This window comes from Physella acuta, unplaced genomic scaffold (genome assembly GCF_028476545.2).
Source record: "Physella acuta isolate Inbredline_101_S28 unplaced genomic scaffold, ASM2847654v3 ptg000051l, whole genome shotgun sequence".
NCBI lineage: Eukaryota > Metazoa > Mollusca > Gastropoda > Physidae > Physella > Physella acuta.
Window position 1 is genome coordinate 408251 of NW_026731571.1, and position 72089 is coordinate 480339.

The window sequence follows — 72089 nt, forward strand, 5'->3', positions numbered from 1 at the left end:
CCGTGTATAGAGGAGAAAAATCGCTCCCACCCCCCACCCCGGGGACGCCGCCCTTGCAATATTAAACAATATTTTTTTGCAGAACCCTACCATTGAGTGATCTAATCATCTCCCCAAAGTTTCATGGTACACGGATGAACGGTGTGAAACCGAAATTTTATAAACCGTATATAGAGAAAAATCGCAGCCTCCCGTGGCGCCGCCCTTGCGAAATTAAAAATGATTTTTACAGAACCTTTCACTAGAGTTTTATAATGAACTCCCCAAAGTTTTATGCCTATCGGATAAACGGTGTCACTGCAATTCACTTTTATTATTTTTATATACCGTAAATAGAGAAAAATCGGACCCTCCCGTGGCGCCGCCCTTGCGAAATTAAAAATGATTTTTTTACAGAACCCTTTCCTAGAGTGGTATAATGAACTCCCTAAAGTCTCATGACTATCGGATGAACGATGCCAAACCAAAATCGACTTTTGTTTTTATATACCCTATATATAGAAAAAAGCAAATCGCGCCCTGTCGGGGTGCCACCCCTGCGAATTTGAAATATTTTGTTTCGCATAAACCTCCCCAGGAATATTCTCAACAACTTCCTAAGGTTTCATGCCTATCGGATCAACGGTGTCACTGCAATTCACTTTTATTATTTTTATATACCGTATATAGAGAAAAATCGGACCCTCCCGTGGCGCCGCCCTTGCGAAATTAAAAATGATTTTTTACAGAACCCTTCCCTAGAATGGTATGATGAACTCCCCAAAGTCTCATGGCTATCGGATGAACGATGCCAAACCAAAATCGACTTTTATTTTTATATACCGTATATAGAGAAAAACAAATCGCGCCCAGCCGGGGCGCCACCCCTGCGAATTTGAAATATTTTTTATCGCAGAAACCTCCCCAGGAATATTCTCAACAACTTCCCAAAGTTTCACGGCGATGTGATGAGAGGTGTAGTAATGCATAAAGGACAGACACACACACACACAGACATACATTGCTTTTTATATATATAGATAGAAGATAGATAGATTAGTTGACTTACATTCTGGGTGAATTTCACGAGACCTGTCAATCATTATTGTCAGACGAACAAATTAGTTGATTAGTCGAAGGACGAAATGTGTGCAGAAAATCGTAGGCCTAGGAGTTTGTTACAGGAACAGAGAAATGGTCAATTAGTTTGAAAAAAAATGGAAAAATGTCCTGATATTGTGTACAAGAAAAGCTGATGTAGGAGAAGGTATTTCAATGATGGTGTAAATGATGCTGTGGAGAACCTTAGGCAAAGAGACAAGTTTAGAATCAAAGCATGTATAGCCCTCATGGGTTGATGGTATACACGTGACACGTGACACAATGGGTGCATTAGGGTCAGGCCTGGCAATGGGTGGCAGAGGCTCTCAGTATGCAATGATGGTTTTAAAAAGTTTTTTTTTTAGGTAAATTAGATGCTAGAGAAGATGAGGGTCTGTAAATGTAATGATGGTACCCAATCATTATGTCTTATGTAGAATTGTAGAAGCAATATTTCTAACACTAACTGATCGTACCCAATCATTATGCTTTATGTAAAAGCAATATTTGTAACATTTACTGATCCTACCCAATCATTTAGCCTTATTATATAGAAGCAATATTTGTAAATGTAGCACTAAACGTTAAGTTACAATATGACTCAACGACGGTGATGCACATTACTTGACACTACGCACTAAATGAACTTGACCTAATTGCGTCAATCCACATGTACAGATTGCTTTAATCTGGAGTCAATTTTTTTGTGTAAAGAATCAATTTTTATTATTTATGTTTATTAACACATTAAGAAACTAGACTAAGCTTCCCTATTTCTTACAGTACTTTGCATGTTTGTTTGTTTTTTGTTGTGGTGGTTTTGTTTTGTTTTGTTTATTTATTTTTTAAATTTATATATATATATATATATATATATATATATATATATATATATATATATATATATATATATATATATATATATATATATATATATATATATATAAGGCCTTTAGTGGTCTGCTTAAATGGAAAAAAATCTATCTTCGTTAGTAAAAAAATAAACACTGGTTTGAGATATGCAGGTGGCTTGTTAAATCCATCAGTATTTTAAATTACGGGTTTGATTTTATTATCCCACGATTAGAAAGAACTGTGAGGAGCGACATTCTACACACCAAAGATAGGTCCGTAGGATAAGGGTCTTTTATGGTGCAATATTTAAAAAGTTTTTTTTTTTTTTTATAATCCTAATCCTTACTGCTACAAATGAAGACTATCCTTTATCAAAAATCCTATTACTAGAGTTAGGCCTACATAGAGACACAATATATACTTTTTTTTACCAGTGTCAGCCCCCCCCCCCCCCAAATGTCTGAAAGAAACACTGCTCATCACTTAGATAATAGATTTCATAACATAACAAGGCCCTTATCTTATTTGATATTGATCTAAATATTGTACCACAAAGTGAAAGACTACCTATAACGGAAATCTAGAATATTATTTACAATGAGCATGCGTGAACTGGTGACCTTTCGGAAAACAAGAAGGCCGCCATGCTAGCTTCCTCAAACATTCGATATTTTGGCCAATTTCGCTGGCTTGCTTCTTGTAGACAAAATGTCTTAAAGCCAAAGGTACGTATTTAAGTATCTATCCTAAATAGATATAAAAAGTAAAATAAAAGGCACTTGTACTGTTTTCTAATTATAAAGTTTTCATTATGTTTTCGACCTTTGTCTTTGCAATGTTACGTCCAGTTACCTGAAGTTGACTTTCAACAAAAGCTATCCCCAACCTTTGATTAGTAGATTTCTAGATCTAGACTCTAGATCCAATGTCTTCACTTTGTTTTGTGATCATAAAACATTACGATACACATTTCAAAAGTAGATCTATCTGCTCTACTCTAGGTCTAACTAAATTGAATTCTAACTCCTACAAAATAATATTAAAAATAAAACAGCTGATTCAGTTATTGATCAACAAATGAATTTTTGGGTTAAAGAACTAAAAACATTTTAGAATCTAGATCTAGAGTCTAGATCCAAGTCTGGTATCTCTTAAATTTAAGGGTGATTGAAGATACTGATGTCCGATTGTATTGTAATCTCAACTAAATTTTAGGCCTAGGCATATAGATCTACTCCCATATAGTCCAGGCCTATAAAATATATTTAGAACTAAGAAATAAGGGTTTGACTTAACTTAATGATGGTAGGGCAGGCTAAACCCTTTATCTTTTTCAGTCGTAGTACGATGTCTTATGGCACTAGAATATGGTGCAAGTATGATAAATAAAAACAATGGGAGCTACCGGTTTTAGTTTCACTTTTGCCCATACAGGGAAATCCTCAATGGGGAAATTACATCTACAAATACTTTTCCAGAAAAATGTGTGACTTAGTTTTTTCATGGAGCATTCTTGATCAACACTGCTCGTCGTAATTAAAACTTAATAGTCTTCACTAATCAACAATCTAACAGTTATAAATGTAACAGTTACAAATATAATTATCGAAGTGACTACTCAGAAGATTTTTCTCCCCAACATCTCCACTTAGTCGGCAAAAGATAGCTCTGCGCATGCGCAGTGACCTATGATTAGGGTTGGTGTTAGGGTTCTGCGGCTGTAAACACACGCATGCGAATTACCATTGAAAACATCGCCGCGAATGCAAGTCGTAGTTTCTCTCCATTGTGCATGCATATCTTTTTCCGGCTAGCATCGGCCTATAATTATATCCAATAAAAAATTAATTTACTGAGAAGTTAGATTGATGCAATTTTATTCAATATGTTCTCAGATGATTTTGAGGAAAATGGCTAGAAATCTATTTTTAGCTTCTTTACAGTACATGTTTTCCCTTTGTCACATAAATCTTCATAAAGAAGAAAGTAAAACAAGTTAATTAAAAAGTCTAGTGACAATTTTAGCGCAATTTCCTTATGTTATCTAAAAATAGCTCTGTCGTAGCGTAAATCAAGAGCAGGGTTAGTAAAACCATTGGTTAGTTATTAAAACGTTTTTTATTTAAAAAAAATTTCAGTATTTTACATGTTTTATTTACAATAGAGTTACATGACTAAAAACCATTGCGCGCCTAGCTACTGAACGTGATGACGAAGCCATAGAACGTGATGGTGCAGCTATTGAACGTGATGACACGTGTGGTGTGGTTGGAAAAAATGCCTACTAATTCGGTCCAAATTTTAATTCATTCAAAAAAAATTTTGTGACAGAACGAAAGGATATTTTTGAAAACTTTCTTCGGCAATATTGTTCTAAATTATGGCAGGAATCGATTGGTACATGTTTCAAGTCGCTAAGTGGTCTGGTTGCCGAGATATGGGCCAAAAACTGCTTTTTTTTTTAGGTTTTTTGGCTTTTCCGGGAAAACCATGAAAGAAACCCGGACTTTTTATAGCCTATGTTCATCCTCGTAACTTGCTTAACATAATTGCTTTTGGAACTAGTCATCGATATTGCTTCGTTGAGGAGGAGATACGACTTAAAGCTGCGGACACACATCCATCCATTCATTCATACATTCATACATCCAGAAATGACGGGTTAATAAACGCAATTCTCCAGAATGGAAATTGCGCTAAAAACAATTGGTTCTTAACATTATTTAATGATAAAGCTTAAAAACTAATAAATTTAAATTAAATTTTTGAAACGCAAAAAAAAAAATGAAAAAAAAAAACAACCCACAAATTTGCTAATTATTTCTTAATAAAATATATTAAATAATTTTTTAAGTCTAATTGAGTTTAAGTTTAGGCCTAATAATTTATGATTTTTAGTTATTGTGAGTTTTTATATCCATTTTTAGATAAATGATCTATTTCATCAATTCTACCTACACATGAGATATAGAGTATTGAAAATACTGTGGTCATTTTTTACGAGTTAATAATATAGTTTGTTATGTACAGTTGCAGCTTTAGCATAATGGTTTGATAAGAATGTATTTCATGTCCAAGAATCTATTTATTTATTTAACCTAACTCAAACTAAATGACAGTGGTGTCAGGTGAATGTTTATCAGGACTTTTTTTCTTAATAGAAATTTACCAGATCTATCTTTTTATACCAACATCTTTGTAAAATACTTATCATTTTGGCATTTCTAAACTAATTCTTCACATGACCAAAGTACAGAGTTGATATGCTTTCATTTGCCTAAATTTCTATGATAATGTGATGAAATTTGTGTAATGAAAATATATAAGGCATCTAGTGTAGGTTGTCTCACTAAAATTGAAATAAGGCCTACGTAATTTCTATATACTAGGCCCTATTCACTAAATTTAAGGCCCAATCGAGTCTTAGAAATAATCTATGTATTTGTATAAATGTAAGTATGGGATGGTTATTGTGTGGGCAAAATTGAAATTTCGGAGGACAGCACCCCTGCAGGATGCGATTTTTTTTTTTTTTTTTTTTTTTTTTTTTTTAAAATATAAAAATCAGCTGCATTTTGGCACCTAGAGTTCCAGAGCGGTTATATTAACACTTGGTATTTGTTGATAGGGTGTCCTGCATAGAAGGTACTACTTTATTCAACTGTAAAACATCACCATACACATCTGTCAGCACCACTGTGGTTGAGTGACTTGGAGCACCCCAGGCTCCCCTGTGAGCATTATGGCGCCTTTGTTCATTTTTATAGCCTATGCTCTAAGAACATGGTTGGCTACAATAATTGTTGATTAAATCTAACCAGGCACATCCTGGTGCCCCCATAGGCTGTGATTTGGTGCCCCAGCTTCTTGTTAACACCATAGCCCTTGGTTTGTTTTATAAAGCGTGATACAATGCGAACACTATGGGCTACTATAATCATTCACTACAGCAAATCAGACGCATCCTCTGGTGCCCTGACGGTATGATTTGTTGCACCAGGCTCCAACATGAACTATGGTTCCTATGCTTGTTGTAAAGAGTGCCATATGCTATGGATACGGTGAGCTACTATAATCGTTGGCTATATCAAACCACTGCGTTTCCACCAGCACCTGGTGGTTGGATGCCCCGAGCACCTGGGCTCTTATGTGAGCGCCTATATTAGTTTTAAAGAGCACCCTATGATAGGGACATGGTGGGCCACTTCATTTGATGACTTACCCAACCAGGGCAGGCACCCAGCGCCCCTGCTGTATTGTAACGTGGCCCCCAAGAGCGTGAGCCCCTGATACATGGGTGGTAGCCAAGTTGTGTTCTACTTCACTAGTACTAGTTGAATTAATATAATTTTAAGGCGTCCATATAGAACACCCAGGGCTTCCTGCAGGATTGTGAACAAACCCACGCCCCAACATTTCAAATCCAATATGAACGGTGCTATTTAGAAAACAAGGACAAGTGACTAAAAATATACATTGATGAAATACTCGTAAAATATTGAGTCCGCCTTCAAGAACACGCTGCACGGGTTTGCTAGTTCAGTATAAAAAATTCATTTTTTATCAGACAAATTAGCGAAAAATTACTAGGTTGTTTTAGCAAATTTTTAACTCATGTGCCTAATCATAGTAAGCTAAACATTTTAAGTAATGTCATAAACGATGTTCCCTCTCTTACTGTTGTCAATCTAAATACATTTTAGGAAACATGACTTAACAGTTTAATCTTATATTTGTACTAATCAAAAAGACTTTTGGAAGCTGATGTAAACACCTTTATAATAAATATGTAGGGGGGTGGAAGCAGGCGTTAATAAATAACAAGTTTTTAATGAATTTGACAAAATTATATTGTTGATCGCAAAATGTGCTTGAGATTTCTTGAGTGTAAATCGACTGCTTATGAAAAAATGTTTATTTCACTATTTCATGTGCAATCAAAAGCTTTATATTATGAAGATGTTTACATTTGTTTTGTTAAGAGGAGGTTAATTAAAGTTGTGACTTGAAATTTGTGATTCAGCCTCTTCAGTAGTAAAGTGATACAGTTAACAAACTACTAGTGAGTAGGTTTTTAGTTTTAGATCTAGTTGAGTTCATCTAACAACGTAGTTGTCCTGTTGATAAAAGCCAATTTCTAATCTAAGTAAATATGTGCTACTCATCTATCCAAGCTACAGTGACTTGATCAGATCCTGGGCCTCTCAAGTTTGTTACATGATATTGCACGTGATATTGATTCTATACAGAGTACAGAGACCCTGCTGGGCATTGTCTCAGTAGGGCACTGTAGCAATTAATCTGTCCTCATCACCTAGACTTCTGTCTGGTCAAGCATTGATTCCTCTAATATATGGGGATATTTGTTCTTCACTGAACTACTTCATGCTTCATTAGAGACGTATATTGGCTTTAGCATCATTGTTTTTACCTTAGACCAGTTGATGCTCGCTGTGCTTGCAAAGAAGGTTCTAACAGTAGTTAGGAAACATGGGTCAGCTGACTCTAGTGTATACAACATAACCAGGACCTTAATGCTGCTGTAAAATGATATCCTGTGTTGTATAACAGGTGGGGCATAACAGACAATGCATGCACTAAAAGTCTAACATCAGCCCAAAACATTGAAATAGGGTTAAAAAAAATAGAACATTAGCTTTTGTGTTTTTCACTTCCAGATTTAAAAAGTTTAGTTCTATTTCTCTTTTTATTTTTTTAAGAAATACAGATGGTTGGTTGAAATCCTTACATTATTTTAGTGTGTGAAGCTAATTTTCAAAAACACATTTTTTCTTTCTAGTATTTTGTCCTTGACCAAAGTTTTATATTTATATTTAGTTCTTTAAATTTAAATGTTATAAATTATAATGATTGTATCAGGATTGTTTATATTTTTAAAGAAACATTTAGCTTAAAAATGTAATCAAACATCAGGTCTCTTGAATAAGTTTCATTGACTATAGTTTATAGAGTAGGTTTGTTAGGTACACTGGTAGGTTTGTTAGTAATGTTAGGTACATTGGTAGGTTTGTTAGATACCCATAGGTTTGTTAGTAATGTTAGGTACACTGGTAGGTTTGTTAGTAATGTTAGGTACACTGGTAGGTTTGTTAGATAACCTACCGGTTTGTTAGTAATCTTAGTTACACTGGTAGTTTCTTAGGTACACTGGTAGGTTTGTTAGATACACTGGTAGTTTCGACCCCCAAAGGAACACATGGGTCGCTGATGGCCCTGTTATACAATTTTTTTAATAATCAGAAAAATTTACCAAGGGTTGTTTCCTTTTGTCTGTAAAAATAAAAATACAAACAGTTTCGTCACTTTGCGAATGATGCATCTATTTTTAGACGATCCCATCAGAAATTGAGATCGAGCTTCTGATAATACACCATTAGTAACACTAACAAATTGCATCAGTCACACTGATGTTTATAACACGTACAAATATTTTTTTTCTACGTATTAAAGAAAAATCCTGTTGATTTGTGTAACTTTAGTGATGCAATCTGCATCATTGTTTCAGGATGCTATGTGGTGCTCTGGGTAATCCTGTTAGCACTATGGTGCCTATGTTATTTTTAAGGTGCCAGGGGTAGTATGTGTCGCCTCTGTGGTAGTGTAATTGGGGAGCTCCCCTCGGAGCCCCCCTCTACGTCCCTGGCACATGGGCGGTCACTGAAGGGTGTTCTACCTCATTATTTAGGTGAGTGATTAACGTACACTCAAGGTGTTCATGCAGTAATGTAGGTAAACCCATGTCCCAATATTTATGATGCAAGCGCAGGCATTGTTTACATTCAAATAACTCAGCTTTAGAAAACAAGGTCATACGTCTAAGCATATATGATTGGTAACGCATTGATGAAACCCTTCTTATATATTTCGACAGACTTTCTTCTATTCCCGCGGCAAAGCGCAGGGACGGGTACGCTAATAGTTAATAATTTTAACGAGTTTGGTAGAAGATATTCATTATAGAAATACTGCTCTCTATAAATAGCTCATACTTCATATGAGACTAACTTGGTAAATAATCTGGTCATGTGATTAAAGATTTGTATGATGTCTGCCAACTTCTCCATTCAAACACTACTACACTAATTAAAGTCCAACACTTGAACATTCCACATCAAGATTACAAATAAACTTGTACTGCAAGTTATTACAAGATATTTTAGTTGTAGTGAGAATCAAATTACCCTTTTCTAATAGTGTAAGTAGATCCTCAATTTGGCCTTTAAATTTATAGTGGTCCAAGTAGTAGTAGAACAAAGTAAAAGTTGGTTGGGAAATCTTTAAAACTAGCACAATGAGATTGTAATGCTATTTAAGATGACTTGAATCACAAGTAACAGAGGCTGATGACATTTGATATAAAAACTTGGCCTATTATAGCGGACTAGTATAGAATGTATTAGCATTGTTCTCATTGTCTTAATTGAAAAGATGTGCTTCCCTCTAGTGGTGTAATGTCCTCACCGATCTTTGCTTTTGTTTCTTGCTTAACCCTGATCAAGTCGCTAGTTAGCTAGACTTTAGACTTGGTATTATTAACTGGATTTGTGCAGCCTGTTTTAAGGTCAATGATTTGAAACTATTTATCCTTTTTTACTTGTCACTATGTGCTGTTTCATCTGGCTGTCTTGTTTGGCTGTCAGGTTGTGCTGCCTTGTGTAGCTAATATGCGCGCTTGTTTTTATGTATCTGATGGGCTGGTTTATGTACCTGATGGGCTGGTTTATGTACCTGATGGGCTGGTTTATGTACCTGTTGGGCTGGTTTATGTACCTGATGGGCTGGTTTATGTACCTGATGGGCTGGTTTATGTACCTGATGGGCTGTTTTATGTGTCTGTTGGGCTGGTTTATGTACCTGATGGGCTGGTTTATGTACCTGGGCTGTTTTATGTACCTGGGCTGTTTTATGTACCTGATGGGCTGGTTTATGTACCTGGGCTGTTTTATGTACCTGGGCTGTTTTATGTACCTGATGGGCTGGTTTATGTACCTGATGGGCTGGTTTATGTACCTGGGCTGTTTTATGTACCTGATGGGCTGGTTTATGTACCTGATGGGCTGGTTTATGTACCTGTTGGGCTGTTTTATGTACCTGGGCTGTTTTATGTGCCTGATGGGCTGGTTTATGTACCTGTTGGGCTGGTTTATGTACCTGTTGGGCTGGTTTATGTACCTGATGGGCTGTTTTATGTACCTGATGGGCTGGTTTATGTACCTGATGGGCTGTTTTATGTACCTGATGGGCTGTTTTATGTACCTGTTGGGCTGGTTTATGTACCTGATGGGCTGGTTTATGTAACTGATGGGCTGTTTTATGTACCTGATGGGCTGTTTTATGTACCTGGGCTGTTTTATGTACCTGTTGGGCTGGTTTATGTACCTGATGGGCTGGTTTATGTACCTGATGGGCTGGTTTATGTACCTGGTTTATGTGCCCCTGTGTGGCTGGTTTATGTGCCCCTGTGTGGCTTGTGATGTATCAGGTGTGAAGACACGTTGAGTGATAAAGACGAGTACTAATCCCGCAACACGTGTCCGCCCCAAGTGTGTGTGCTATGTCTGGTAACAGGTGTGTCCCCATCCAGCCATTGTCGTCCTTGTGTTAAGAAGAAGCGTCTTATCCGACCTGCCCCACTGGTTGATACACGGCGTGCCAGATCAATATTTGATGAGCTTGTCTTGACAGAATGGCGGATCCATTTCATGGGGGCCGGCGCGCCTCTAGTTGAGGTGTGTCCACGACCCCAGCACCAGCATTGGTGTCACCCTTTTAGTTGTGGGGGGATAACAAGAATGTTTCTGCTTGAGCTGGGTCTCCCCTCCACGATCGTGGGGCTGCGTGAATAATTGACGAGTTACAAGATGATGGTTACAGCACTCAGCCTGCAGTGCTGACAAGCGCTAGTGTAGCGAGTGCTTTTCATTATTCTTTTACTGACTTTTCTTCACTTGGATGCAAAGATTTGATAGCTGGCCCCAGTCTGGTGTAGATGGCCCAGGCCATAATGGAAGAGTTACCGGGCCAGCCCGTCAGTCAGCCCGTGCACGGGTCGGTTACTTCTCATTACAATCTATCTAGCCCGATTGTCTTTGCTTAATTACCAGGCCTGGAGCGCACGGCTGGTGATGAAGCTAAGATCAATAAGCAGGTGTCTTGCAGGAGCGGGTCGGACTGGGATTAATCCTATGATGGATCACCTAGTGTCTTGTTCAGCGCTACTGGCCCCTACGGAGTTGTTCCCCTTTGTTGCCCAGAGCAGTGATTGAAAAAAGTGGAGGGAAAAAGGTGGTGGCGGTGATGCGTGGAAGAAGCGATCAATGACAGACACTTGCAGACATAACTAGATATTCCTGGCTTTCCATTACGCGCAAATGAAACAAGAAGGAGCCGATCTTATTGATGAGGCTTACCTGTCGCCGCCTTGCCCGTGGCGGGTTCTGGATTGTGATTGATGCTTTGTCCCGGACTATTTGCTCTGGTCGCCCAGTCTCCTCTACACAGTTCCTTTGTTGTTGTTTTATTATTTTTTTATGCATGAGATTGACGTTTTAAGACACATTAGCTGTCGGCCATCTTGCTTGATTGGTACAGCGCTGACTGGGCAGATAGGCTGGCGCCGGGCCAAAAGCTTTTGTCGACCGTTGTTAGGTTCAAACACGCGCGGCCCGCCATAATGGGATGCCATCATGTGCATCCAGTGGACATATCAAATGCATTTGACTATCGCCGTACACCCAGCCTTGTCCATTTAGCGTGCCATTGTTATCTGTATTGTCTGTTGCATGCCACTGATGCCTCTATTGTTGTCTGTTGCAGGCTCTAGCTGCTGCTGCCAGATGCCAGGAGAGAGGTAAGACATTTTTATTTGACCTGCAATAGGAAGCCTTAACGGCGGCTGTGGTCAGGTGACCAGGTACACAAGGTCCACAGGTGGCCGCATGTCAGGGGTGTGGAGGCCCCTCAGTGGCGCGCGGGCAGCTTCTATAATGTAGCTCAATTAGCACGTATTGCAGGCTTTGCTTACCGTTAATAAATGGGCCCCTAGAGATGGCCCGGCCGGCCACGATAAAGACGAAACCTAATGGAATTTCTCGTGCGGAGCCGCACAATAATCCACCGGTGCTCCGCCTGGCAAGTTTGATTCCTGTCTGTTTTGTACATAAATCGTAATCAGCGAAATGGTTGCCGGCTGTTTGTAGCCATTACCTTAATGAAGAAATGTATTTGCTAGGTATCGCAGTCACCGGAATAATGGCCGGGCCGCTTTGTTCTTTAATTATTGTTTTCTTTTCCCGGCCTTATTTCCGTGCTGTAAATGATTGAGGCCAGCACTAGAACACTGTTGTCAACTCTTAGTGAGCGGGATGCAAGAAGCAATTAACTGGGGTTTTTCTCTCTTTGAAACCTCCGTGATTGTTGGCGGGACTTATTGTTTGTGTGCATATTCCCCTGATCCCTGTAAGATAAGTGCTTACATGCGCACTGTTTGGTTGACCGTGGACACCTTGTGTAGCGAGGACAAGTATTTAAGTTCCACTCCAAACTTGAGCGTCATTAGGAGGTTTAGCCCGATATGGTCGTCATCAATTATCTCCTGGCCACCCGACCAAATGGTTTCAAACAAAACACTTACTAATGTGTTTTACTAACGGCATCAATACATCTCATGCACCTAAAGACATCGCTTTAAAACACTTTGTAAATGGTAGACCTGTTAGTTCAGTTGTGGGTGCAGTAAGTAATGCTTGTAACAGTATAGTCCGTGCCAAAGAGAAGTGGGGGGGGGGGGGACCGCGAGTGCACTCTCCTATTTTACTACACTCTCAATATCCTCATTGTGTTTTAGTGCACTTCGTTATCCTACTACTCTCTGAATATCCTCATTGTGTTTTAGTGCACTTTATCTTACTACTCTCTCAGTATCCTCATTGTGTTTTAGTGCACTCCCTTATCCTACTACTCTCTCAGTATCCTCATTGTGTTTTAGTGCACTCCCTTATCCTACTACTCTCAGAATATCATTGTGTTTTAGTGCACTCCCTTATCCTACTACTCTCTCAGTATCCTCCTTTTTTTAGTGCACTCCCTTATCCTACTACTCTCTCTGTATCCTCATTGTGTTTTAGTACACTCCCTTATCCTACTACTCGCTCAGTATCCTCATTGTGTTTTAGTGCACTCCCTTATCCTACTACTCTCTCAGTATCCTCATTGTGTTTTAGTGCACTCCCTTATCCTACTGCTCTCAGTATCCTCATTGTGTTTTAGTGCACTCCCTTATCCTACTACTCTCTCAGTATCCTCATTTTTTAGTGCACTCCCTTATCCTACTACTCTCTCAGTATCCTCATTGTGTTTTAGTGCACTCCCTTATCCTACTACTCTCTCAGTATCCTCATTTTTTTAGTGCACTCCCTTATCCTACTACTCTCTCAGTATCCTCATTGTGTTTTAGTGCACTCCCTTATCCTACTGCTCTCTCTGTATCCTCATTGTGTTTTAGTGCACTCCCTTATCCTACTACTCTCAGTATCCTCATTGTGTTTTAGTGCACTCCCTTATCCTACTACTCTCTCAGTATCCTCATTGTGTTTTAGTGCACTCCCTTATCCTACTGCTCTCTCTGTATCCTCATTGTGTTTTAGTGCACTCCCTTATCCTACTGCTCTCTCTGTATCCTCATTGTGTTTTTTGTTTGTCAGGTGCCGCTGTGTTGACGTCATCACACTGCAGGTTCACATCTCTGACCTCAAGGTAAGCAGGTCAAGGTCACATTTATTTAGTGGGTGGGGGTGCAATATCTGACCTATCATAAGCAGGTCAACTTCCAATTTATTTACTGGGTGGGTGGGGGGGTGCCATATCTGACCTCAAGGTAAACAGGTCAAGGTCACATTGGTATATGACTTACATAAGTCATACTTGAAGTATTTTCTTGACTTTGAAATGGCTGGTGATCCACCAGTCAACTTGACTTGGTACAAGTGATGGTCTAGGTGACTGCAGGTGTTGACCTGTTACCAGCAGCTGTTGGTGGTGTAGCTGTGAGATGGTGGAGACAGCAGTGGTTTAAGGTGGAATGGAGGCCATACAACTCACTGTCATGCGCAAATGAGATGCTGTGTTTGTCTAAAGATTGTATCATCTCCCTATGTATCAGCCTGTGTTTGTTTTTTTCTACAGCCAACAGTTAGGATCTTTAAAAAACTCTAGATGTCTCCACACTAGCAGATACCTGTGTAAGTCAGTTTACATTTCATACATCTGGTACTGCTGTCTGATCCTTTTGTCTAACCCCCTGTTGTCTCTTTAACCACTGTACCCCCACCTCCCCCCACCTCCCCTGCCCTAGAGTTTCTTGTAGTGTCAGCTAGCCTATTGAACCTGTGCCCACACACTGAAGCAGAAACAGCTTTGATATCATCAGTGTTGTGTTGTCTCCTTCCTTGTGCTGGCTCTAATGTGTGCTGCAGCTGTTGCAGTTTCTTTCATTATGAAAGTAGACTGACTAGAGGGAAGTGTGGGGGGTGTTACTTTGGTTGAGGGGGTGTGTGGATTGGTTGATCGGAGGTGTGGGATGTTATTTGGTTGTGGGAAGTGTTACTTGGCTGTTGTGAGCTGTGGGGGGGGGGTGGTGATGTTACTTGGCTGTTGTGAGCTGTGGGGGGGGGGGTGAAACTTGGCTGTTGTGGGGTGGTGGTTGTTACTTGGCTGTTATAAGGGGTGCTGATTTGATTGTTAGGAAGTGGTATTATTTATTGTAAGGAGGTATAGGTTAAAAGTTAACATTAGGGATATATTCTCTCTCTCTCTCTCTCTTGTACTTAGGAATCTGATGTTCTCTCTTGTTGTACGTAGGAATCTGATGTTCTCTCTTGTTGTACGTAGGAATCTGATGTTCTCTCTTGTTGTACGTAGGAATCTGATGTTCTCTCTTGTTGTACGTAGGAATCTGATGTTCTCTCTTGTTGTACTTAGGAATCTGATGTTCTCTCTTGTTGTACTTAGGAATCTGATGTTCTCTCTTGTTGTACTTAGGAATCTGATGTTCTCTCTTGTACTTAGGAATCTGATGTTCTCTCTTGTACTTAGGAATCTGATGTTCTCTCTTGTTGTACTTAGGAATCTGATGTTCTCTCTTGTTGTACTTAGGAATCTGATGTTCTCTCTTGTTGTACTTTAGTTTCTGATGAAATCAGAGCAGTCAACTCCCCACCATTTGCTGACTCCATCTCAGAGGGAGACATGCGATGGATCAAAGGTGAGCCTTTCTGTTGTGTAGTACCTCCTGTCCTTGGTCAACCAATGACTGGACTTACATGTTAAACCAATGACCTAATGACTGGATCCAGATGTTGCTTGTGTTAAACCAATGACCTAATTACTTAAATATGTTAAACCAATGACCTAATGACTGGACTTACATGTTGCCTATGTTAAACCAATGACCTAATGACTTGTAATGTCTTCGCAGCTGTTGGGGAATCTGTCAGCAAAGATGAAGTTGTGGGTGAGATTGAAACAGATAAAGTAAGTTTCTTATTAACCGTAGTTTGTCAGCTTTTTGTGATGTTTTTACAGATGTAGTTGTCAGCATATTCAATGATTCATCATTTGTTCTCATTGGCAAGTAATTTATCATTCAGTTTTCAAGTTGTCAGTTGTTTAGATGAGTTATGAGTTAGCTAGTGATGTATAGCTGGCTGGCTTGTTAAAATGAGTTAGCCAGTGATGTATAGCTGGCTTGTTAAGATGAGTTAGCCAGTGATGTATAGCTGGCTTGTTAAGATGTGTTAGCCAGTGATGTATAGCTGGCTTGTTAAGATGAGTTAGCCAGTGATGTATAGCTGGCTTGTTAAGATGAGTTAGCCAGTGATGTATAGCTGGCTGGCTTATTAAGATGTGTTAGCCAGTGATGTATAGCTGGCTTGTTAAGATGTGTTAGCCAGTGATGTATAGCTGGCTTGTTAAGATGAGTTAGCCAGTGATGTATGGCTGGCTGGCTTGTTAAGATGTGTTAGCCAGTGATGTATAGCTGGCTTGTTAAGATGAGTTAGCCAGTGATGTATGGCTGGCTGGCTTGTTAAGATGAGTTAGCCAGTGATGTATAGCTGGCTTGTTAAGATGAGTTAGCCAGTGATGTATAGCTGGCTGGCTTGTTAAGATGAGTTAGCCAGTGATGTATAGCTGGCTTGTTAAGATGAGTTAGCCAGTGATGTATAGCTGGCTTGTTAAGATGAGTTAGCCAGTGATGTATAGCTGGCTTGTTAAGATGAGTTAGCCAGTGATGTATGGCTGGCTGGCTTGTTAAGATGAGTTAGCCAGTGATGTATAGCTGGCTTGTTAAGATGAGTTAGCCAGTGATGTATGGCTGGCTGGCTTGTTAAGATGAGTTAGCCAGTGATGTATAGCTGGCTTGTTAAGTTGAGTTAGCCAGTGATGTATAGCTGGCTTGTTAAGATGTGTTAGCCAGTGATGTATGGCTGGCTTGTTAAGATGAGTTAGCCAGTGATGTATAGCTGCCTTGTTAAGTTGAGTTAGCCAGTGATGTATAGCTGGCTTGTTAAGATGAGTTAGCCAGTGATGTATAGCTGGCTTGTTAAGATGAGTTAGCCAGTGATGTATAGCTGGCTTGTTAAGATGTGTTAGCCAGTGATGTATGGCTGGCTTGTTAAGATGAGTTAGCCAGTGATGTATAGCTGGCTTGTTAAGTTGAGTTAGCCAGTGATGTATAGCTGGCTTGTTAAGATGAGTTAGCTGGTGATGTATAGCTGGCTTGTTAAGATGAGTTAGCCAGTGATGTATAGCTGGCTGGCTTGTTAAGATGAGTTAGCCAGTGATGTATAGCTGGCTTGTTAAGATGAGTTAGCCAGTGATGTATAGCTGGCTTGTTAAGATGAGTTAGCCAGTGATGTATAGCTGACTGGCTTGTTAAGATGAGTTAGCCAGTGATGTATAGCTGGCTGGCTTGTTAAGATGAGTTAGCCAGTGATGTATAGCTGGCTTGTTAAGATGAGTTAGCCAGTGATGTATAGCTGGCTTGTTAAGATGAGTTAGCCAGTGATGTATAGCTGGCTTGTTAAGATGAGTTAGCCAGTGATGTATAGCTGGCTTGTTAAGATAAGTTTAGCCAGTGATGTATAGCTGGCTTGTTAAGATGAGTTAGCCAGTGATGTATAGCTGTCTTGTTAAGATGAGTTAGCCAGTGATGTATAGCTGGCTTGTTAAGATGAGTTAGCCAGTGATGTATAGCTGTCTTGTTAAGATGAGTTAGCCAGTGATGTATAGCTGGCTTGTTAAGATGAGTTAGCCAGTGATGTATAGCTGACTGGCTTGTTAAGATGAGTTAGCCAGTGATGTATAGCTGACTGGCATGTTAAGATGAGTTAGCCAGTGATGTATAGCTGGCTGGCTTGTTAAGATGAGTTAGCCAGTGATGTATAGCTGACTGGCATGTTAAGATGAGTTAGCCAGTGATGTATAGCTGACTGGCTTGTTAAGATGAGTTAGCCAGTGATGTATAGCTGACTGGCATGTGAAGATGAGTTAGCCGGTGATGTATAGCTGGCTGACTTGTTAAGATGAGTTAGCCAGTGATGTATAGCTAGCTTGTTAAGATGAGTTAGCCAGTGATGTATAGCTGGCTGGCTTGTTAAGATGAGTTAGCCAGTGATGTATAGCTGGCTTGTTAAGATGAGTTAGCCAGTGATGTATAGCTGACTGGCTTGTTAAGATGAGTTAGCCAGTGATGTATAGCTGACTGGCTTGTTAAGATGAGTTAGCCAGTGATGTATAGCTGGCTGGCTTGTTAAGATGAGTTAGCCAGTGATGTATAGCTGGCTGGCTTGTTAAGATGAGTTAGCCAGTGATGTATAGCTGGCTTGTTAAGATGAGTTAGCCAGTGATGTATAGCTGACTGGCTTGTTAAGATGAGTTAGCCAGTGATGTATAGCTGACTGGCTTGTTAAGATGAGTTAGCCAGTGATGTATAGCTGACTGGCTTGTTAAGATGAGTTAGCCAGTGATGTATAGCTGGCTGGCTTGTTAAGATGAGTTAGCCAGTGATGTATAGCTGGCTTGTTAAGATGAGTTAGCCAGTGATGTATAGCTGGCTTGTTAAGATGAGTTAGCCAGTGATGTATAGCTGGCTTGTTAAGATGAGTTAGCCAGTGATGTATAGCTGGCTTGTTAAGATAAGTTTAGCCAGTGATGTATAGCTGGCTTGTTAAGATGAGTTAGCCAGTGATGTATAGCTGTCTTGTTAAGATGAGTTAGCCAGTGATGTATAGCTGGCTTGTTAAGATGAGTTAGCCAGTGATGTATAGCTGTCTTGTTAAGATGAGTTAGCCAGTGATGTATAGCTGGCTTGTTAAGATGAGTTAGCCAGTGATGTATAGCTGACTGGCTTGTTAAGATGAGTTAGCCAGTGATGTATAGCTGACTGGCATGTTAAGATGAGTTAGCCAGTGATGTATAGCTGGCTGGCTTGTTAAGATGAGTTAGCCAGTGATGTATAGCTGACTGGCATGTTAAGATGAGTTAGCCAGTGATGTATAGCTGACTGGCTTGTTAAGATGAGTTAGCCAGTGATGTATAGCTGACTGGCATGTGAAGATGAGTTAGCCGGTGATGTATAGCTGGCTGACTTGTTAAGATGAGTTAGCCAGTGATGTATAGCTAGCTTGTTAAGATGAGTTAGCCAGTGATGTATAGCTGGCTGGCTTGTTAAGATGAGTTAGCCAGTGATGTATAGCTGGCTTGTTAAGATGAGTTAGCCAGTGATGTATAGCTGACTGGCTTGTTAAGATGAGTTAGCCAGTGATGTATAGCTGACTGGCTTGTTAAGATGAGTTAGCCAGTGATGTATAGCTGACTGGCATGTTAAGATGAGTTAGCCAGTGATGTATAGCTGGCTGGCTTGTTAAGATAAGTTAGCCAGTGATGTATAGCTGGCTTGTTAAGATGAGTTAGCCAGTGATGTATAGCTGGCTGGCTTGTTAAGATGAGTTAGCCAGTGATGTATAGCTGGCTTGTTAAGATGAGTTAGCCAGTGATGTATAGCTGACTGGCTTGTTAAGATGAGTTAGCCAGTGATGTATAGCTGACTGGCTTGTTAAGATGAGTTAGCCAGTGATGTATAGCTGACTGGCATGTTAAGATGAGTTAGCCAGTGATGTATAGCTGGCTGGCTTGTTAAGATGAGTTAGCCAGTGATGTATAGCTGGCTTGTTAAGATGAGTTAGCCAGTGATGTATAGCTGGCTGGCTTGTTAAGATGAGTTAGCCAGTGATGTATAGCTGGCTTGTTAAGATGAGTTAGCCAGTGATGTATAGCTGGCTGGCTTGTTAAGATGAGTTAGCCAGTGATGTATAGCTGGCTTGTTAAGATGAGTTAGCCAGTGATGTATAGCTGGCTGGCTTGTTAAGATGAGTTAGCCAGTGATGTATAGCTGGCTTGTTAAGATGAGTTAGCCAGTGATGTATAGCTGGCTTGTTAAGATGAGTTAGCCAGTGATGTATAGCTGACTGGCTTGTTAAGATGAGTTAGCCAGTGATGTATAGCTGACTGGCTTGTTAAGATGAGTTAGCCAGTGATGTATAGCTGGCTGGCTTGTTAAGATGAGTTAGCCAGTGATGTATAGCTGGCTTGTTAAGATGAGTTAGCCAGTGATGTATAGCTGGCTGGCTTGTTAAGATGAGTTAGCCAGTGATGTATAGCTGGCTTGTTAAGATGAGTTAGCCAGTGATGTATAGCTGGCTGGCTTGTTAAGATGAGTTAGCCAGTGATGTATAGCTGGCTTGTTAAGATGAGTTAGCCAGTGATGTATAGCTGGCTGGCTTGTTAAGATGAGTTAGCCAGTGATGTATAGCTGGCTGGCATGTTAAGATGAGTTAGCCAGTGATGTATAGCTGGCTGGCTTGTTAAGATGAGTTAGCCAGTGATGTATAGCTGACTGGCATGTTAAGATGAGTTAGCCAGTGATGTATAGCTGACTGGCTTGTTAAGATGAGTTAGCCAGTGATGTATAGCTGACTGGCATGTTAAGATGAGTTAGCCGGTGATGTATAGCTGGCTGACTTGTTAAGATGAGTTAGCCAGTGATGTATAGCTAGCTTGTTAAGATGAGTTAGCCAGTGATGTATAGCTGGCTGGCTTGTTAAGATGAGTTAGCCAGTGATGTATAGCTGGCTTGTTAAGATGAGTTAGCCAGTGATGTATAGCTGACTGGCTTGTTAAGATGAGTTAGCCAGTGATGTATAGCTGACTGGCTTGTTAAGATGAGTTAGCCAGTGATGTATAGCTGACTGGCATGTTAAGATGAGTTAGCCAGTGATGTATAGCTGGCTGGCTTGTTAAGATAAGTTAGCCAGTGATGTATAGCTGGCTTGTTAAGATGAGTTAGCCAGTGATGTATAGCTGGCTGGCTTGTTAAGATGAGTTAGCCAGTGATGTATAGCTGGCTTGTTAAGATGAGTTAGCCAGTGATGTATAGCTGACTGGCTTGTTAAGATGAGTTAGCCAGTGATGTATAGCTGACTGGCTTGTTAAGATGAGTTAGCCAGTGATGTATAGCTGACTGGCATGTTAAGATGAGTTAGCCAGTGATGTATAGCTGGCTGGCTTGTTAAGATGAGTTAGCCAGTGATGTATAGCTGGCTTGTTAAGATGAGTTAGCCAGTGATGTATAGCTGGCTGGCTTGTTAAGATGAGTTAGCCAGTGATGTATAGCTGGCTTGTTAAGATGAGTTAGCCAGTGATGTATAGCTGGCTGGCTTGTTAAGATGAGTTAGCCAGTGATGTATAGCTGGCTTGTTAAGATGAGTTAGCCAGTGATGTATAGCTGGCTGGCTTGTTAAGATGAGTTAGCCAGTGATGTATAGCTGGCTTGTTAAGATGAGTTAGCCAGTGATGTATAGCTGGCTTGTTAAGATGAGTTAGCCAGTGATGTATAGCTGACTGGCTTGTTAAGATGAGTTAGCCAGTGATGTATAGCTGACTGGCTTGTTAAGATGAGTTAGCCAGTGATGTATAGCTGGCTGGCTTGTTAAGATGAGTTAGCCAGTGATGTATAGCTGGCTTGTTAAGATGAGTTAGCCAGTGATGTATAGCTGGCTGGCTTGTTAAGATGAGTTAGCCAGTGATGTATAGCTGGCTTGTTAAGATGAGTTAGCCAGTGATGTATAGCTGGCTGGCTTGTTAAGATGAGTTAGCCAGTGATGTATAGCTGGCTTGTTAAGATGAGTTAGCCAGTGATGTATAGCTGGCTGGCTTGTTAAGATGAGTTAGCCAGTGATGTATAGCTGGCTGGCATGTTAAGATGAGTTAGCCAGTGATGTATAGCTGGCTGGCTTGTTAAGATGAGTTAGCCAGTGATGTTAAGATAAGTCATAAGTTTAGTCCAGCTGAAATGTTGTACTTGACCACAGACCAACATGCCTGTCCATTCTCCTGTTGATGGTGTTATTGAGGAGCTGATTGTCAAAGATGGCGACAAGGTCACACCTGGCCTGACCTTGGTCAAGATTCGAGTTGGAGGTTAGAGTTGATGTTGACTTTACTGTGATTGTTGTACTTGACTTCAAAAATTTCTTTGACTTAACCATGATTGTTGTACTTGACTTCAAAAATTTCTTTGACTTAACGGTGATTGTGTACCTGACTCCCTACAACAATTGACTTAACCGTAATTGTTGTACCTGACTCCCTTCAACAATTGACTTAACTGTGTTTGTTGTACCTGACTCCCTCCAATAATTGACTTAACCGTGATTGTTGTACCTGACTCCCTTCAACAATTGACTTAAACGTGATTGTTGTACTTGACTCCATTTCAACAATTTTTTTCACATACAGCAGGGGGGGCAACAGCTGTGAAAAAAGAGTCTGTGGCGCCACCTCCTACCGTAGAAACATCCAAACCGCCTCCATCATCATCAGGACCCATACCTGACAAGGCCCCGCCTGTGCCCCCACCCCCCAGCCAGCCCATCTCCTCCACCCCCAAGACAGCCGTCAAGCCTAAAGCTGCTCAGGCTCCTGCTGTGGGTGCTGCTCCCCTGGGTATATCAGGCAGTCGCTCAGAACAGAGGGTGAGTGGCTTGTTCCATGTATTACTGGCACCTTACACCTCCCCCTCAGAACAGAGGGTGAGTGGCTTGTTCCATGTATTACTGGCACCTTACACCTCCCCTTAGAACAGAGGGTGAGTGGCTTGTTTCATGTATTACTGGCACCTTACACCTCCCCCTCAGAACAGAGGGTGAGTGGCTTGTTCCATGTATTACTGGCACCTTACACCTCCCCTCAGAACAGAGGGTGAGTGGCTTGTCCATGTATTACTGGCACCTTACACCCCCCACCCCCTCCATTAAGACATTAGATACAGCTTGTGATTTTGTTTTGACCTGTGCAGGTGAAAATGAACAGGATGCGTCAAAGAATTGGTCAGCGCCTGAAAGAAGCTCAGAACACATGTGCCATGTTAACAACTTTCAATGAGATAGATATGAGGTAAAGCCTTGTCTAACACATGTATAGTGACACAGTTGAATGAAACATGCTATGTGGTGTACAATGTTTGCTGTTGATCTGTTCCAGTAATGTGATGTGTAGTGACACAGTTGAATGAAACATGCTATGTGGTGTACAATGTTTGCTGTTGTCTAACATATGTGTAGTGACACAGTTGAATGAAACTTGCTATGTGGTGTACAATGTTTGCTGTTGATCTGTTCCAGTAATGTGATGGAGATGAGGAACAAATACAAGGACGCCTTCCAGAAGAAATACAACCTCAAGTTGGGCTTTATGTCAGCTTTTGTTAAAGCTGCGGCCTTTGCCTTGGCTGACCAGCCAGTGGTCAATGCTGTCATTGATGACCTGGAGATTGTCTACAGGGACTATGTGGACATCAGTGTGGCTGTTGCCACTCCCAAGGTCAGTCTCTTCTACATCCTGGAGTACAGCACTGGGCTGTTTGCTGTATCACCCACATCTTTTTTACATCAGAATAAAACATTGCTATACCCACAACTTTTTAAGAAAATATGTTGCTATACCCACATTCTTTTCATTAAGATATATCGTTGCTTTACCCACAACTTTTTTCAATAAAACATTGCCACACCAACAACTATTTTAGATTAAAATAAAACATTTTTTGTTCTGCCAGGGTCTGGTGGTACCAGTGATCAGAAATGTGGAGAAGATGAATTATGCTGATATTGAGAAGACCATCGCTGACCTTGGTGAGAGGGTAAGCTTGATTTAATTCACCTTAGCTTTGTTTGAAATCATGTCATGTGTGACACCTGTAACGTCATGTGTGACATCTGTAACATCATGTGTGACATCTGTAATGTCATGTGTGACATCTGTCATGTCATGTGTGACATCTGTCATGTCATGTGTGACACCTGTAATGTCATGTGTGACACCTGTAATGTCATGTGTGACATCTGTAATGTCATGTGTGACACCTGTAATGTCATGTGTGACACCTGTAATGTCATGTGTGACATCTGTAATGTCATGTGTGACACCTGTCATGTCATGTGTGACACCTGTCATGTCATGTGTGACATCTGTAATGTCATGGGTGACACCTGTAATGTCATGTGTGACATCTGTCATGTCATGTGTGACACCTGTAATGTCATGTGTGACACCTGTAATGTCATTTGTGACACCTGTAATGTCATGTGTGACACCTTTAATGTCATGTGTGACACCTGTAATGTCATGTGTGACACCTGTAATGTCATGTGTGCCATCTGTGACAACATGACATGACAATGTAAAATACACCTTCCTTACGTCTCCTCCAGGCCCGAGCTGGAACCCTGGCCATTGAGGACATGGATGGTGGAACCTTTACCATCAGCAATGGGGGAGTGTTTGGCTCCATGTTTGGCACCCCCATCATCAACCCCCCACAGTCTGCTATCCTGGGCATGCACGGCATCTTTGATAGACCTGTCGCCATCAATGGGAAGGTTGGTCTACGCATCAGAGCTTCCTGTCAGCATTGTATTCTTCTCTGTCTGTTTGTATTCCATTGTCACGTCACCACCTCTAATATTGTCATGTCACCACCTCTGTAAGTTGTCTCACCACCTCTAATATTGTCATGTCACCACCTCTAATATTGTCATGTCACCACCTCTAATATTGTCACGTCACCACCTCTAATATTGTCATGTCACCACCTCTGTAAGTTGTCTCACCACCTCTAATATTGTCATGTCACCACCTCTAATATTGTCACGTCACCACCTCTAATATTGTCACATCACCACCTCTAATATTGTCATGTCACCACCTCTGTAAGTTGTCTCACCACCTCTAATATTGTCATGTCACCACCTCTAATATTGTCACGTCACCACCTCTAATATTGTCACATCACCACCTCTAATATTGTCATGTCACCACCTCTGTAAGTTGTCTCACCACCTCTAATATTGTCATGTCACCACCTCTAATATTGTCACGTCACCACCTCTAATATTGTCATGTCACCACCTCTAATATTGTCATGTCACCACCTCTAATATTGTCACATCACCACCTCTATCATTGTCACGTCACCACCTCTGTAAGTTGTCTCATCACCTCTAATATTGTCCCATTATGTTGACCACCCACCTGCAGGTAGAAATTCGGCCCATGATGTATGTAGCTTTAACCTATGACCACAAACTGATAGATGGGCGCGAGGCTGTGACGTTCCTGCGTAAAATCAAGTCAGCCGTAGAGGACCCCAGGACAATCTTGCTGGACTTGTAACCCCAGCTTAGGACCTAGCTTAATCTTTTAATCCGGAGGAGCTCGTGGCATAACAAAATCATGAGGAGTTTCTTGTCTGAAACCTTCTATCTCATGGAATTAGGCGAAATTGTTCCAGTGTTTGTAAGCCCTGCTTTGATTGGTTGGTGGTGCTTGAGTCACGTGATTTAGCCAGATCTGATTCTTGTATTGAAGTTAGTTGCATCAGTTATGTAGTTGTCTTGTTATGGTCCACGTGATTCTGGTCCAATGAGCGCCTGCTGATGTGTATGTTTGAATCTAGCGTGTGATGTGAATGGTGCTTGCATGGAAGCAGTGTGTAGCCATGACTGGGTACTTAAAGATACTGAACATCTCTAGACTTGTGCCTGTGATTTTAGAGAGTTTCAACCTGCAATGTATTTATGGAGAGGTTTCTTTAGTTTATTGATAAGACAAACATCAATAAACTATTCAATTTTTACAAGCTTTTATTTAACTCACTTCCTCTGTCTGTCGTCAGTCTGTCTAGACGGAAACGCAGGAGTGAAAATTCGGACAGTTCTACTTGACCGATACGATTCACAGTTGGCACGTGGGTCAAGACATGAAGACAATGCAATCTGAAACTAAATTTGACTTAATTGGATGCCTAATTAATTTTTTATGAATTAATAAAAATTTGGACCGAATTAGTAGGCATGTCTAGCCAACCACACCACACGCGTCATCACCTTCAATAGCTGCGCCATCACGTAATGGCTGCGTTCAAAAACCATTGCGCGCCTACTGAACGTGATGTTCAGTAGGCGCGCAATGGTTTTTAGTCATGTAACTCTATTGTAAATAAAACATGTAAAGTACTGAAAAAAAATTCATAAAAAACGTTTTAATAACAAGCTTTTATGTAACGATGCACTAAAAAGTAGAAAATAAATTATAGACTACTATTTAAATAACTATAAAGAAAAGCGTGGGTGTCTTCCTTAACATTAGTAAAGGTATCCAATAGATACTAAAGTGACCCACGCTTTTCTTTATAGTTATTTAAATAGTAGTCTATAATTTATTTTCTACTTTTTAGTGCATCGTTACATAAAAGCTTGTTATTAAAACGTTTTTTATGAATTTTTTTTTTTACTGTCTTTTTTTTTTCTTGAGTCTTGGTCCTGTTGTGTCTCGGTCTTGTTGTGTCTGGGTCCTGTATTAGTTGTGCCAGGTACCAGATTGTTTCCCTGGGGTAGATGACGTGAAGCCGACTAGAGACTAAGACTTGATTTCATCACCATAGGGAAAACGTCCTGTTCTACCCTATCCTTGTGCCTTACATTGTACGAGTGGGTGTGTGGAGGTGGACCTGGGCACGTACAAAGGAAAACATTTAACCAGAGTGGTCAAGTTCTACCCTATCCTTGTGGTTACACTGTACGAGTGTGTGTGTCGAGGGGGACCTGGGCACGTACAAAGGAAAACATTTGACCACGCTGATCACAGCGGGAGTTAAATAACGTCACTAACCTGTCTGGTCGTGGACAAAGCCTGGGGTCATATAGCCACGTGACAGCTAGAGTCACACACCCCACTCCACCTGCCGCCCACCATAAAACCCCCAGCACGCGACAATCACCTCATCTGACCAGCGAGTGGCCTGTGGTCAGTTGACCCCCCACTCGCGTGCCGTGTTTTATGTCACCCCACCCTGCTCGCACTTTGCCGGTCGGGGATCTTACGTCACGGCGGGCAGCTGCCGGTCAGAAGGTGGCAACATGGCGGAACATTAAGTCATGACGTAAGCAGCCGGAGACGTCACCAACGGTTCAACAGTCTTTAAGTAAGTTTCAAGTGAGTTTATTAGTGACACAATAAACAGTCCTCAGAGGAATGATTTGGGGTGTAGTCTGCCATTGTAGTCTGCTGCTGTGGGTCTGGTGACTCGCTACAGATGTGATAGTTTTGGACTGAATATCTTTATAAGAGACTGTAGCGGTCAGCCACGGTCAATCATAGTTAGATTATTTACTCGACTGTCTACATGGCTTTCCTCACTCTTTCTGTCATCGTCAAAGTCGTTTATCGAACTAGATTCATCTATCGAACTCAACCGTTAGATTCGTCTATCGAACTAGATTCATCTATCGAACTCAACCGTTAGATTCGTCTATCGAACTAGATTCATCTATCGAACTCAACCGTTAGATTCGTCTATCGAACTAGATTCATCTATCGAACTCAACCGTTAGATTCGTCTATCGAACTAGATTCATCTATCGAACTCAACCGTTAGATTCGTCTATCGAACTAGATTCATCTATCGAACTCAACCGTTAGATTCGTTTATCGAACTTATCGAGATGTACCTCACTCTCTACTTTAGAAATTACCAACCAAATCAGGATTTTAAAAATGTATTTGGCAAACAGAAGTACGGATAATTTGACGGCAGTAAAAAAAAAGATGCAATTAGCATAAAACATTTGATTAAAATGTCAAATAATCAACGCTGCATGATTAGGTTGTTGTTTTACTTTTTTGTTACTTTTTTTTTGGTTACTTTTTTACAACCAACTTGAGTCGCCACCACCAAACACATGAATAGCTCAAGCACTTCCGTTAATGAGAGCATCAATAATTCACCGTCAATTAATATCTGCTGTACGAGTTTGCCTTTATCTTAGTCACGGTGGGCTTGCTCTAACAGCCTCGCCCACCAGATGAAAGACGACGACAAAGATAATGTGTGACGATGTTAATTTAAGCCCAAGCGGAAAGTGTCTGTGCCACTGTTGTTAGGGCCGCCGACAAAAGGGTGCCGGGTTGTCCTACAGTTAACTCATCTGATTAATTCATGCGAGGCCCGGGCCAGCTTTGGCGAGGCTCGCTGGAGGGCCTGAGACAAAAGACTTGCAAACATCAAACTTTAATCTAGTCCGAATCTGGGGGGCGCTGCACGGTGCACCTGGACGGGACAGGTAATTACTCGCCGGCAATACCTCACCATGATTGAGTCACCTTCGTTGGAGGAGATCGTTACTCCACCTGCATATGGCCCTCGGTGTGGGGGGTTACGCTTTCATATGGGGTGTGGTGGGGATTAATATGACATACCAGGGGATTTACTTAATAACTTTGTGGAGGTAGGGGGTGTTTTCATATCGGGAGGGATTGGGGGGGGGGGCGGGGGGGTAACAACCAACTAGTTAAAATTGTAAGACCTGCCGGGAGATTTATTCACTGACATTTTCTTCTTTGACCGTGTGGGATACATTTATGTGCTCCTGAGTGTCTAGTCAGTGGTAGCGAGTGTCTAGTCAGAGGTGGTGAGTGTCTAGTCAGAGGTGGTGAGTGTCTAGTCAGAGGTGGTGAGTGTCTAGTCAGAGGTATCGAATGTCTAGTCAGAGGTGGCGAGTGTCTAGTCAGAGGTGGCGAGTGTCTAGTCAGAGGTGGCGAGTGTCTAGTCAGAGGTGGCAAGTGTCTAGTCAGAGGTGGTGTCTAGTCAGAGGTGGTGAGTGTCTAGTCAGAGGTGGCGAGTGTCTAGTCAGAGGTGGTGTCTAGTCAGAGGTGGTGTCTAGTCAGAGGTGGTGAGTGTCTAGTCAGAGGTGGTGTCTAGTCAGAGGTGGTCTAGTCAGAGGTGGTGTCTAGTCAGAGGTGGTGTCTAGTCAGAGGTGGCGAGTGTCTAGTCAGAGGTGGCGAGTGTCTAGTCAGAGGTGGCGAGTGTCTAGTCAGAGGTGGCGAGTGTCTAGTCAGAGGTGGTGTCTAGTCAGAGGTGGTGAGTGTCTAGTCAGAGGTGGCGAGTGTCTAGTCAGAGGTGGCGAGTGTCTAGTCAGAGGTGGTGAGTGTCTAGTCATGGCGAGTGTCTAGTCAGAGGTGGTGAGTGTCTAGTCAGAGGTGGTGAGTGTCTAGTCAGAGGTATCGAATGTCTAGTCAGAGGTGGCGAGTGTCTAGTCAGAGGTGGCAAGTGTCTAGTCAGAGGTGGTGTCTAGTCAAAGGTGGTGTCTAGTCAGAGGTGGTGAGTGTCTAGTCAGAGGTGGCGAGTGTCTAGTCAAAGGTGGTGTCTAGTCAGAGGTGGTGAGTGTCTAGTCAGATGTGGCGAGTGTCTAGTCAGAGGTGGTGAGTGTCTAGTCAGAGGTGCTGTCTAGTCAGAGGTGTTGTCTAGTCAGAGGTGGTGTCTAGTCAGAGGTCGCGACTGTCTAGTCGTCGTGTCTGTCTGTCGTGTTACTGTACCAGCACATGATCCTATCAAGGACATTCCCCAGTCGTCATAGCATCGAACAAGTGGAGCCGAGTTGGTTTCAGACATGTTAGCACCAGACATGTTAGCACCGGGTGCCTGCGATAGTTTTAGACATGTTAGCACCGGGTGCCTGCGATAGTTTAAGACATGTTAGCACCAGGAGCCTGCGACAGATGGCTCCCAGCGGGGCGCCTTGGACCCAGCCAAGTGCGACTCGCCCATTCATCCGACGGTGCGGTATCTCTAGACGGCAGCCTGGCCGAGTGCAAGATGTCGGGGGGGGGGGGGGGGACTCAACAGCTAACGCCCCTTGTTGCCGCTTTTGTTTTTTTCATCGCCCGCAAAGTGGGGACGTCTGAAACTGAAACCAATTAGACAAATTTTTAATTCAGGGGAGCTATCGATACAAAGTGGGTGGGGCTGTTGTAGGTTGATCAAGTTGGGAGGAGGGGGGGGGGGGGGAAGAGATGTCCTGCCATCCGACATCTTCAACAGCGGACATTTTGACCTGTGGACATTTTGACCTGTGGACATTTTGACCTGTGGACATTTTGACCTGTGGACATTTTGACCTGTAGATATTTCGTTCAGTGGAAAATCCGTGCAGTGGACATTTTGACTTGTTTCAGTCAAATGTTATTTAATTAATTCAATCAAAGTTCCATTTTAATATTTCTAAACGGAAATAAAAACTAAAGATGTTTTATTTGGAGCAACATTAGATGACTGTTTAAATAAACCTAAAGGAACCAGTTATACAATATAAAAAATAGTTGTGCAGTATAAAAGCTGGTTGGACAACATAAACTGGTTAAACAACATAAAAACGGTTAGAGAAATACAAACTGGTTATACAACATAAAAACCGTTTAGACAACATAAAAACCGGGAGGACACCAAAAACCGGTTAGATGACATAACCACCGGTTAAACAGACAAAGAACCGATGGCCAGCAGAAGAGAAAAAAAGCCGGGACAGACGGACGTAATGTAAAGATCGGGTTTGATAACAGACCCAGCTTATGCCGGCAGTTGTGCGCATGCGTGGCTGGGGACCGAGACCACACGCATGGATTAGACAGAACTCAATGGAGATTTGATCGTCTCCCTTTCAACCCTTGATCGTCGCTTACGTCTGCTGTCCACTGCCTGACCGCTCTAATCGTCGTCACGTGATCGCCGGTCAGCGGTTTGTCATCACTTGCCTGACGTCACGACAATGCTGGACTCAAGCCCGTGTGTAATTACGGCCTAATTAACCCTCGCGTGTAATTAATGGCCGCTTGCTAGCGCTGGCCGTCAGATGTTACGTCATGACCTGCTGACCAGTGTCCAGTGCCGTGAACACCACTAGCCCTCTCTTGTGGCCGCCCATTGACGCTCGGCGTGACGGCGTCTGGTGTTACGTCACTTCACCTGGGGGAGGGGCGGGCATCTGATAGCGGTCATCGTGTGGTCACTCAGAGATTTAATGACATGCGCAGAGAGTAACACATTTTGGACAAGCCTAAAACATGTTTTTGTGTTGAGTGGACAGCACATACAAACATCAGGTCCATTGGATTTACCCAGCATACTCCTGACTTTTGTGATAATGTGACAACCTCCGACTTTTTGTGACAACCCTCACAATTCCAATGACAACCACATGACAACCCGCCTTGAAGCGGGTGGTGTTGACTTTTTGTTTTGACTTACCGAGCGAAACCAAGGAAGCGTGACGTGGTGTCGAGTGCATCCATGCATCTCATTAATTATGCATATTTGCATTTACTTAAGTGCAGCTCTCGTGTGAGTGGCGGAGGAAGATGGCCCTGTGGGAGCCCCGGGTAAAGTACCCGATACAAAGTGCCGGCACTAAAAAGTACCGCTACTAAAAAGTACACGTAGTAAAGAATTGCCTGAAATAAAGTACCTTCGTTAAAATACTTGCAGGAATTTTTACTGAGTAAAATATTTGCAGAAAACACTTGTTGTGTAGTAAAGCAAACTTGCAGTAAAGTACCCGCAGTAAAGTACCCGCAGTAAAGTACCCGCAGTAAAGTACCCGCAATAAAGTACCCGTGGTAAAGTACCCGCGGTAAAGTACCCGCAGTAAAGTACCCACAGTAAAGTACCCGCAGTAAAGTACCCGCAGTAAAGTACCCGCAGTAAAGTACCCGCAATAAAGTACCCGCGGTAAAGTACCCGCGGTAAAGTACTCGCAGTAAAGTATCCGCAGTAAAGTACCCACAGTAAAGTATCTGCATTAAAGTACCTGAAGTATAACACTAGCGGTAAAGTACTTCAAGTTAACTAAGTACCTGTGGTAAAACACCTGATTTAAAGTATCTGCAGTAATGTACATGTAGTAAAGTACTTCAAGTAATGTAATTGAGGTAAAGTAAGTACATAAAGTACTTGAGATAAAGTAAAGTCCCCACTAGCATCTCCCGTGCAGCCAACACCTGAACGACTAGTCTGCACGCCATTAACCAAAAATCTTTCAATTAAGTTTAGCTGCAGCTTTAGATAATATTGCTGCGACCAAATGAAATTGAAGTCACGAAAACAAATCCATCTCGCTTTTAATCACCACATCAAACGGCTGATGGCAATGGCATTAAAGAAACAGGCGCGCTCATCTCAATTTGGTCCGTCCACCGGCCGGTATAATGGAGACAAACAAGAGAGCCAGGGGATAGGGGAGGGGTGGGGCGCTCCCTGGAGTCGTGTACCTGAAGGTGTACAATCAGTGGTCTCACGGCGCGCGAGTCTCCGCTCACTCCCGATAAAAGCTGAAGGTCAGGAGAAATTAAAAACTCCGACCGTAAAAAGGCGAAAACTGCGTGGAACGAAATTGAGATTGGTTTAAGATCTCGTTTTACCGACGTCTGCACGAGAGTTGAACGTGGTCGTCAACAATGGTACTTCAATTATTTAATATACCAATCAAATCGCAACTAATTTCAACACACTTTCGGGGCTGTGGGGGGGGGGACCACGTGACCTGTAGAATTGGGCTGGCCAAGGTGATCTATCCCATTATTGAGATTAAGCGTCAGAGCGCGTGGCGTGACGTCAAACACCTTATCACTAATTAATCAGGCAGGTAAAAGAAGCCGGCATCTAACAGGGGCCGCCAGCCTCCCCCCCCCCCCCCCCCCTCCCTGCTCGCCTGCTCGTACAGCGTGACGGGAATGGCGCTAAGACACGTGATCTGTTCACGTCTGCTGGTGCCAGGTGTGCTCACAGAAGTCATGGACGACAAAAGTCATGTGACTGTCATATCATCTCCTGTGAAGTCATGTCATCAGCTGTGAGGTCATGTCATCACCTGTGAAGTCATGTCATCAGCTGTGAAGTCATGTCATCATCTGTGAAGTCATGTCATCAGCTGTGAAGTCATGTCATCAGCTGTGAAGTCATGTCATCAGCTGTGAAGTCATGTCATCATCTGTGAAGTCATGTCATCAGCTGTGAGGTCATATCATCACCTGTGTAGTCATATTATCACCTGTGAAGTCATATTATCACCTGTGAAGTCATATCATCACCTATGAAGTCATATCGTCACCTGTGAGGCAGGACATAAAAACTGAATTTCTTCTCAAAAGTATGACATAAAGTTTAAGTTAAACATCAGTTTGACTCGAGAATTGTCAAACTCTGGTTTAACGTTTAACATTGCGCGGCTTCATCTTGTTTCTCTCGGCCAGGTAAGTTTAACGCTTGAATGAGACAAGGGGGACTACTCACACCATCCAATCAACGGACAACCAGCGCCATCTTGGATCATCTTAACTATTCTGTTAGCCGATGGTATCTACCTTTAACCGCCATATTGAAAGAATGTCACCTTTAATTCACCGAGTATCAAACTGAAAATGTATCACCTTTTTTCTTCAACCGCCTTATTTAGACGGTGTCACTTTTACTTAAGCGACCGCCATACTTAAAAGATGTCACCAATAATTCACCAACCGCCCAATCGGGACCATGTCACCAATAATTCACCAACCGCCATTTTAAAAGAGTGACACTCTGAGCTCTCACCATTGTCCTCTAATTGTGGCTCTCACCCCCAACTTAGACCGTCTCACCTATTATCTCACCACTCCTCCCCGTGAACCACAGTCTCACTTGACGCCATCTTGGATAATGCACACCTTTGCATTGAATCCCCGGCGGTGAGCTGAAACCCTACGACCGCCCCTCTTAGAATAAAGAGAAACCAATCTGCTTGCTCAAGTGCAAGAGACAAATTATCTCCCTTTCCCGCCAATGCTAACTATCGCCTTAACCAAAGCATCCAGTAACGTTTTTTTTTCTCCCGGGATGGAGCGAGTTTCCCGCAAAGTTTCAAATGAATATTGATCTTCCTTTCTAGCCGACATTATCAGACAATCATTTTAAAGTCTGGACAAAACCTTTCAACCCCCCCCCCCCCGGTTAACCTTGCGGCCGGCCGTCAGATAAAAGTAGTGGTTGGTCAATCGATAAGAGTCTTGAGGCCTGGATTAACAGCGGCCTGATAACTGGGGTGATACAGGGCCGGCCAGTACTCACGGGGGAGGGTGTGGCCGCACGGGGAGAGGCGCCTCACACGGACAACCCACAAATGGAAAAGTTACCCAGATTGGGGTTAGATAGAGGGGGTGGGAGGGTGGGGGGGTCAAGGTCGTTGAACAAAAAATGATATTTTAAAATCAAGTTTCAGTGGTATCATCCCCAGTGTGTGTAATTGTCGACAGTTTCAACTGCCCCAATTAGCTTCATTAAAGCCAGCAGAAACTATTAGATTTTATTGCAATCATGATTGACTGATTGTTAGTAATGATCGATTGATTGACTCTAACGGTTGACTGTTGTTACTGTCAGACTATCACATTCCTGACTCCACTATCACATCCCTCTGTCATGACTGTCTCCACTATCACAGTCCTGACTCCACTATCACATCCCTGACTCCACTATCACATCCCTGACTCCACTATCACAGTCCTGACTCCACTATCACATCCCTGACTCCACTATCACAGTCCTGACTCCACTATCACATCCCTGACTCCACTATCACATCCCTGACTCCACTATCACAGTCCTGACTCCACTATCACATCCCTCTGTATTGACTGACTCCACTATCACATCTCTCTGTTTTGACTGACTCCACTATCACATCCCTCTGTATTGACTGACTCCATTATCACATCCCTCTGTATTAACTGACTCCACTATCACACCCCTCTGTATTGACTGACTCCACTGTTTTACACTTGACTATCGTTCCCATTGAAGGCTCCATGAAGGGCGTGTGAGGTCAGCACTACTCCAAGCCGCCTTTACTTTCCTTATCATGAGTTGGGTACCCACCAGAGCTGGGTTTACTCAGGGACGGTCTACGGACGCAAACCCGATTCGAACCTGAGATGTTCGGGTTAGCAAACGTGTGCTACACCAGCTGACCGTTTATCCAGTCAAGTTAATCCTTACGATTAAAGCCAGTAACCCTCTCTATAACACTGACCAGACTTAAGCAGAAACAATCAGATCACGTGATCACGTGTAAATGTTCTCACTTGCCCAATGTGTAAGTTTTTTTTAAAAATTGATTAAAACAATTCTTGTTGTCTTTATTTTCAATTGAATAAATTAATTTCCTCTGTGTTTATTGTCATACACTATCAATGTAATCAATATCAATCATTTAATTTTCTTGACGAGATGGTATTTGTGTTAACACCAGTTTATCAACCACCCCACCCAACCATCGCTAATAGAACAACATCTGACCACCCCGTTTATCAACCCCCCCCCCCCCCCCCATCTGACCACTTGGCTCCAGACGTCGACCATTTATCACCTGTCCTAGTTTGTTGTTAAGTTCTCTCCCTGGCCAATATCTCCAACACTCAGCTTTTTCTGGCCGAGTTTATCCAAGCTGCCAGTTTGGCTTTGTCATCCAATAAATCAGTTCTAGAACGAGGTGGGGGAAAATCCTGACCAGTCTTAACCCAGCCTGTGTTTAATGAAGAAGAACTAATGTCGCGGTGTCTACTGGAGGCAATCAACTCGTAACCTGTTAATGAAGACCTGGTCACATGACTCCCGTTGATTGTCCGGTAGCCGGGCTTGGCAAGACGGGAGAATGAAACCGTTTTATGGGGCCCAGCACGGCCGACCGGCGCATGCGCAGAATGCATCAGATGATCGGCTAGGATTTCTTGGGGAAATGGAGCTGAGCGCTAGAAAATGGTTTCATTGAGCCGGCTCAAGTCTTTAAGTGAGGTCACTGGAGCAAGACACGTGACCTATTAGTCACCAATCAGGTGCTAGCAAAACAGGAAATATTTTAGTCACCAATCAGGTGTTAGTAAAGGATGAAATATTTTTAGTCACCAATCAGGAGTTAATTAAAGGATAAAATATATTTAGTCATCAGTCAGGCGCTAGTGAAATCTTTTAGTCACTAATCTAGTGAACCTCACTACCTGTATCATTACCTTGTATTGAAACAAATCTTTAGACTTAAAACACTACACCAAAACACCAACCTACCATATCACCAGCGCCCCCCACCCATAAAGCGCCTCTCCCACACTCCCACAACCTCCCAACCTCACCCACACAACCCCACACTACCTCGAGAAACCTAAGACTACACTCACACATCTCACACTTTATTTTTTCCTCTCTCTATCACCTCAGCGGGGGATGTGTCGTGGGACGAAGGACGGAACAAGATTGATAAGTGAGTGGGGGGGGGGGGGGTTCAGCAGTGAGCAAACCTAATTACAGATGACATATTCATAGTACACCCATCCACGGGTCACGTGGACCAATCAATGGCGCACGTGTTTGTCTCCTTACGTTTGTGTGAGCTGAGTTCAAATCTCGGAGGCCGGCCCTGACGTAGCGGAACAAAAGCGGGATGCTGGGACACATTCGGCTCCGGCCTTGTTCCGGCTTCTTGTGTCCAGTCGGGCGTGACGAACCGGACGGGAGACGTCAGGGCCGGCACTAGAGCCCAGGTAGGGGCTGACGGGGCCGGCTCGGTGAGACACAAGGGCGGCAACTGTCTTAGCTTCAGGTGACATCATCCATGACGGTTTTATTAACTCCCCTATAGGGGCCGTTGATTGGCTTACGCCCCACCCAGGGGCCAGGAGATATAAGCGCCATGGCGAGCCCGACCCTGCGTCTATTGTTTCCTCTGGGGCGCCCCACAACGCCGCTCCTGAAGATGGTATCGCTTGTTATTACTCAAATATTATTGCTTATTTGACGACAGCAGCTTTTCAATGCGGGATTAAACCAAACGGTTTTAGACCGAGGGTGTCAAGTTGAGGGAACAAAGACATCGACCCGCTAGGATCCGAACCTGTAGCTACCACAAGGATGGTTTGCTTGGTTATTGTTGTAGAAGTTGGTGATGATGTGGACCAGGTGAGTGATGATGATGAATGATGACGATGATGATAATGATGTAGATAATGATGAAGAAGATGATGATGATGGTGATGATGGTGATGATGGTAAGGATGGTGACGATGATGATATTGTACAAAAGAACTTGGGAGTAGCTTCTCACACCACTCACAATCAACTCTCCCACATCTAGACGCCACACACACCACACACATACACCCACACACAAACACACGCACACACCACTTACTACCAACAACCTTCGTCACTCTAGACCTGTCAATTTACTCAACAATTAAATGGGTTGATCAGAAATGTAAAGTAAGGACATTTTTAAGTCAAATCTCCATTGAAAAAACCAACGAACGTGCATCGACGCCTTGATCAGCCACAGCTATAAATAATCAGCAACAGCTATAAATAATTCAGCCAGTCACGTGAGTTCAAGGTACCCAAGTTATTGGTCAGATTTTACTTGCTTCTAATTATTTATTCATGTCTTCAAACGATACGGTATTTTTTTGTAAACCATAGTTAAATTATTTACACTGCGCTTTAAAGGTAACACCCGATAATTTCATTTTTTTTAATATTACCCGAAAGCTTACGCCACACATGTGTACATTAAAATATTGTACAGGACCAAATCACACTGTGTACATTAAAATATTGTACAGGACCAAATATCACACTGTGTACATTAAAATATTGTACGGGACCAAATATGACACTGTGTACATTAAAATATTGTACAGGACCATAGTCCACATTGTGTACATTAAAATATTGTAAAGGACCAAATATCACACTGTGTACATTAAAATATTGTACAGGACCAAATATCACACTGTGTACATTAAAATATTGTACAGGACCATAGTCCACATTGTGTACATTAAAATATTGTACAGGACCATAGTCCACATTGTGTACATTAAAATATTGTACAGGACCAAATATCACACTGTGTACATTAAAATATTGTACAGGACCAAATATCACACTGTGTACATTAAAATATTGTACAGGACCAAATATCACACTGTGTACATTAAAATATTGTACAGGACCAAATATCACACTGTGTACATTAAAATATTGTACAGGACCATAGTCCACATTGTGTACATTAAAATATTGTACAGGACCAAATATCACATTGTGTACATTAAAATATTGTACAGGTCCATAGTCCACATTGTGTACATTAAAATATTGTACAGGACCAAATATCACACTGTGTACATTAAAATATTGTACAGGACCATAGTCCACATTGTGTACATTAAAATATTGTACAGGACCAAATATCACACTGTGTACATTAAAATATTGTACAGGACCAAATATCACACTGTGTACATTAAAATATTGTACGGGACCATAGTCCACATTGTGTACATTAAAATATTGTACAGGAACATAGTCCACATTGTGTACATTAAAATATTGTACAGGACCAAATATCACACTGTGTACATTAAAATATTGTACAGGACCATAGTCCACATTGTGTACATTAAAATATTGTACAGGACCATAGTCCACATTGTGTACATTAAAATATTGTACAGGACCAAATATCACACTGTGTACATTAAAATATTGTACAGGACCAAATATCACATTGTGTACATTAAAATATTGTACAGGATCATAGTCCACATTGTGTACATTAAAATATTGTACAGGACCAAATATCACACTGTGTACATTAAAATATTGTACAGGACCATAGTCCACATTGTGTACATTAAAATATTGTACAGGACCAAATATCACATTGTGTACATTAAAATATTGTACAGGACCATAGTCCACATTGTGTACATTAAAATATTGTACAGGACCAAATATCACACTGTGTACATTAAAATATTGTACAGGACCATAGTCCACATTGTGTACATTAAAATATTGTACAGGACCAAATATCACACTGTGTACATTAAAATATTGTACAGGACCATAGTCCACATTGTGTACATTAAAATATTGTAAGGACCAAATATCACATTGTGTACATTAAAATATTGTACAGGACCATAGTCCACATTGTGTACATTAAAATATTGTACGGGACCATAGTCCACATTGTGTACATTAAAATATTGTACAGGACCATAGTCCACATTGTGTACATTAAAATATTGTACAGGACCAAATATCACACTGTGTACATTAAAATATTGTACAGGACCATAGTCCACATTGTGTACATTAAAATATTGTACAGGACCAAATATCACACTGTGTACATTAAAATATTGTACAGGACCAAATATCACACTGTGTACATTAAAATATTGTACAGGACCAAATATCACACTGTGTACATTAAAATATTGTACAGGACCAAATATCACACTGTGTACATTAAAATATTGTACAGGACCAAATATCACACTGTGTACATTAAAATATTGTACAGGACCAAATATCACACTGTGTACATTAAAATATTGTACAGGACCAAATATCACACTGTGTACATTAAAATATTGTACAGGACCAAATATCACACTGTGTACATTAAAATATTGTACAGGACCAAATATCACACTGTGTACATTAAAATATTGTACAGGACCAAATATCACACTGTGTACATTAAAATATTGTACAGGACCAAATATCACATTGTGTACATTAAAATATTGTACAGGACCAAATATCACACTGTGTACATTAAAATATTGTACAGGACCTTATATCACACTGTGTACATTAAAATATTGTACAGGACCAAATATCACAATGTGTACATTAAAATAGTGTACGCGTCCAAATATCTCACTGTGTACATAAAACTACCCAGCTAAAAACGACTTGATTGCTAGCCGACCCTCATCACAGACAGCAGCCATGATGGCGCTCTGAGACAAACCGAAGAACTCATCTAGCGGACTGATACAAGGGCCAGTCCTGCACATACAGCTTGAGGAAAGTAGTGCTCTAAGACAAACCGAAGAACTCATCTAGCGGAGTGATACAAGGGCCAGCCCCGCACATACAGCTTGAGGAAAGTAGTGCTCTAAGACAAACCGAAGAACTCATCCAGCGGAGTGATACAAGGGCCAGTCCTGCACATACAGCTTGAGGAAAGTAGTGCTCTAAGACAAACCGAAGAACTCATCCAGCGGACTGATACAAGGACAAGTCCTGCACATACAGCTTGAGGAAAGTAGTGCTCTAAGACAAACCGAAGAACTCATCCAGCGGACTGATACAAGGACAAGTCCTGCACATACAGCTTGAGGAAAGTAGTGCTCTAAGACAAACCGAAGAACTCATTCAGCGGACTGATACAAGGACAAGTCCTGCACATACAGCTTGAGGAAAGTAGAGCTCTAAGACAAACCGAAGAACTCATTCAGCGGACTGATACAAGGACAAGTCCTGCACATACAGCTTGAGGAAAGTAGTGCTCTAAGACAAACCGAAGAACTCATCCAGCGGACTGATACAAGGACAAGTCCTGAACATACAGCTTGAGGAAAATAGTGCTCTAAGACAAACCGAAGCACTCACCCAGCGGACTGATACAATGACCAGTCCTGAACATACAGCTTGAGGAAAGTAGTGCTCTAAGACAAACCGAAGCACTCAACCAGCGGAGTGATACAAGGACCACTCCTGCACATACAGCTTGAGGAAAGTAGTGCTCTAAGACAAACCGAAGAACTCATCTAGCGGAGTGATACAAGGACCACTCCTGCACATACAGCTTGAGGAAAATAGTGCTCTAAGACAGAAAGAAGAACAAGTAAACCTGTATACTTTTTTCTTTGGATGGGCGGGGGGGGGGGGGGGGGGTTGATTCTAGAAAAAAGTTAGCCTCTCCATCCAAGATTAAGATATCTTCTACATATTTGTAGGGGGTGGCGGGAGGGGATGGAATTAGACAGCAGGCAAGGTGGTCTAATCTGTGTGACTTTAAACATCAAGTCATGTGTCACATCATGTGATGTGTCACGTCATGTGTGACATCATGTGATGTGTCACATCATGTGATGTGTGACAAACGTGATGTGTTGTGTAACATCCGTCTCAGAAACCCAATAAAGCAAGCAGACGATATACAAGTGTACGTTTTTTGTTTGTCCGTCTGACATCTGTCTGGGATCGCACAAAAAACCTCCAAAATATGCAAATCACGTGATACCCCATGCTCTATAGTCGAGCACTTGAAAAAACATTTTCTTGTTTTGGTTTTTTGTTTTGTTTTCGTTTCATGTTTTGTTTTATTTTTTTGTTTTTATGTCGATGAGAAAAATGTGTGAGCCAACAGACAATCACCCAAGACGTCCCAAAAAGTTGAGCTCCCGGAGTTAAGACCCAACCTGTTTTTGTCCTGAGCTCACCTTGCTCGGCCTAATCTTGCACGATTGTAACTCTACTATACGGGCGGGCTCAAGCCGAGCGCCCCGTTTGAAAACTCGCCCCGATTTAAAACCCGGTGCACACAATAGACCCACGGCCACAGTTTCTATGGCGGATGTGTCGGCTTTAGATTTCACTCAATTATTCGCGGCCCAGTCTGTCTAACACGTGGCAGTTAAGACGGGAGGGGTCGGGGCGGGAGGGGGTCGGGACTTAGACTAGCCATCCATGCGAGGAGTGAGCAGGGCGGGAGGCGAAATGGCCGAGTGAGATAGGGGACTCGCTACCTTCCAATTGTTTTAATATAGGTCTTGCCGGCGTTGGGGTGGGGGTTGGGGTGGGGGTGGGCTAACACCCCTGGATGAGGAAAGGACCCGCAGCGTTTTAAGGTCACGTGACGGTTTCCCATGATGGCGGAAGATGACCATAATAAAAGCGATTCCCCCCCCCCCCCCCCGCAACATTCATTAAATTATTTCAACCTTCATCAGACGGTCAAGTCTTTGTCTAACTAAGTGGACAGAATATTTCTGTAGTCATCCTTGTGTCTATCTGACTGTAGTCTTTCGTCATTGTATGGCCAAATCTTTCTCTTTACATGGCCAAATCTTTTACATGGCCAAATCTTTTACATGGCCAAATCTTTCTCATTGCATGGCCAAATCTTTCTCATTACATGGCCAAATCTTTCTCATTACATGGCCAAATCTTTCTCTTTATACAGTTAGATCTTTCTCATTACATGGCCAAATCTTTGTCATTACATGGTCAAATCTTCCTCTTTATACAGTTAGATCTTTCTCAGTACATGGCCAAATCTTTCTCATTACATGGCCAAATCTTTCTCTTTATACAGTTAGATCTTTCTCATTACATGGCCAAATCTTTGTCATTACATGGTCAAATCTTTCTCTTTATACAGTTAGATCTTTCTCATTACATGGCCAAATCTTTGTCATTACATGGTCAAATCTTTCTCATTGGATGGCCAAATCTTTCTCATTACATGGCCAAATCTTTCTCATTACATGGCCAAATCTTTCTCATTACGTGGCCAAATCTTTCTCATTACATGGCCAAATCTTTCTCATTACATGGCCAAATCTTTCTCATTACGTGGCCAAATCTTTCTCATTACATGGCCAAATCTTTCTCATTACATGGCCAAATCTTTCTCATTACATGGCCAAATCTTTCTCATTACATGGCCAAATCTTTCTCATTACATGGCCAAATCTTTCTCTTTATACAGTTAGATCTTTCTCATTACATGGCCAAATCTTTCTCATTACATGGCCAAATCTTTCTCATTACATGGCCAAATCTTTCTCATTACATGGCCAAATCTTTATCATTACGTGGCCAAATCTTTCTCATTACATGGCCAAATCTTTCTCATTGGATGGCCAAATCTTTCTCATTACATGGCCAAATCTTTCTCATTACATAGCCAAATCTTTCTCTTTATACAGTTAGATCTTTCTCATTACATGGCCAAATCTTTCTCATTACATGGCCAAATCTTTCTCATTGGATGGCCAAATCTTTCTCATTACGTGGCCAAATCTTTGTCATTACGTGGCCAAATCTTTCTCATTACATGGCCAAATCTTTGTCATTACATGGCCAAATCTTTCTCATTACATGGCCAAATCTTTCTCATTACATGGCCAAATCTTTCTCATTACATGGCCAAATCTTTCTCATTACATGGCCAAATCTTTCTCATTACGTGGCCAAATCTTTTACATGGCCAAATCTTTCTCATTACATGGCCAAATCTTTCTCATTACATGGCCAAATCTTTCTCATTACATGGCCAAATCTTTCTCATTACATGGCCAAATCTTTCTCATTACATGGCCAAATCTTTCTCATTACATGGCCAAATCTTTCTCATTACATGGCCAAATCTTTTACATGGCCAAATCTTTCTCATTACATGGCCAAATCTTTCTCGTTACATAGCCAAATCTTTCTCTTTACATGGCCAAATCTTTCTCATTACATGGCCAAATCTTTCTCATTACATGGCCAAATCTTTTACATGGCCAAATCTTTCTTATTACATGGCCAAATCTTTCTCATTACATGGCCAAATCTTTCTCATTACATAGCCAAATCTTTCTCTTTACATGGCCAAATCTTTCTCATTACATGGCCAAATCTTTCTCATTACATGGCCAAATCTTTGTCATTACATGGCCAAATCTTTCTCATTACATGGCCAAATCTTTCTCATTACATGGCCAAATCTTTCTCATTACGTGGCCAAATCTTTCTCATTACATGGCCAAATCTTTCTCATTACATGGCCAAATCTTTCTCATTACATGGCCAAATCTTTCTCATTACATGGCCAAATCTTTCTCATTACATGGCCAAATCTTTCTCTTTATACAGTTAGATCTTTCTCATTACATGGCCAAATCTTTCTCATTACATGGCCAAATCTTTCTCATTACATGGCCAAATCTTTCTCATTACATGGCCAAATCTTTATCATTACGTGGCCAAATCTTTCTCATTACATGGCCAAATCTTTCTCATTGGATGGCCAAATCTTTCTCATTACATGGCCAAATCTTTCTCATTACATGGCCAAATCTTTCTCTTTATACAGTTAGATCTTTCTCATTACATGGCCAAATCTTTCTCATTACATGGCCAAATCTTTCTCATTGGATGGCCAAATCTTTCTCATTACGTGGCCAAATCTTTGTCATTACGTGGCCAAATCTTTCTCATTACATGGCCAAATCTTTGTCATTACATGGCCAAATCTTTCTCATTACATGGCCAAATCTTTCTCATTACATGGCCAAATCTTTCTCATTACATGGCCAAATCTTTCTCATTACATGGCCAAATCTTTCTCATTACATGGCCAAATCTTTTACATGGCCAAATCTTTCTCATTACATGGCCAAATCTTTCTCATTACATGGCCAAATCTTTCTCATTACATGGCCAAATCTTTCTCATTACATGGCCAAATCTTTCTCATTACATGGCCAAATCTTTCTCATTACATGGCCAAATCTTTTACATGGCCAAATCTTTCTCATTACATGGCCAAATCTTTCTCATTACATAGCCAAATCTTTCTCTTTACATGGCCAAATCTTTCTCATTACATGGCCAAATCTTTCTCATTACATGGCCAAATCTTTTACATGGCCAAATCTTTCTCATTACATGGCCAAATCTTTCTCATTACATGGCCAAATCTTTCTCATTACATAGCCAAATCTTTCTCTTTACATGGCCAAATCTTTCTCATTACATGGCCAAATCTTTCTCATTACATGGCCAAATCTTTTACATGGCCAAATCTTTCTCATTACATGGCCAAATCTTTCTCTTTACATGGCCAAATCTTTCTCATTACATGGCCAAATCTTTCTCATTACATAGCCAAATCTTTCTCTTTACATGGCCAAATCTTTCTCATTACATGGCTAAATCTTTCTCATTACATGGCCAAATCTTTTACATGGCCAAATCTTTCTCATTACATGGCCAAATCTTTCTCATTACATGGCCAAATCTTTCTCATTACATAGCCAAATCTTTCTCACTACATGGCCAAATCTTTCTCACTACATGGCCAAATCTTTCTCATTACATGGCCAAATCTTTCTCATTACATGGCCAAATCTTTCTCATTACATGGCCAAATCTTTTACATGGCCAAATCTTTCTCATTACATGGCCAAATCTTTTACATGGCCAAATCTTTCTCATTACATGGCCAAATCTTTCTCATTACATGGCCAAATCTTTGTCATTACATGGCCAAATCTTTCTCATTACATGGCCAAATCTTTCTCATTACATAGCCAAATCTTTCTCACTACATGGCCAAATCTTTCTCACTACATGGCCAAATCTTTCTCACTACATGGCCAAATCTTTCTCACTACATGGCCAAATCTTTCTCATTACATGGCCAAATCTTTCTCATTATATGGCCAAATCTTTCTCATTACATGGCCAAATCTTTCTCATTACATAGCCAAATCTTTTACATGGCCAAATCTTTCTCATTACATGGCCAAATCTTTCTCTTTACATGGCCAAATCTTTCTCTTTACATGGCCAAATCTTTGTCATTACATGGCCAAATCTTTTACATGGCCAAATCTTTCTCATTACATGGCCAAATCTTTCTCATTACATGGCCAAATCTTTGTCATTACATGGCCAAATCTTTCTCATTACATGGCCAAATCTTTCTCATTACATAGCCAAATCTTTCTCACTACATGGCCAAATCTTTCTCACTACATGGCCAAATCTTTCTCACTACATGGCCAAATCTTTCTCATTACATGGCCAAATCTTTCTCATTACATGGCCAAATCTTTGTCATTACGTGGCCAAATCTTTCTCATTACATTGCCAAATCTTTCTCATTACATGGCCAAATCTTTCTCATTACATGGCCAAATCTTTCTCATTACATGGCCAAGTCTTTCTCATTATGTGGCAATGGATGTTACCCTAACCTTTTTTCATTACTTGGCGGATATGCGGATGTAATCATGGCTTTCTCATTACATCATGGCTTTTTCATTACACGATCAAGTATTTTAGAGGATGTAATGGTGGTGTCTCTAATTACACTGTCAAGTTCCGGAGAATGATGATCTCTCATTACATGCTGAGGTATAGGAGGACATCAGGCCAGGAACTAATGTCAGCGTTCTTAGATCACGGAGGGGGGGGGGGGGGAGATAATTCGATTGCTGAAATATCGTTTTTTATAGGAATCGATCGGAGAGGGGTTGGTCACGAACGTCTCGCGAGAACTCAGCGAGATCGGCTCACGAGAGGAGAGTAAATGATACCGTTTTAAGACACGGCAGCGCGGCAACTTGAAATTAAACTCACGAACGTCTCTATCTGTCTCATGCGGTGGGGGAGGGGGTGCGCCGGCTGGGTGGGAGGGGCCAGCCAGCCCTGTCATTGAGTCTCCCATTACCCAGAGCTCCCCCTTGCGGTGATTACCCGACTTGACCCCGACAAAAGCCTGCACTTGGGCGAGTTAATAGAGTAATTGGCGAAATGAAGGCAGACGGCAGCCATACGTCGGTCCGGGCTGTCCTCGCCCCACCCCAGACCGCAGATAAATATTTGAGTTGCCCACAGTCACGTGACGTCACATCAAATAGGGCCGCAATTGTTTCTTTCAGTTGCGTGAAGTTACCCGCACAATTGTGCCATACGGGTGCGTCGATGTGCGTGGATGTGCGTTTGACTGCCTTACTGTCAACTATTAATTTGGTTAGCTCATTAAATATGTTAATCTCTTAATCGATAGCGAAAGAAGGCAGTGTCGCGTCAAACTTTATTATACATACGATATAAATAAATAAATATGTATATATTTCTTTCCGGAAAGAAAAAACTACTGGCTACAACTAATATATACCTGATTGGTAGTATTTTACAAAGAAAAGCTTGATAAATATTCAAAGAGAAAATTTACCATCTAATTAAGTAACATTAAGTACATTGTACTCGAGTTTTGACCTACGTGAAAAGTTTAAAATAACTCGAAGTGTTCGAAATTTTGCTCGCAAGTTTCCGACTTGATTCATATGCGTATTTTCAGAAATCGGAAATTGGTTAAAGTATTACTTCCGGTTACCGGAATTCACGTAAACTGTCAGAAAAGAGAGAATTAGATCTTCTACATATATATGAGATTTCCTCTATCTAACTGAAACAGTACTTAAGTTGAAGGCGTTTGAAAAACCGAAGGTACAATAAGTAAACCTCAAGTTATCGTGTTCACAGACAGAAACACAGACAGACACACAGACATACAGACAAAATTACAAAACTAAGTTTTTCCAACTCAGGGAAATGTAAAACGACGAGATTTGTGAAAAGGTCCATTTCGATTGTGTGTACGGTTACAATACTTCTTCCACACTCCGTGTACGAGAATGTAAAAAGGACATACAAGATAGAGCGGGAGTGATCTCTTCTAAACTTTCTCGAACATCATATTTTTACAATTAATTTCATTCCTCTGTCTATCGTTCTTAGTACTTTGTCACAGATCGAAACTGCCGAGCTAAATTTCCTGCACTCCTAACTGACCGATTCGTTTCAAACTTGGCATGTGAGTCAAACCCACGACAATGCATTCTGACATCAAATTTGACGCTATTGGATGCCTAATTATTTTTTTATGAATTAATTGAAATTTTCTAAATAAAGTATGGAGTCCTACTGTTATTCCGCACTATTATACGCACATTTTTATGTTCATTTGGTGCTCAAAAGTGCCCCTTGTATAATAAAATGTAAAGTGCTTTAAAAAAAAACAGAAATAGCGTAAAGTAATACTTCCGTTCACCAGAATTAACTCAAAATTTGAGAGTACCAAGAGAATGATATCTTAAATCGTTTCAAATTTCGTCTACCTTACTGAAATGGCACTCAAGATATCAGTAAATTAGAAGCCAGAAATAGATTCCGGTTATCGGAACACCCTCAAAATTTAAAAGTAATTAGAATTTACGATCTTATATTTGAAATTCCATTTACATAACTGAATATGTGCTCAAGTTATAGTGTTCACAAGGAAAATGATGAAGTACTGGATTCCAAAAACCGTTCAAAATTTGATAGAAATATGCGCATACAGTATAATACTTGTACGTAAAATTTCCTCCACCTAACTTAAACAATACTCAAGCTATTGACTTTTGAAAAACCGGAGGTAGAAAAAAAGTACCACTTCCAGATACCGGAAATCGCTAAAAAGTTGATACAGAGGGGGTTTGGAGGATGGGAATGGTAAGATGGGCGTGGTAGGTGGGGTGAGGTGATGTGTGAGACGGTGTGGGGATGTGGGAGGGTGTGGGGTGTGGTAAGATGGGCGTGGTAGGTGGGGTGAGGTGATGTGTGGGAGTGAGTTGCCAGAAGTGAAGGTAAGGCTCCGTCAAGTCCTGCCATCTCCGTCAAGTCCTGCCGTCTCCGTCAAGTCCTGCCATCTACGTCAAGTCCTGCCGTCAAGTCCTGCCATCTCCGTCAAGTCCTGCCATCTACGTCAAGTCCTGCCATCTCCGTCAAGTCCTGCCATCTCCGTCAAGTCCTGCCGTCAAGTCCTGCCGTCAAGTCCTGCCGTCAAGTCCTGCCGTCAAGTCCTGCCGTCAAGTCCTGCCGTCAAGTCCTACCATCTCCGTCAAGTCCTGTCGTCAAGGCATGCCGTCAAGTCCTGCCGTCAAGTCCTGCCGTCAAGTCCTACCATCTCCGTCAAGTCCTGCCGTCAAGTCCTACCATCTCCGTCAAGTCCTGCCATCTACGTCAAGTCCTGCCATCTCCGTCAAGTCCTGCCATCTCCGTCAAGTCCTGCCGTCAAGTCCTGCCGTCAAGTCCTGCCGTCAAGTCCTGCCGTTAAGTCCTGCCGTCATGTCCTGCCGTCAAGTCCTGCCATCTCCGTCAAGTCCTGCCGTCAAGTCCTGCCGTCAAGTCCTGCCGTCAAGTCCTGCCGTCAAGTCCTGCCGTCAAGTCCTACCATCTCCGTCAAGTCCTGTCGTCAAGGCATGCCGTCAAGTCCTGCCGTCAAGTCCTGCCGTCAAGTCCTACCATCTCCGTCAAGTCCTGCCGTCAAGTCCTACCATCTCCGTCAAGTCCTGCCGTCAAGTCCTGCCGTCAAGTCCTGTCGTCAAGTCCTTCCATTGTGGTGAGTACATTAGCTGATGAGCCCATGTTTGCCGGCACCGCCCACACGGAGGGTCCACCACCCCGACCAAGACGCCACCGCGACAATTACATCCCCGCCATTTTGAAACATTAATTACAATTTTTAAGCCACTCACATAATTATGTCATCAAAACAGCGACAAATTAATTTTCCAATTGAGGCGCCGTCAGTGTGTATGAGCGATTGGTTACTCCCGTACGGCGAGTCCCGCACAAAGACGTAGCCCCTGGCGCCATATGCTCCGGCACCGCTGACGTCACGGCGCGAGAGAAACTGTACATGGTTGGGAGTGACCTTCAACCCCGATTGGATCCAATTCTTTGATTGTGGTCATGTTTTTATTAGCCGGTGATCAGTCGGCAGATGGCGGTATTGTCCCCCCACAAATTATCTACACCGCATGCGACAAAGATGCGCTACATTTGAAGTTTATCCGCTTCAATTAATTAAACCATTTATTCCTGGTAATATGCGCCATTTAAAAAACCCATGCGCTACTTGAGAAGTGCGCAGTGCACTTAGTTGACCCAGTAGAGACCTACACACTGCACTCTGATAAGGGAAGATAATCTTGTATCATTTTAAACAATCAACACACTACACGATGTACACACTACACGATGTACACACTACACGATGTACACACTACACGATGTACACACTACACGATGTACACACTACACGATGTACACAATGCACGATGTACACACTACACGATGTACACACTACACGATGTACACACTACACACTACACGATGTACACACTACATGATGTACACACTACACACTACACGATGTACACACTACACGATGTACACACTACAGGATGTACACACTACACGATGAACACACTACAGGATGTACACACTACACACTACACAATGTACACACTACACGATGTACACACTACAGGATGTACACACTACACGATGCACACACTACATGATGTACACATTACACGATGTACACACTACTCGATGTACACACTACACACTACACGATGTACACACTACACACTACACGATGTACACACTACACACTACACGATGTACACACTACACACTACACGATGCACACACTACATGATGTACACACTACACGATATACACACTACACACTACACGATGTACACACTAAAGTATGTACACACTACACGATGTACACACTACAGGATGTACGCACTACACACTACACGATGTACAAACTACACGATGTACACACTAAAGTATGTACACACTACACGATGTACACACTACAGGATGTACACACTACACACTACACGATGTACACACTACACGATGTACACACTACAGGATGTATACACTACACGATGCACACACTACATGATGTACACACTACACTATGTACACACTACACGATGTACACACTACACACTACACGATGTACACACTACACGATGTACACACTACACACTACACGATGTACACACTACACACTACACGATGTACACACTACACACTACACGATGTAAACACTACATGATGTACACACTACACGATGTACACACTACACACTACACGATGTACACACTACACACTACACGATGTAAACACTACATGATGTACACACTACACACTACACGATGTACACACTACACGATGTACACACTACACACTACACGATGTACATTCTACACACTACACGATGTACACACTACATGATGTACACACTACACGATTTACACACTACACGATGTACAACCTATACGATTTGCACACTACACACTGAAAATAAATGCTCTACACTTCGTAAATATAAACATTATATTCGCTTTAGATATAAATATTATATACGCTGTAAATATAAGCATCATATTTGTTGTAAACAAAGCATAATAACCCTGTAAATATAAACATCATATTCGATGTCAATATAAACGTCAGATTCGCTAAAAATACAAACATCATATACGCTGTCAATATAAGAATAATAACCCTGTAAATATAAACATCACATACACTGTAAATATAAGCATCATATATGCTGTCAATATAAGAATAATAACCCTGTAAATATACAAGATACTTCACCCAATGAATGTTAAATGAATGCGTCCCGTGAATACACAAAGTACTAATCCTAATCGTAATCAATTACATTTACTTGATTGATAGAGTCCACATCATTGGTAATACAGATCTTTAATCCAAGAAACTATGTCAATTTTGATTTACAGATCGGAGATTAAATATAATATTTTTAAAAAAATCATGTTGAGCTTTAAAAGTAAAATGTTAGTGGCTGGTGTATATTGGAAAAATATTTTATAGCAACCAAATCTTATACAACTAAAAATATGTTTTTTTAATTGTTTTAAATGCTCTTAACAACATAGCTAGGTCTTTGTAAATCGCTTATGCTTGTTTTATTTGCTAAAGTTGAAAGCGTCAGTCGATGCTTCAATGCAAGCAGATGGCCCTACTTTATAAATTCTGGCCGGATCGTTCTTCCGTCACGACTCAGAGGCGTAGCGAAGGGGGGGGGGGGGGTGGCAGGGGGGGTACATGTGTCCCCGGAAAGTTTGAGGGGGGTGCAAATTGAAAATTGAAGGTTTGTTCCCGAGGGGGGCGCCAAATTGAAAATTTGTCTGTCACGACATAAAGATTTTAATACCACCCCTCCCCCCTTCATCTACCTAATGTCTCTAAATTTAACTTGTAGAATAAGTGTACACGAGTGGTTCGATTATCTAACCTCATGAGCGCCCGACTCAAAGATTTGTAAACAACAATCGATGTGATCACCGGCTCACCTGACTGATCAAATGATGGCTACTGGCTAGTTGTCTCCCATCTTGTAGCGGATATTAAGTCCCCTTTCAAACCTGATGGTCTATGGGGCAAGTGAAGTAGTTTACTTGTTGAAGAGATGGTGTGGTCAGCACTAAGCCCAGCCGCCTTTACTTTATCTAATGTGAGTCAGGTACCTATCACAGCTAAGTGGACTCAGGGACGTTTGCAGACTTGAATCCGGAATCGAACTCGAGACTTTCGGGTTAGCAGTCGTGTGTTTCTACCATTCGACTACCCTTTGGGGTCATCCATAAATGACGTCACGCTTTTTTTGACGATTTTTACCTCCCCCCCCCCCTCCCCTCCGTCACACGTCGTCACAAAAAGCCAGACCCCCCCCCTAAAATGACGTCACACCTCAACCTACAACCCCCCCCCCCCTTAAAATTGCAGTTGAATTTTTTTTAAACATCGATATTTTTCCAAAATCTTGTCTAAACTATTACAATTTATTAAAACAGTTATCTAAAACGCGAAATAACGTCTAAAATTCGTTTTCTAACATTGCTTTTTTATAATGCAAAAATTTGACGTCGCAACATCTGACCCCCCCCTCCCCCTCATCACACATCGTCACAAAATTACGGACCCCCCCTCCCCCCTACGAGTGTGACGTCATTTATGGATGACCCCTTTGACAACGCCGTCCCAATTAAAGATATTGAAATTAATTTTTAATGACAAATGACAAATCTCACTATATGGGTTTTTTAAAAAATATTCTTGCATTGTCGTCGGAAATGCTATCGTATGCATACTTAGAATGACATTTATATTTCGGTCTGTATTCTAAATATTTAGTCACTACCAGCCTGTGTCTCAAGACACGAGATTTAGTCACACAAGTCTGCTATATTTAGTCCCTCCAATGTCTACAACAGATTACCCGATGTTCCAGCCAATCATGTGACTAACGTTGTAATTCACCTTTGACCTTCAAGATCGGATTATTTATTTTCTACTCTCCGACATAACGGCCCCCCCCTCCCGTCCACTTTTTCCCCGTCTCCTGTTCGGTGCTAGACAAACACGTCCTGCTGACGTCACGAGGAGTTTCTTTGTTTTAAGTGAGCGGAAGTGAGAGAAATTGACCGCTTACACGGAGGTAAGGCGACACCCGAGTGACCGGGGGTGGGGCGGGGGTGGGGCGGGTGGCGGACCCTGCTATAGGTCGGGAAAACGCGATGACGATCGGTGCCATCAAAGACGCCCGGTCACGTGATCCGGCCTACCTGGCCAGGTATGCTCTCAGCGTTAGTGCTTGCACAAGATGCCAGGATTGGAGCCCATTCCCTTAAGCAAATTGTATTAATTCATGACGGAAGAAGCAAATACTGGGGATCTCGTCTAGATCCGCCGGGCCCGGATCGCCTCCCTTGTGTTCGGGAACTTTATATTCCATTTCCGGTCTGCTTCTATGTCCTCGACTCAATCGGAACCGGAAGTGAACCGACAGCAGGTAAGCTGAGGCACAGGTAGATCTTGAAGACAGGAAGTCGGATCAAAGGTGGGCTGACGTCACAACAAATCAAAGGTGGGCTGACCGTTAGGACAAATCAAAGGTGGGCTGACGTCACAACAAATCAAAAGTGGGCTGACGTCACAACAAATCAAAGGTGGGCTGACGTCACAACAAATCAAAAAAGGGCTGGCCGTTAGGACAAATCAAAGGTGGGCTGACCGTTAGGACAAATCAAAGGTGGGCTGACCGTTAGGACGAATTTTGTACTTACCAGCCAACACGTAGACAGACATACTTTTGGAGAGCAGAGGCGTAGCTAGGGGAGGGCGGGTAGGGCGGGCGCCCCGGCCGACGATCTTTGGGGGCGCCAAATTAGGTAGAAAAAATTTTTAAAGTTTATTTTGAGCTACATTGCGGTTGAAAATAGAAAGCTACTTGGCTCTACGGACTATTTTCTACATTACTTGTGTGATATGGAAAAAAACTATTAACATGACTAAAGGGGACGGGGGGGGGGGTGGCTCGTTTTTCGCTAACGTTGATAAATATATAGGTCTAAATATGTGGGGAGGGGGGGCAAAAATTGATAGTTCGCCCCTGCGCAGAAATGGGTATCTACGCCTCTGACTATTGGAGGTGAGCAGTTGTTTGTGTGCACTCCAGATCGGCCCGTGTGATCAATGCTGGATTAAACCTTAAGGGTGGCTCTAGTGGACCACATCGGCGGGTCCCCCCCCCCCACCCCGGGCCTACAGGCACAAGACAGAAGACAACTAGCTGCTTCAATTAATTACCGACAGGAAACGCTGGGGCCATGAGCCGGTGGGCCATGAGCCGGTGGGCAATGAGCCGGTGGGCCATGAGCCGGTGGGGCCATGAGCCGGTGGGCCATGAGCCGGTGGGCCATGAGCCGGTGGGCCATGAGCCGGTGGGGCCATGAGCCGGTGGGCCATGAGCCGGTGGGCCATGAGCCGGTGGGGCCATGAGCCGGTGGGCCATGAGCCGGTGGGGCCATGAGCCGGTGGGCCATGAGCCGGTGGGCCATGTCGTCCACAGAACTAATCTCCGCCGACTCCAGAAATGAATCTTTTGGTTGGGAAAAATCCTCAGACAATAGCAGCGTCGAAATGATCTGGGTGGGACAATAGGGCATCTCGTTTAAAGGCAAGCCTGATTAAAGCTATAGCTGTCTTAAAGACAGATTTGTTGCATAACATCAACATTTCATAACATTTCATCAAGCTCAGCAGTACCTAGCGTAGATTGGGTCATCAAAACATTACACATCAGAAGAAACCTAAAATTTACACCCAAAGAAAATGTTTAGCTAGGCTGGTGAAGCGTGTTTACATGTTTGTATATTTTTTGTATTTTTTTTTTGTTTGTCTTTTTGGTTACAGGAGAGAATCTGCACTATGGGTAGAGCTGTAAAATACTTATTTAGGTAGAGAATAATGTTCTTTTTGACCAAACTGTTAATCAGAAATTTATTTAAAGACGTTGATTAATTTATTGATATATTCATTGGTTGATACACCATCTTGAGCTGGTCAGTCATTTCTGAGTTTCGAGGATCGGTGCGCCTACAAGAGATGGTTGGCTCCTACAAGAGATGGTTGGCTCCTACAAGAGATGGTTGGCTCCTACTAGAGATGGAGATGGTTGGCTCCTACTAGAGACGGTTGGCTCCTAATAGAGATGGTTGGCTCACGATTTGAGCCAAACGAACTGCACCAACACAAAATCTTGTCACTTGTCACTGAGCTTGTGAAATGATGCGTGAAACGATTCACTTGTGTCACATTACTGTCACATCGTCACAAAATCTTGTCACTCTCGCACATTATGGCAAGAAACAGAGCAGTACAAATGGTCTAATGACTTTCTCACACCACTACAAATGGTCTAATGACTTTCTCACACCACTACAAATGGTCTAATGACTTTCTCACACCACTACAAATGGTCTAATGACTTTCTCACACCACTACAAATGGTCTAATGACTTTCTCACACCACTACAAATGGTCTAATGACTTTCTCACGGCACTACAAATGGTCTAATGACTTTCTCACACCACTACAAATGGTCTAATGACTTTCTCAAGGCACTACAAATGGTCTAATGACTTTCTCACACCACTACAAATGGTCTAATGACTTTCTCACACCACTACAAATGGTCTAATGACTTTCTCACACCACTACAAATGGTCTAATGACTTTCTCACACCACTACAAATGGTCTAATGACTTTCTCACACCACTACAAATGGTCTAATGACTTTCTCACACCACTACAAATGGTCTAATGACTTTCTCACACCACTACAAATGGTCTAATGACTTTCTCACACCACTACAAATGGTCTAATGACTTTCTCAAGGCACTACAAATGGTCTAATGACTTTCTCACACCACTACAAATGGTCTAATGACTTTCTCACACCACTACAAATGGTCTAATGACTTTCTCACGGCACTACAAATGGTCTAATGACTTTCTCACGGCACTACAAATGGTCTAATGACTTTCTCACACCACTACAAATGGTCTAATGACTTTCTCACACCACTACAAATGGTCTAATGACTTTCTCACGGCACTACAAATGGTCTAATGACTTTCTCACACCACTACAAATGGTCTAATGACTTTCTCACACCACTACAAATGGTCTAATGACTTTCTCGCGGCACTACAAATGGTCTAATGACTTTCTCACACCACTACAAATGGTCTAATGACTTTCTCACACCACTACAAATGGTCTAATGACTTTCTCACACCACTACAAATGGTCTAATGACTTTCTCACACCACTACAAATGGTCTAATGACTTTCTTACGGCACTACAAATGGTCTAACGGCACTACAAATGGTCTAATGACTTTCTCAAGGCACTACAAATGGTCTAATGACTTTCTCAAGGCACTACAAATGGTCTAATGACTTTCTCACGGCACTACAAATGGTCTAATGACTTTCTCACGGCACTACAAATGGTCTAATGACTTTCTCACACCACTACAAATGGTCTAATGACTTTCTCACACCACTACAAATGGTCTAATGACTTTCTCACACCACTACAAATGGTCTAATGACTTTCTCGCGGCACTACAAATGGTCTAATGACTTTCTCGCGGCACTACAAATGGTCTAAATACTTTCTCACACCACTACAAATGGTCTAATGACTTTCTCACGGCACTACAAATGGTCTAATGACTTTCTCACGGCACTACAAATGGTCTAATGACTTTCTCACGGCACTACAAATGGTCTAATGACTTTCTCGCGGCACTACAAATGGTCTAATGACTTTCTCACACCACTACAAATGGTCTAATGACTTTCTCACACCACTACAAATGGTCTAATGACTTGATCACAGACTGTTAATTACAAAAATATGATCCGACTGATGAAGATGATTGATGTTCCAAGGCTCGGCCATCTTGTGATACCCTGGCCATCTTGTGATCCCAGGGCCATCTTGTGATCCCAGGGCCACCTTGTGATACCCTGGCCATCTTGTGATACCCTGGCCACCTTTTGATTCTGTTCCGTGCAATTAACCGCCGCTCCGTTACCAGCAGAAGCTTCTGGAAACTCCGTCAGAAAACACACCTCCCAGGGGACCCCCTCCCGTCTTTATCCTCCGTCTCCTCCGATCCTGAGTAAAACAATGAGATATCTTTAGACCCGGCTCCGTCCAAGAACTTGCCCCACCCCCGGGAGCTGTCCCGACCCCCGGGAAATGAACGAGAAGCGTATTGAAACGAATGCTTTCATAACGATGAAATAATTCTCCAAGAAACCTGAATTCGCCCACTGATCTCAGATCTGGAGCCATTATTAAGACCAGCGTTATCAGATCTTTACAATCTTCTTTCAATTCCATTAGCTCGCCCGTCCACAGGTTCTAGGGACGGAGCAAGGTTCCGCCCAGAGCCCGGCGTGGGGCAGTCGGGGCTCAAATTGTCAGGACAAATTGATCATCAGTGGGCGGCAACTGACAGGGGTTCTCACACGACGGCAGTGCTCGTGGCCCTGTTGACGTCACTCTGTAGCGCCGGAGGTTATGACGACACGCACTCGGCGGTTATGACGTCATGCACTAGGAGGTTATGTCGTCACGCACTCAAAGGTTATGACGTCACGCACTCGGAGGTTATGATATAGTGATAGTCATTAGTGATTTACAGAAACTGCAGCAAACATTCACAAAAGTATCACTACCTACCATTCACAAACTATCATAATCAAATTATGTTTTTATACTCCAACCATACAACTTTACTATAGAAGAATGTAGTTTTTTTTTTTAATTCTATGGGCTACTATAACAATATGCGAGGGCCAGATTTCCGTGCCGTGAGTTCAAGGATTGTTGGGGAATTTGGAGTTGCCTCAAAGTTTTTAAACCAGCCACACTATAATTCAAAACAAAATGGCCGCAGTAATGTATCGAGGTCGTTAGATCAAGGTAAGATTTGGATAAAGATCAAGGTAGATCGGGATTACGGTTTGCGTAGAGCTAGATTAAGGTCAGGTTGATGTTATTCATACTTTGATAAAAAAAAGTCTAGAATATCCCTCTCAAAGTGCCAAAAGTAGTGAGTCCATTATTCTCAAAATTCATGTTTTGTGTTAGGGTTGATCTGCTTTAGTTGTTAGACGGTAATTCCCAACTTATCGGATTAGGATTACAACCAGCTCAGGTTGTGCCGTTAATGAAAGCTGGTCTGGTGTTGTCTCAACACCATCTGGAGCCTTTGATACCAGTCTACACCAGCATCAAGATCTGGCTTACCCACAGTACACCAGGCTCGTCTGTCATTGAGAGACGGCCTGTGTCACTGATGTGTCACTGACAGACGGAGACACCAGTCAGATGCTGACGACACTCGTATTAGTCACGTGATGAGAACTTACTTAGAGCGTTCAGATAACAAGGGATTAGCTCTTAGACATGGATATCCTTTTCTTTGTTCCCCCCCCCCCCCATCCCCAACTTTTCCGACGCCCCTCCATCCCCGTCTCCGACTTTTCCGACGCCCCTCGCTACTGATTTTTCTACCGCAGACGTTGCCTCAGATGCATTAAGATATAAATTCACTTGTTGTATTTGTATATCACCCCCCCCCCCCCAAATGCGTGAGAGCCATTCCAGATCACTTTTAATGTCGGGTGAGTAAATTCTAACTACAAATGTGTGAGACTTATCCCCTTGTATGTGTATGTATGTGTGTGTGTGTATGTGTCATACTCCAACTACAAATGTGTGAGAATTATCCCCCTGTATGTGTGTATGTATGTCTGTGTGTATGTATGTATGTGTGTATGTATGTCTGTGTGAGACGTCCAACCTTATCAATGAACGGTCGATGTGGTAAGCCTATCCCGCCCCGCCCCCTCCATCTTGTGATGGAGACAAATAAAGCAAGAATTCTTTAGAGTAATTTCCTCTGGGGCTTCTTGAATTCTGCCAGTCGTCTGCTGAGCGAATGAGACGGCTTCTCCTTAAGAGAGTGTCAGGGGGAGACGATAATGTCGGCTGATCTGAGATCAAACGTCACGACTCAAACTTGTCCATCTTTATTGTCAAACTCGGCCGGCGGAAATCAAAGGAGCTTATTAAAGAATGATGTTGTTATAGAAATGGGATCTTTGCACACTTTCTTCCTGCTCCCGCGGGACACACCCCCATAATGGCGGCGTTTCCTTGGAGGCCTCGTCTGCTGAGCTCCAGGGATGGAGCTGATTTTTAAAGTTCGGGTTTGATCTGAAACTCTTTCAAGCGACTTATTCAAGAAAGACGGGCATAATTACAATTTTCATTGATACGCATTTTTTCCTCATATTTTTCTGTTAAATTTCTGAACAAGCCGGCATTTTTCAGAACAAGCCGGTATTTTTCTGAGCGAGCCGGCATTTTTCGAGCGGTTACATCTTGAATTGGTATTGATATCGGTGGGAGGCTCAGTGAATAGTTGCATTAGCATCTCTGCTGCAGAAGATATGACGTCATCTGCCGTACACGTGACTGTGTACTGTACACACATCCCGCATTGATCTACATGTGTACATACAGCCATAGACTTGTGTACACTATCACCACAAAAATACCCCCATATATATGAGTGGGATGGTCTACAGAAAACACCACTGGTCTACAGAAGACACCACTGGTGTACAGAAGACACCACTGGTCTACAGAAGACACCATTGGTGTACAGAAGTCACCACTGGTGTACAGAAGACACCACTGGTCTACAGAAGACACCACTGATCTACAGAAGACGCCACTGGTCTACAGAAGACACCACTGGTGTACAGAAGACACCACTGGTCTACAGAAGACACCACTGGTCTACAGAAGACACCATTGGTGTACAGAAGACACCACTGGTGTACAGAAGACACCACTGGTGTACAGAAGACACCACTGGTCTACAGAAGACACCACTGGTCTACAGAAGACACCACTGGTGTACAGAAGACACCACTGGTCTAGACACCACTGGTGTACAGAAGACACCACCTGTCTACAGAAGACACCACTGGTGTACAGAAGACACCACTGGTGTACAGAAGACACCACTGGTGTACAGAAGACACCACCTGTCTACAGAAGACACCACCTGTCTACAGAAGACACCACTAGTCTACAGAAGACACCACTGGTGTACAGAAGACACCACTGGTATACAGAAGACACCACTGGTGTACAGAAGACACCACTGGTCTACAGAAGACACCACTGGTCTACAGAAGACACCACTAGTCTACAGAAGACACCACTAGTGTACAGAAGACACCACCTGTCTACAGAAGACACCACTGGTGTACAGAAGACACCACTGGTGTACAGAAGACACCACTGGTGTACAGAAGACACCACTGGTGTACAGAAGACACCACTGGTGTACAGAAGACACTGCGGATCTACAGAAGATACCACTGGTGTACAGAAGGTACCACTGGTGCACAGAAGGCACCACTGGTGTACAGAAGACACCACTGGTGTACAGAAGACACCACTGGTGTACAGAAGACACCACTAGTCTACAGAAGACACCACTAGTGTACAGAAGACACCACTGGTGTACAGAAGACACCACTGGTGTACAGAAGACACTGCGGGTCTACAGAAGACACCACTGGTGTACAGAAGACACCACTGGTGTACAGAAGACACCAATGTGATTGTCCTTCTAACGAATAGATACCTCGGTTGTTATTTTTTTCAATGATAAGGCAAAAGTCGGTATCCCCTAGTTCAGTAAGACCTACACTCTAATACAAGCACTCCTCCCCCCCCCCCCCTCCACTGTAGATCCTTCTAGAAGGTCATGTACAGATGGACATTTACAGCCTTTTCAAAACTGACAAACAAAAGATCCTCAATGGACATCTCGATGTGGCCAGATGAAAAAGGCCATCTAGGGGGGGGGGGGGGTGATACAGATTTACCAGCGGGGGGAGGGGGGGGGTTGTCCAGCCATTTCTCCACGATTTTACGGAGTGTCGATGGCCAGCGATTGAGTTGGGGGGGGGAGAGAGGCCCACGGTTGGACTGTACATCAATATTTTCTGATCTCGCATTAATTTTCTTAATTGAAACCAGGGAATTAAAAATTGGGTTTAGGGAGGGCCAGGACAGCTTCCGGACGACAGGGGGCGCAAGTCTGCCGGCAGAAAATGGCGGCCTGAGTTATCGGCCCAGCAGGGGAGGCAACAGAGAAGTCGTCGTAAAAAACACGGGCACGCGCGCGGATGTGGGAGGGCGGCTTGGCGCATGAGCCGCGCGGGTGGGGGTGGGGAGACTAGAAGGCGTCGACCTGAGCCCAGTTCATTTATTTCTCCCCGTCTCTTTACGACAGATCCGCCATTGTTCGCGTCTCATACAATCTCCAGGCGCGGTGGCCAATGGCCGGATGGTTTCACGGCTCTCTCCATATGGCCAGAAAAAACTTTCATGACCCAACTACCGTCACTAAAAATGCGACATTTTGTCTTTGGCGAAGACATTTTCTTTCATCGCGTTATTCAAACTTTCAAAATTAGTGTTTTGGTTCGTTAGTGTAATTATTAATTTTCATAAGTGGCTTTGGAGCAGAAGATGGGAGACGGGGATTTTTGATTAGGGGTGGGGGGTGAGGTGATTGTGTGGTGGGGTGGTGCAATAGTGAGGTGACTAAACCTGATGGATAGACAGCGTTAGACAACTTGGATGTGAGAGATGTTTAAATGATGAACTCACAGCGTTAGTCAACATCATTAAGGCTAGGTCATACACTCATCTACTGCTGTCATACACTCATCTACTGCTGTCATACACCCATCTACTGCTGTCATACATCCATCTACTGCTGTCATACAGCCATCTGCTGCTGTCATACACCCTTCTACTGCTGTCATACACATCTACTGTTGTCATACACACATCTACTGCTACCATACACCCATCTACTGCTGTCATACCTGACTGCTGTCATACACCCTTCTACTGCTGTCATACACATCTACTGTTGTCATACACACATCTACTGCTGCCATACACCCATCTACTGCTGTCATACCTGACTGCTGTCATACACCCATCTACTGCTGGCATACACCCATCTACTGCTGTCATACACCCTTCTACTGCTGTCATACACATCTACTGTTGTCATACACACATCTACTGCTGTCATACACCCATCTACTGCTGTCATACACACATCTACTGCTGTCATACACACATCTACTGCTGTCATACCCGACTGCTGTCATACACCCTTCTACTGCTGTCATACACACATCTACTGATGTCATGCATCTACTGCTGTCATACACCCATCTACTGCTGCCATACACCCATCTACTGCTGTCATACACCCATCTACTGCTGTCATACACCCATCTACTGCTGTCATACACCCATCTACTGCTGTCATACACCCATATACTGCTGTCATACACCCATCATACACCAGTGGTGTCTTCTGTACACCAGTGGTGTCTTCTGTACACCAGTGGTGTCTTCTGTACACAAGTGGTGTCTTCTGTACACCAGTGGTGTCTTCTGTAGACCATCCCACTCATATATCACCGTGTCCCTATGTAAGTTCTGTCATGTTGTCCTTATGTAAGTACTGTCATTCTCCCCTATGTAAGTACTGTCATTCTCCCCTATGTAAGTACTGTCATTCTCCCCTATGTAAGTACTGTCATTCTCCCCTATGTAAGTACTGTCATCCTGTCTCCATGTAAGTACTGTCATTCTCCCCTGTGAAAGTACTGTCATCGTCCCCCTATGTAAGTACTGTCATCCTGTCTCTATGTAAGTACTGTCATTCTCCCCTATGTAAGTACTGTCATCGTCCCCTATGTAAGTACTGTCATCCTGTCTCTATGTAAGTACTGTCATTCTCCCCGATGTAAGTACTGTCATCCTCCCCCTATGTAAGTACTGTCATCCTGCCCCTATGTAAGTACTGTCATCCTGTGTCCATGTAAGTACTGTCATTCTCCCCTATGTAAGTACTGTCATCCTCCCCCTATGTAAGTACTGTCATCCTGTCTCCATGTAAGTACTGTCATTCTCCCCTATGTAAGTACTGTCATCCTGCCCCTATGTAAGTACTGTCGTCCTCCACTATGTAAGTACTGTCATTATGCCCCTATAGGAGTACTGTCATTATGCCCCTATGTAAGTACTGTCATCCTGCCCCTATGTTAGTACTGTCGTCCTCCACTATGTAAGTACTGTCATTATGCCCCTATAGTAGTACTGTCATTATGCCCCTATGTAAGTACTGTCATCTTGTCCCTATGCCCCTATGTAAGTACTGTCATCATGTCCCTATGTAAGTACTGTCATCCTCCCCTATGTAAGTACTGTCATCCTGTCCCTATGTAAGTACTGTCATCCTCCACTATGTAAGTACTGTCATCATCCCCTATGTAAGTACTGTCATCCTCCTCTTTGTAAGTACTGTCATCCTCCCCTATGTAAGTACTGTCATCCTCCTCTTTGTAAGTACTGTCATCCTCCCCTATGTAAGTACTGTCATCCTCCCCTATGTAAGTACTTTCATTCTGCCCCTATGTAAGTACTGTCATCATGGCCCTATGTAAGTACTGTCATCCTCCCCTATGTAAGTACTGTCATCCTCCTCTTTGTAAGTAGTCATCTTGCCCCTATGTAAGTACTGTCATCCTCCACTATGTAAGTACTGTCATCCTCGTCTATGTAAGTACTGTCATCCTCGTCTATGTAAGTACTGTCATCCTCCCCCATGTAAGTACTGTCATTCTGTCCCTATGTAAGTATTGTCATCTGTCCCTATGTAAGTACTGTCATCATGTCCCTATGTAAGTACTGTCATTCTGTCCCTATGTGAGTACTGTCATCCTCCCCTATGTAAGTACTGTTATTTGACTTTATTTTCACGCTTGATTGCCTCCACGCGCCATTGCGTGCGTCATGCGCTTACGACACGCGTTTGGCAACCCGAGCTCTCCCATTCTGCGCATGCTTCTATTCTGCGCATGCCTCCCCACTGCGCATGCTCCTTACTACGCCGCCACAGTGAGCCGTAGCCGGCCAAGCGTGTCTGGGCTGGCCCGGTTACCTCCCCTCCTTAAGACACGCGACATCCGGCCAAGTCTCCGCCTTTAGCCCCGCCTCGCCAGAAAGTCGCCGCCCCTGAACTGTCGCCGTCTCCTCACTTCCGGTCTGTGTCCTCTCTCACTAATTCCCGCGTCCGTCCACTCTCTCCATCTCTCTCGCACAATTTGCCTGCTATAAATTAATAACTTCTAAATTGTAAACACGGTTGATTTATATATATTTGTACTAAACCATCCAGGATTTATAAAAGAGTGAGGACGGTTTGTGTACATAAAGAAATGAGAGGAGTGAGTGGGGTAGGGAGGGTTGAGGGAGGGGGGTCAGCGTGCCCTAATGCAATCAGGGAATGATCAATGGATGATTGTTTGGCCCCTGCTGCGATTGAACGAAATTATGAAAGATTATCTGGTCGTCGGGAGCCTACGTCAAGTGACATGAAATCAGCTTGGGCTCATGGCTCCCAGTTGGCCGGCAGTCTCCTCGGCAATATGGCTCCGTCCTGTCCCTGGACACTGGGCGGCTGGTCAAGGGCAGGGCTGGTGGGGCGGAGATGGTTGGTGGTAGCGGTGGTTGGTGGTAGCGGTTGGTGGTAGCGGTGGTTGGTGTTAGCTAGTTGGTGGTAGTGGCGGTTGGGTGCTGGCTGGTTGGTGGGAGTGGTGGTAACGGTGGTTGGTGTTAGCTAGTTGGTGGTAGTGGTGGTTGGTGTTGGCTGGTTGGTGGTAGCGGTTGGTTGGTGTTGGCTGGTTGGTGGTAGCGGCTGGTTGGTGTTGGCTGGTTGGTGGTAGCGGCTGGTTGGTGGTAGCGGTGGTCAGTGTTCCCGCGCAGTCATTTTGTAAAATATCCTTGTATAAGACTTTTAGAACACCGCGCACACAAAATACGAGAGGGAATGTTGGCGGTGGTTGTTGCTGATATTGATAGTGATGGTTGGTGTTGGCTGGTTGGTGGTAGTGGTGGTTGGTGTTGGCTGGTAGGTGGTAGTGGTGGTTGGTGTTGGCTGGTTGGTGGTAGTGGTGGTTGGTGTTGGCTGGTAGGTGGGAGTGATGGTCCTGGTGCCAGTGGTCACGTGCTGATGATCACGTCTGACCACGTTACACCTGTGTCCTCTAATGACCACGTGATATTTAACACCACATGACCGACCTGGCCCGAGGAATGAAAAGTTCGTTAGAGAGTCACGTGATATCATGTAGGTCGCAACCCGAGCGACCATTAGCAACAAAAATCTGGCCACTTCCTCTCGGCTTACACGCAGTGGCGCCCTCTGTTAACTATTTGTATGGGGGGCGGGGGGGGGGGGGATACCATAGACAGATAGGTATAGCCTAGTATTAGTCTAGCTAGGATCACCACAAACCACACTCGTTAAATAGGTCTAGTCTAGTCTAGTCTAGTCTAGTCTAGTCTACCTTGACACTCCACTAGTTGGTGGGTGTAGTTTTTCATGAGGGTTGTGTTGATGTGGGTGTGGGTGTTGTGTTGATGTGGGTGTGGGTGTGGGTGTTGTGTTGATGTGGGTGTGGGTGTTGTGTTAATGTGGGTGTGGGTGTTGTGTTAATGTGGGTGTGGGTGTTGTGTTGATGTGGGTGTGGGTGTTGTGTTAATGTGGGTGTGGGTGTTGTGTTAATGTGGGTGTGGGTGTTGTGTTGATGTGGGTGTGGGTGTTGTGTTAATATTGGTGTTATGTTAATGTGGGTGTTGAGTTAATGTGGGTGTTGTGTTAATGTGGGTGTTGTGTTAATATTGGTGTTATGTTAATGTGGGTGTTGAGTTAATGTGGGTGTTGTGTTAATGTGGGTGTTGTGTTAATGTGGGTGTTTTCTAAATGTGGGTGTTGTGTTGATGTTGGTGTTGACTTGGTAAGGTTGTTGATTTGGTGTGGGTGTTGTGTTAATGTGGGTGTTGTGTTGCTGTGGGTGTTGTGTAGATGTGGGTGTTGTGTTGATGTGGGTGTTGTGTTGATGTGGGTGTTGTGTTGATGTGGGTGTTGTGTTGATGTGGGTGTTGTCTAAGTATCGGCTTTCTTGTCTTGTGTGTTTGTCTCTATGCGGATGTTTTATCAATCAGTGTGTTTCGTCCTGCCCTGTCCGGTCTATGTCTGGTGTGGTGCCAATATTGTAACCATCCCTGCCCAACTTACTCAGATTTTTGTGGGTGTGTTATCAACAAAAGACCATGTAGGTTGTATGTGTGAATGTTGTACGCTGACATTGATGTCAACTTTGTTGTATACAACATCTCGAGTTAAACTACAGCAGTGGTGGCACCTGCAGTGACCGGAAGTTGCCCCTGCAGCACCTGCCCCGCCCACGCAATGTCACGGTCCATCTGAAACCCAAGACCTGAGTGCACGCTGGTTTTTTATCCGTGCAGTGTCCGGGCAGACGACACGTTCAAAGGCTGACCTCTATGTGCATCTCATAACTCTCCTCAATATTACCTCCATCCTGCCCGCCCCTGCCCACGTTTATTGGACCGTGACTAGAACGAGTGGACAAGAGATAATATGATACCATTTCCTCCCCGGCCCCTCACAAAGGCTTTCTTCCTGGCCAGATAATCGGAACCTGCGGAACTCCAGGTGATTCATGGCCGTCAAATACCGCGGGATTAGAAGTGTCTTTTGTCGGCGGCTTGCAGGTTTTTTTATTCTCGTCGGTCGCATAAGTTTAGATCGGCTGCTTTGAGTAGTTCCTGTCGTCTGCACATACCAGGAGAAAGGGCAAATGTACATAGATACACATGTTTATTCATATACACCCACCCAACACCCATATATATATATATATATATATATATATATATATATATATATATATATATATATATATATATATATATATATATATATGTTTGTGTGGGGGGTTGTGCATACATATATATATGTGTGTACGTGTGTGTGTGTGTGATCCAAAATGTAATGTTGTTTTTACTACTCAGTTCTAAACAGTTCTCCCATCGCCCTATCCCCACCACCCCCCCCCCCCCCCATCGTTAATGTTGCTGCTTTCAGCCCACCATATGTCAACTGGCCGCACATGTGACCAACCTATTGACCAGTGGTTCTAAGAGGGAAAATCATTCAACAAACCATTTCACACTTCACAAACAGACAAACCCACAAACAGACAAATACGACCAACAGACAAACCGCGACAAACAAGCTTTTACCCGAGTAATAGTCATACAAGCCATTAGGGAACGTTCGCAACTGACTCGCCGCGTCATGCTACTCCATCTTTACACAACTTTACACTCAAATGTATGGCTTTCTGTACTGTGCTGTCCTCACTAACTGTCCTACAATACTGTCCTGTCTTTACTAACTGTCCTGTCTTCACTAGAAGGGCGGCTAATCATCCGCTGACTTGGCAAACAAAATCGTTCGACTTGCATTAACTCCCCTGATTTAGTTGTGCAATCATTTCCCAATATTGTGGGGTGGGGGGGGGGATATGGTTGTTTACCCCCACCCTCCCCCACACTACACTAGGTGATTGTTGACCAGGGACTCGCCCGGATTCCCTCAGCTTATGGCAGACGAGCGACGCCATTTTGAGCCCGAGGACAATCGCCAAGACAACACAAGCGTTGCCATGGTTACGCTGAGGTGATAGTGTTGTAAATTGTCTCTGGGGCCTAGCGTGTAAACAAGAAGGAAATTAAGTCAGGCCTTTGTTGGAATCTGCGCCATACAAAAAATGGAAATTATTATTTGACAATTAAAAGGAAACCGTGAGAGAGAAGAAGATCAACAAATAGGCAGTCCGCGATATTACGTGCGCCGCCCCTGGGGTAAACAGGGTGGGGGCGGGGGTGGGGTAGCGCACGTGTCGTGCCAGGGGTGGGGACGAGTGAGCAGGTACTTGAAGCATACCTGGCCAGTGGAGACAACGTGCTGGTCACGTGACTTATGCTAATGTTGTCAGGAAACCGTTTGGTCGGGAATGTTATTTTGTTTCTTGTGACGAGTTCAATCGTTGGAGACGATCAATTTTAGCTTTTACTAAATGGGGAGGGGGGGGGGGTGTTTGAGGGGTAGGGGGGAGGGGCTGTGAAACCTGGGCTAGTTGCCTGGCGCTAGCTGAAGATCTAAATGTAAATTTCCCTCATTAAGACGTTCAGCGTAATTAAACTATCTCGGCAATCAAACGTTAAAGTTGTGGGGTGGTCTAGTCGGGTCTGCCATTGTCTGCTGTTGTTTATGTCTGTTGTCTATGTCTGTTGTCTATGTCTGTTGTCTATGTCTGTTGTCTATGTCTGTTGTCTATGTCTGTTGTCTATGTCTGTTGTCTATGTCTGTTGTCTATGTCTGTTGTCTATGTCTGTTGTCCATGTCTGTTGTCTATGTCTGTTTTCTGTTGTCTATGTCTGTTGTCTATGTCTGTTGTCTATGTCTGTTGTCTATGTCTGTTGTCTATGTCTGTTGTCTATGTCTGTTGTCTATGTCTGTTGTCTATGTCTGTTGTCTATGTCTGTTGTCTATGTCTGTTGTCTATGTCTGTTGTCTATGTCTGTTGTCTATGTCTGTTGTCTATGTCTGTTGTCTATGTCTGTTGTCCATGTCTGTTGTCTATGTCTGTTTTCTGTTGTCTATGTCTGTTGTCTATGTCTGTTGTCTATGTCTGTTGTCTATGTCTGTTGTCTATGTCTGCTGTCTATGTCTGTTGTCTATGTCTGTTGTCTATGTCTGTTGTCTATGTCTGTTGTCTATGTCTGTTGTCTATGTCTGTTGTCTATGTCTGTTGTCTATGTCTGTTGTCTATGTCTGTTGTCTATGTCTGTTGTCTATGTCTGTTGTCTATGTCTGTTGTCTATGTCTGTTGTCTATGTCTGTTGTCTATGTCTGTTGTCTATGTCTGTTGTCTATGTCTGTTGTCTATGTCTGTTGTCTGTTGTCTGTTGTCTATGTCTGTTGTCTATGTCTGTTGTCTGTTGTCTATGTCTGTTGTCTATGTCTGTTGTCTATGTTTGTTGTCTATGTCTGTTGTCTATGTCTGTTGTCCATGTCTGTTGTCTATGTCTGTTGTCTATGTCTGTTGTCTATGTCTGTTGTCTATGTCTGTTGTCTATGTCTGTTGTCTATGTCTGTTGTCTATGTCTGTTGTTATGGTCAGCTGGGAATGTCGATGTTGCTGCTGGTGTATGTATATGTTACTGTCGATGTTGCTGCTAGTGTATGTATATGTTACTGTCGATGTTGCTGCTAGTGTATGTGTATGTTACTATCGATGTTGCTGCTGGTGTATGTGTATGTTACTGTCGATGTTGCTGCTAGTGTATGTATATGTTACTGTCGATGTTGCTGCTAGTGTATGTGTATGTTACTATCGATGTTGCTGCTGGTGTATGTATATGTTACTGTCGATGTTGCTGCTGGTGTATGTATATGTTATTGTCGCTGTTGCTGCTGGTGTATGTATATGTTATTGTCTATGTTGCTGTTGGTGTATGTATATGTTATTCTCGATGTTGCTGCTGTTAGTTCCAGTACCGCCACTAGTGTCACGACTAACTCCATTACACGTCTCTAGCCAAAGTCCCCGGTTCGAGCCCAACTTGTGTTAACCATCAAATATACGACATGCTCCTCTAATTATACTCCCCTAGTACGTCCGTCAACAGTGACGTCATCAGAAGGTTCCGTTGTCCTAGATTAGATTACCCCCGTGTCCATTGGACTCCCGTGTCACGTGACTCGCGGTTCGATTGGCTGAAAAGAAAACAAAACTTGGAAATGTATTTTACGCCGTCTGTAATTTGTACACAACAGCATTACTTAATGAGCAAATGTGTTTGAACGTCTAATTGCTAATAGCGGCTGTTTGATTATGCTGGGCCATTGGTGGGATATTTGATATGGTAATTAGAAAGATGCTTTGTTGGCATAGCTCTTTAATTTCTTAAAAGAAATTTAAAAGTGATTTGTCACTTTAGCGGAGTGAACTTTGACAGGCAAGTTGTCTTCATCAGACTTTTGTCTTCATCAGACTTTTAGTTCGTGTTGGATTCACCTTATACGGTGTATTGTATACTGTCAACACATTCACACCACAAACACGTAAACACACAGGCACACACACAAACACACACACACACACACACACACACACACACACACACATATATATATATATATATATATATATATATATATATATATATATATATATATATATATATATATATATATATATATATATATATATTCCAACATGAGTCGCCGGTGCTAAAAACGCTTACTCCCATACAAAACTTGTCGAAGACAAAATGGAGAAACAATGGTATGGCCAAGGTCCCTATAGATGGGGGGGGGGGGGGGGTCTTGAAGCAGACGAGATCTCCGCCATGAAATTCTCCGATCCATTTAAAAGGTCCCATTGAAATCTCGGCAAATCCCGGAAATCTCAGGTCCCAAACGAGACCAAAGTCCCGTGCGTGGTTTTGCGGCTGTACGTGATGTTACTCGCTCGCGTGATCCTTGTCTCGGTGTGAGGGCTGTGTGGGGACGTGTGGGGGTCGTGTGTGGGACGTGAGAAGAAGATCGCTCGCCGCACTCACACCCTTGAAGCCAACCGCCTTGAAAATCTCCCAGCCCGTCCCCAGGGATGTCATAGCTTTTACAGCAATCTTCCTCAATTAACGGGATTTTCTTGCCGGTCCCTAAATTGAAATTTATAAGGGAGAATTTGATCAAAAGTCAAGATGGCTGCCGTGGTTATCTGGTGAAATGGTGACACGCGATTGGGCCATTAACTGGGACATTTCCACATCCAAACCACGTCTTATCTTCTGTACTGGGGGGGGGGGGGGGGGGGCTGGGGACAGTTTTAAAATCAGCATTGTCCTTGTCAACAGAGATTTTATTGTCATCTGTTCAGTGTGGTCAGAGGTAGGATAATTCAGTGACTAGGTCAAGCAAGAGGTGGGTACATTAATGAGGTGGGTACATTAATAAGGTGGGTACATTAATGAGGTGGGTACATTAATGATGTGGGTACATTAATGAGGTGGGTACATTAATAAGGTGGGTATATTAATAAGGTGGGTACATTAATAGGTGGGTACATTAATTATGTGGGTACATTAATAGGTGGGTACATTAATAAGTTGGGTACATTAATAAGGTGGGTACATTCATAAGGTGAGTACATTAATAAGGTGGGGACATTCATAAGGTGGGTGCATTCATAAAGTGGGTACATTAATAAAGTGGGTACATTAATGAGGTGGGATCATTAATGAGGTGGGTACATTAATAAGGTGGGTACATTCATAAAGTGGGTACATTAATAAAGTGGGTACATTAATGAGGTGGCTACATTAATAAGGTGGGTACATTGATAAAGTGGGTAAATTAATTAGTTGGGTACATTAATAAGGTGGCTACATTAATAAGGTGGGTACATTAATAAAGTGGGTACATTAATGAGGTGGGTACATTCATAAGTTGGGTACATTAATAGGTGGGTACATTAATAGGTGGGTACATTAATAGGTGGGTACATTATGAGGTAGGTACATTAATAGGTGGGTACATTAATAGGTGGGTACATTAATGAGGTGGGTACATTAATAAGGTGGTTACATTAATAAGGTGGGTACAATAATGAGGTGGGTACATTAATGAGGTGGGTACATTAATGAGGTGGGTACATTAATGAGGTGGGTACATTAATGAGGTGGGTACATTAATGAGGTGGGTACATTAATGAGGTGGGTACATTAATGAGGTGGGTACATTAATGAGGTGGGTACATTAATGAGGTGGGTACATTAGTAAGTAAATAAATGTTTAATAGATGGGAACTTGATGGAACATTGGAAACTTTGTGAGAGATAATGCCCAAGCGGAAGTATTAGATAAAATGTGGCAGATTTAAATGGGATAACTAGCACAGTAATTTTTCTCTGAATAGCGAGGAAAATTGTCTTTATCTATCGAGTTGACTTATCTAACGAGGTAAGTTGTCTTTATCTAGCGAGGTAACTTATCTAACGAGGTAAATTGTCTTTATCTAGCGAGGTAACTTATCTAGCGAGGTAACTTTATTTAGCGAGGTAACTTTATCTAGCGAGGTAACTTTTTCTAGCGAGGTAACTTTTTCTAGCGAGGTAACTTTTTCTAGCGAGGTAACTGATCGCTAATTAACACTTCCCACGTCAGTACCGGTCTTTAGGCTAACCAAGGAAGTTCATCCCTGGGAAAATGCCCCCCCCCCCCCCACACACACACCAACCCACATTAAAGCGCCGTGTCTTTCTTTACTAACTCGACTATTGTGGTGCCGGAAATATAAAAAAAACGCCGGCTCTTTGGGGCCGGTTAATAAGCTCCATCATGTTTATCTACACGTGATCTATCCTCTGTCCCCCGGTCACCCCCGGCCACCCCCGCGCTCCTCTTGACCCAGGGTTCCCACGACCCCTGACCCCGGGTATCGTCCTAGTGTCCCCGCGTCTTTTGTCCACGCGACATATCTCAAGATGTCGCATTCAGTCTCCCCCGCCCAGCGCTAATAAAGCTGGCGGTTTGTGCACGTCCGGGAAACGGAGGGGTGGGGTGGGGGGTGGGGTATGAATGTGTGCAGCGACCAGCGAGGACAATGGGCTGGTCAAGATTGCAGAAGATGACCGAGACTTACCGCACGGCACCGCCACTTGACGGGCCCGGGTAATGAGCCCGTCTGCCCCAGCACCTGCCCCGG

General features: G+C 42.8%; 2 protein-coding genes across 3 annotated transcripts; both read left to right on the forward strand.

Moving 5' to 3' along the window:
* The first annotated feature begins 2537 nt into the window (after positions 1-2537).
* On the forward strand, positions 2538-25206 carry LOC131946130 (dihydrolipoyllysine-residue succinyltransferase component of 2-oxoglutarate dehydrogenase complex, mitochondrial). Of its 2 annotated transcripts, none has more exons than XM_059306783.1 (13): positions 2538-2660; positions 11773-11806; positions 13659-13710; positions 14140-14195; positions 15140-15217; positions 15431-15486; positions 21384-21492; positions 21811-22046; positions 22370-22467; positions 22695-22893; positions 23129-23212; positions 23784-23951; positions 24610-25206. In XM_059306783.1, the coding sequence occupies exons 1-13, from the start codon at positions 2580-2582 to the stop codon at positions 24742-24744; spliced, it is 1386 nt and encodes a 461-aa protein (XP_059162766.1). In that variant the 5' UTR covers positions 2538-2579; the 3' UTR covers positions 24745-25206. The 2 variants fall into 2 exon arrangements, with proteins under 2 accessions (XP_059162766.1, XP_059162773.1); XM_059306790.1 differs by having other exon boundaries at positions 21814-22046.
* An 11189-nt stretch (positions 25207-36395) lies between these two features.
* Positions 36396-59824, forward strand: LOC131946059 (uncharacterized). Its single transcript, XM_059306694.1, has 3 exons — positions 36396-36471; positions 47733-48452; positions 58917-59824. The coding sequence occupies exons 1-3, from the start codon at positions 36396-36398 to the stop codon at positions 59822-59824; spliced, it is 1704 nt and encodes a 567-aa protein (XP_059162677.1).
* Positions 59825-72089: the final 12265 nt, after the last annotated feature.

Coding starts and splice junctions, on each gene's coding strand:
- LOC131946130 (XM_059306783.1), top strand. CDS start 2,580: ATGCTAGCTTCCTCAAACATTCGATATTTTGGCCAATTTCGCTGGCTT. Junction 22,047..22,369: donor GCAGTCGCTCAGAACAGAGG/GTGAGTGGCTTG, acceptor TGACCTGTGCAG/GTGAAAATGAACAGGATGCG. Junction 22,894..23,128: donor TGGCTGTTGCCACTCCCAAG/GTCAGTCTCTTC, acceptor TTGTTCTGCCAG/GGTCTGGTGGTACCAGTGAT.
- LOC131946059 (XM_059306694.1), top strand. CDS start 36,396: ATGAATGATGACGATGATGATAATGATGTAGATAATGATGAAGAAGAT. Junction 36,472..47,732: donor TGGTGATGATGGTGATGATG/GTAAGGATGGTG, acceptor ATCTCCGTCAAG/TCCTGCCGTCTCCGTCAAGT. Junction 48,453..58,916: donor CGTCAAGTCCTTCCATTGTG/GTGAGTACATTA, acceptor GATGGTCTACAG/AAAACACCACTGGTCTACAG.